The 64,045-nt window shown below is 43.8% G+C and overlaps 1 protein-coding gene across 1 annotated transcript; it reads right to left on the bottom strand.

Annotated features, from left to right (window-relative positions):
* Nucleotides 1-3,709: 3,709 nt before the first annotated feature.
* On the bottom strand, nt 3,710-48,566 carry LOC132835935 (intercellular adhesion molecule 5-like). The gene is made up of 8 exons (XM_060855053.1): nt 48,365-48,566; nt 32,628-32,900; nt 25,499-25,813; nt 15,822-16,115; nt 14,772-15,059; nt 6,613-6,858; nt 5,954-6,256; nt 3,710-5,066 (listed from the first exon to the last, which is right to left on the bottom strand). Exons 1-8 carry the CDS (start codon nt 48,429-48,431, stop codon nt 4,831-4,833), a joined length of 2,022 nt encoding a protein of 673 aa, XP_060711036.1. The 5' UTR covers nt 48,432-48,566; the 3' UTR covers nt 3,710-4,830.
* Nucleotides 48,567-64,045: the final 15,479 nt, after the last annotated feature.

The raw sequence follows: 64,045 nt of genomic DNA, 5'->3' as shown, positions 1-64,045 counted from the left end.
TCACAAAACCATGCTGACTATCCTTGATCACATTATTCCTATCCAGATGTTCATAAATCCTATCCCTTACAATTCTCTCTAAGACTTTGCCCACAACAGAAGTGAGACTCACCGGCCTATAGTTACTCGGGCTATCCCTACTCCCCTTCTTGAACAAGGGGACCACATTCGCTATCCTCCAGTCTTCTGACACTATTCCCGTAGACAATGACGACTTAAAAATCAAGGCCAATGGCTCTGCTATCTCCTCCCTAGCTTCCCAGAGAACCCTAGGATAAATGCCATCAGGCCCAGGGGACTTATCTGTTTTCATCCTTTCCAGTATTCCCCAGACCTCTTCCCTACATACCTCAAGGCCATTCATTCTAATCACTTGTGACTCAATATTCACATCAGCAATAGTGTCCTGTTCCTGAGTGAATACTGACGAAAAGTATTGATTTAGTGTCTCTCCAATCTCCTCCGCCTCCACGCACAACTTCCCACTACTATCCTTGACTGGACCGATACCTACCCTAGTCATCCTTTTATTCCTGACATACCTATAGAAAGCCTTTGGGTTTTCCCTAATCCTACCAACTAAGGACTTTTCATGTCCCCTTCTCGCTGCTCTTAGCTCTCTCTTTAGATCCTTCCTGGCTACCTTATAACTCTCAATCGCCCCAACTGAACCTTCACGCCTCATCTTTACATAGGCCGCCCTCTTCCCTTTCACAAGGGATTCCAATTCCTTATTAAACCAGGGCTCCCTCACAAGACCCTTTACTCCCTGCCTGACTGGTATATACTTATCAAGGACACCCAATAGCTGTTCCTTGATCAATGTCCACATACCATTTGTGTTCTTCCCTTGAAGCCTATTTTTCCAATCCACACATCCTAAGTCATGCCTCACCGCATCATAATTTCCCTGCCCCCAGCTATAACTCTTGCCCTGCAATGCACACTTATCCCTCTCCATCACTAAAGTAAAAGTCACCGAGTTGTGGTCACTGTCCCCGAAGTGCTCACCTACCTCCAAGTCTAACACCTGGCCTGGTTCATTACCTAGAACCAAATCCAGTATAGCCTCACCTCTTGTTGGCCTGTCTACATATTGTGTCAGGAAACCCTCCTGCACACATTGGACAAACACTGACCCATCTAACGAACTCGAGCTATAGCTTTCCCAGTCAATATCTGGGAAGTTAAAGTCCCCCATAACAACCACCCTGCTACTTTCACTCTTCTCCTGAATCATCCTCGCAATACTTTCCTCTACTTCTCTCGGACTATTGGGAGGCCTGTAGAAAATTCCTAACAGGGTGACCTCACCTTTCCTATTTCTAACCTCAGCCCAAACTACCTCACATGGCAAGTCTTCCTCCATCGTCCTTTCCACCGCTGTAATACTATCCTTGACAAGCAATGCCACACCATCCCCTCTTTTACCCCCATCTCTGACCCTGCTAAAATATTTAAACCCTGGAACCTGCAACAGCCATTCCTGCCCCTGTTCAACCCACGTCTCTGTAATGGCCACAACATCGAAGTCCCAGGTACCAACCCACGCTGCAAGTTCACCTACCTTATTTCTTATACTTCTGGCATTGAAGTATACACACTTCAAGCCACCTTTCTGTTTACAGGCACCCTCCTTCGAGACCGATGCCTTGGTCCTAACCTCCCTACACTCAAGGTCCTGTACCATAAAGCTACAGTCTAGGTTCCCATGCCCCTGCAGAGTTAGTTTAAATCCTCCCAAAGAGCACTAGCAAACCTCCCCCCAAGGATACTGGTGCCCCTCAGGTTCAGGTGTAGACCATCCTGTTTATAGAGGTCCCACCTTCCCCAGAAAGAACCCCAGTTGTCCAGAAACCGGAAACCCTCCCTCCTGCACCATCCCTGTAGCCACGCATTTAACTGTTCTCTCTCCCTATTCCTCGACTCTCTATCATGTGGCATGGGTAACAAACCAGAGACAACAACTCTGTTCGTTCTAGCTCTGAGCTTCCAACCTAGCTCCCTGAAAGCCTGCCTGACATCCTCACCCCTCTTCCTACCTATGTCATTGGTGCCAACGTGGACCACGATCTGGGGCTGCTCCCCCTCCCCCTTAAGGACCCGAAAAACACGATCAGAGACATCACGTACCCTTGCACCTGGGAGGCAACATACCAATCGTGAGTCTCTGTCGCCCCCACAAAACCGCCTATCTGTGCCCCTTACTATTGAGTCCCCAAGAACTATTGCTCTACCTTTCTCCACCCTTCCCTTCTGAGCAACGGGGCCAGGCTCCATGCCAGAGGCCTGAACCTCGTTGCTTACCCCTGATAAGTCATCCCCCCAAGTATCCAAAACGGTATACTTGTTCTTGAGGGGAATGACCGCAGGGGGTCCCTGCACTGGCTGCTTCCTCCCACTCCCCCTCACTGTCACCCATCTCTCTATAACTTTCGGAGTAATTACTTCCCTAAAGCTCTGATCTATGACCACCTCTGCCTCCCGAATGATCCGGAGTTCATCCAACTCCAGCTCCAGTTCCCTAACACGGTCTTGGAGGAGCTGGAGATGGGTGCACTTCTTGCAAGTGTAATCAGCAGGGACGCTAATGGCTTCCCTCACCTCATACATGTTGCAAGACGAGTTGGACCAAAAGCTCTGTTTCCATGCTGTACATCTCTATGACTCTGTGACTCTATCTGTTATTTTGTACAGTCACAGTGCAATGCAGTCATTGTGTTAATTCACATTACAGCCACAGGGTTTGAAAATTTTAATTCATAATTGCAGCAACTGGATCTGATGGTCTAAGGATATTACACAGTGTTCCCAGTAGTCAGATTATAGATAGATTCAAAGATTCAATTTCCTGTAATCTGTTGCTCACACAAAATAGTTGCATTTAGAGATGAGGTTTTAGATCCACGGTCATTTTTGACCATGCACACCTACACTCCCCCACACTGCATTTGAACAGATGGGTTGGAGAGTATCTTTCCACTTTTCATTTTTTAATCTTTGATCCAGACTCTCTGATTTCTTGCCAATGACATGTCAAATTCTGTGATTTCCCTTGAACGTTAAAGATCTCTGCTTTTACATTCTGTTAGGTTCATTCCAGTCAAAAAGTAAATCATGATACTGAACGACTCGAAGTTCAAATATTGTTTAAATTCTTCAGCAAATTCTTTTCAGTGCTCTCCAGATTTCAATGTTTAGAATAAAACTGGCTTTTATTTTAAAAAGCATTGTTAGTATCAAACAGGCTAAATAAAACACAAGATAAAAGGTGAAATAATTTTCCTTGAATACTCTGACAAAAAGCTAAAAACCACACACCAGATTATAGTCCAACAGGTTTATTTGGAAGTACTAGCTGTCAGAGCGCTGTTTCTTCATCAGGTAACTTCTTTCAGGCCATATTCCTGAGATAAATTAAGGTTTTATAAAGAAAAAGGTGACATCTCAGCTCAGACAATACATTAAAGGTGTGAAGTTAGAGTCTGTATGCATTCCAATCTTGAGTCAGACTGGTTCTATTTCCAAAATTTGCAGAATTGCATTTCCAGATACATTCTATATTATTCAAAAAGCACACACTGTGTAGGCAGTCAATGTTTTTTATAATCCATGTGACATTTTACAAATTCGTACTTTGGAAATAGAACCAGTCAGGCTCAAGATTGAAATATATACAGACTCTAACCTCACACCTTATGATGTCACTTTTTTTTATAAAACCTTGAATTATTTCGGGAGTGTAACTTGAAAGAAATTCTGGGATTTAGATATTAACGAATTGAAATCTGCAATCCATTCTACAAGATGAAAGGCTTAACAGTTATCTAGGTTTATTCAATATATTGCATCAGTGTATGACACTATGATGTTTTGCTATAAACCGTATCATATGATCCTCCTCCACCAGCTACCTGAGAAAGGAGCAGCGCTCCAAAAAATCTTGTACTTACAAACAAACCTGTCAGACGATAACCTGGTGTCATGTGATTTTTAACGAAAGGAAATCACTTCCACCATCTTACTGAGAATCTCCTGCTTTGGTCAAATTCTGAATACAGCAGTTAATCAGAGAGTCTGGCTGCATTGGTGCAAATCACAGCTTCCATGGATCTGTTGAGTTTATGTAGTTGTAAGCACAACCACTAACAACAAGGTGGAGAAATTCAGGATGAACAAGAACAGCACAGAGTTCAGGCTTGAGGGTACACCTGGCTTCAGCTGCATAATCCTTGAATCCAAATAATCTGAACCCTGTATTTACCCCTCTCAGGCAGAACATATTCCAAAGATTCATGATCCTTGAGAAGTATTCCATGTCCAACTGCATCTTAAATATGAAATCCCTTATTCTCACACAATGGTCCCTGATTATTGGTTGTATTAAGGTTTAAGATAGAGAAGATCAAAAGCATGGTGTCATTGAAGCACATGGATGGAATTTTTAAATTAGTGATGTTTCAAAGGTAGTTCCCATTTTATCATCTTGTACAATATACATCATAAAAAAAATACAACCAAATCAACATAGCGCAGTCTTCATGTCAGGTCGTGAGAAAATAGTTATGTTTACGGAGCTCTGAAGTTAACAGAGATGAGCCTTTCTAAATGCCATAGTTCAGGTGACTATCTACTGTTTGTGAAGATCAAATTAAAAGTTTCACCACAGTAATTCAAAAATTGCCGAAAATATAGAAAGGATTGTCAGTAACTAGTTGTCTTTACAGCTGGTACAGACTCTAACATGGCAATGAGTGGCACCCATCAGTAACTACATGTACAACAGGACCACTGGAATATTTTGCAAAGTCAGGGCATGTAACATCTTTATCATTGGTTCAATCCATTTGTAATTGTTTCACTATGATGTGGGTCAAGATTCTTTAAAGGAACATTCTGTTGGTGTTCATGCCCATTGGGGATCTGTAGATTGTTGTTGGGTTTTGCATTCTGTACATTATAATGTCCTCTTTTATGGGCACTGTATTTCCAGTACAAGGCCATCAGTGCAATTATCAACAATACTGCTGCTATCACTGCCACGACTGGTATTAACCATCTTAAACCTATGAAAACAAAGAAAGAAAAGATACACAAATCATCAACAATCCAGGGAAATATACTGATTGCAACATGCCCGAGGATTTCCAAAATCTGTGGATTATAAACAAAGGGTATTTTCTGATGTAATGTCCCGTGTGCTTTATTCAGCTCTTCCATGGCTGTTTTCCTGCTTGTATTCTTCACCTTCTTTCATTCTTCCCACATCACACCCCACTCCTTGGCAGTCTGCCCTCAACTCACTGTCAATTCCCTATTTACATTCCGCAGGAATTTCACATTGATAAGTAAACTTAATGTAATGTTCCACACATGTGATATCAAGATTTCTTTTAAAGTAGTTCAGAATTTCCAGAAATCTTAATTATTCTCTGTCTCTTACATTGCGAATAGCACGATGAAATCTCCTGTCTTTCTTTAAGTATTCAACCCTAATATTCATTTGTATTTTCCCTGAGACACTGATTTGAGCTGCTGTGTTTGCAGTACCTCCAGCTTGTACTTTTTCACTGCTTTTCCCTGTTGCTGCCATCACAATGAGAAGTGAAGCCCAGAGACATGCTCTGCACTCACTGATCTGCCAAAACTCTGCTCCATGGAGTCGCAATGTGTGGATTCACAGCCGTGAAGTGTCCCACTCCTCCTGCCTTGGAGTTATTCCCCAGGCAGGTGGGGCAAACACAGAGCAGGAGGATGGCGCTTCTACACACAAAGAGGAGCACATGCAAGAGATTCTCACACTGAACCACCCGTACCCAATGTACCAGAGGCCAGTTACAGAGCAGCATTATTAGAGGCAGGCAACAGTTTATCCATTAGTCCCATCATCAGGAAGGGTGCAGTAAAATAGGAGCTCAAACTAATAATGACAATAGAAATATTAGATTCTGACCTTTGACCCTGATGTCCACTTCCTTCTCATCAATTCCATATTGATTGGTAGCTCTACATTTATAAATTCCTTGATGTTCTGAGGTTACGTCCGGAATGTGCAGAAATCCAGAAATCTCAATGTTGCTGCCATTACTGGGGTTTACCCACTCTAATGTAGGTGAGGGTCTTCCATTGGACTTACAGCTTAATGTAATTTCATCACCTTCAGTAACTTCTACTGGAATGCTTGACATGGTTGTGTTATTTCCTGATATGGTTTTGTTATTTACCGATATGGTCATGATTGTGTCTCGTGGTTTATCTGGAAGAGAGAAGAAAAAGATGAAAATAGGCAGGCAGACCTACAGGATCACTGATACAGCTCCCCAACACGGCGTCAATGAACAGGATGTCTAAACCTCCCACATACCGTGCTGTCATCTATCTTCCAACAGTCATTCAGAACAGGTGAATCTCTGCAGTCGTGTTACAGCCTGGGACGTACTTACAGTCATCTGTTATTGTGATGTATGTTCACAGTGAAATGCAGTCATTGTGTAAATACTAATTCAGGTTTACAGCTACTGGGTCTGACGGTCTAAGAATATCGCACAATGTTCACAGTGCTCAGAATAAAAGTAGAATCAAAGATTCAATTTCCTGGATTCTGATACTCACACAAAATAGTTGCATTTAGAGATGAGGTTTTAGATCCGTGCTCATTTTTGACCATGCACACGTACAGTCCCCCATGCTGCATTTGAACAGATGGGATGTAGAGTATCTCTCTGCTTTCCATTTTCCCATCTTTGATCCAGACCCTCTGGGGATCTGGGTTCCCTTGCCCATGACATGTTAAATTCTGTGATTCCCCTTCAATCCAGTTTTCTTGAGCTTTAAAGATCTCTGCTTTTGCTGGTGCATCTGTAAAGTTCATTCCAATCAAAAATTAAATTATGATACTGAACAACTCAAAGTTCAAATATTCTTCAAATTATTCTACTCAGTCTTTCTGGTGCTCTCCAGATTTTAATGTTTAGTAAAATTGGTTTCTATTTTAAAACCCAGTATCAGTATCAAACAGCACCAGGCTAAATAAATAAATAAAAGTGGAATAACTTTTCATGAATGCACTTAAAGAAACAACATTCTGAGAGCTTCTTTTGAGAAATTTCATTATTATTTTGGGTTTCTGTTGGGGCCCTGAGTAATTGAGGGAAAAAAATGGCCAATACATTTTAGTGAGGAGCTCTCCTCATAGAATAATTATAATAGGCTTTTTAAATACTGGGGTATGATCTGAGATAAGGGTAATATAAAGAGCAGCAAAGGGAAAGCATCCTTAGACTATGTTCAGGAGAATTTTCTCCAGCCAAGTGTCCAGACCAATAAGAAAGGAGCTGTCTTCAGAGAAGAAATGGTCTGGGCACAGTCAAGGTAAATTCCCACAAATGGGATAAGGGAGACAAACAAATGCAGATCTCCCTTGATGTCAAAGGAGATGGAAATTCAGTAAAGGAAGTGTGTTTATGACATGTGTCAGGTAGTCATTACAGTTGTGAATCCAGTACAATACAGAAGGTTCAGAAGTGATGTTAAAAAACAAATAAGAAACAGATTATGTGGACTCATCCGCTTTATCCTCGATCATAACGTCTTCACCTTTGACAACCAGTTCTTCATCCAGACACATGGAACAACCATGGCGACCAAATTTGCACCCCAATATGCCAACATTTTTATGCACAGGTTCGAACAGGTTCTTCTCAATGCAGGATCTCCAACCAACATTGTACACCAGGTACATTGAGGACATGGTGGGCGGCACGGTGGCACAGTGGTTAGCACTGCTGCCTCACAGCGCCTGTAGACCCGGGTTCAATTCCCGACTCAGGCGACTGACTGTGTGGAGTTTGCACGTTCTCCCCGTGTCTGCGTGGGTTTCCTCCGGGTGCTCCGGTTTCCTCCCACAGTCACAAAGATGTGCGGGTCAGGTGAATTGGCCATGCTAAATTGCCCATAGTGTTAGGTAAGGGGTAAATGTAGGGGTATGGGTGGGTTGCGCTTCGGCGGGTCGGTGTGGACTTGTTGGGCCGAAGGGCCTGTTTCCACACTGTAAGTCTAATCTAAAAAAAAATTTTCTTCCTCTGGACCCATGGCGAGGAATCACTGATAAAACTACACAATGACATCAACAAGTTTCATCCCACCATCAAACTCACCATGGACTACTCTCGACTGTCTGTCTCATCTTGGACACATGCATCTCCATCAAGGATGGACACCTCAGCAACACACTCTACCGCAAACCCACAGACAACTTCACAATTCTACACTTCTCCAGCTTCTAACCAAAACATATTAAAACAGCCATCCCCTATGGACAAGCCCTACGTGTACACTGGATCTGCTCAGATGAGGAGGAACGTGATGGACACCTGGAAGTACTCAGGGATGCTCTCACAAGAACGGGGTACGATGCCCAACTCATCGACCACCAGTTCTGACGTGCCACAGCAAGGAACTGTCATGACCTCCTCAGGAGACAGACACGTGCTGCAACTGACAGGGTACCCTTCGTTGTTCAGTATTTCCCAGAAGCTGAAAAACTATGCCATGTTCTTCGTGACCTGCAACACATTATCAATGAGGATGAGCACCTCACCAAGACCTTCCCCACACCTCCACTACTTGCCTTTAAACAACCGCCACACCTCAAACAGATCATTGTTCATAGCAAGCTGCCTGGCTCTCAGGACAACTCCATCCAACCCTGTCATGGTGTCAGATTGTGGACATAGATACTACTATTAGGCATGGGGACACCTCCCAACTTGTACATGCCAGGTACTCATGTGACTCAGCCAACGTTGTCTATCTTATACATTGCAGGCAAGGATGCCCTGAGGCATGGTACATTGGGGAAACCGAGCAAAGGCTACGACAATGGATGAATGGGCACCGCACAACAATCAACAGACAGGAGGGGTCCCTCCCAGTTGGGGAACATTTCAGTGGTCCAGGACACTCGACCTTGGACCTTCGGGTGACCATCCTCCAAGGCAGACATCGGGACAGGCAGCAGCGAAAAGTGGCCGAGCAGAGGCTGATAGCTAAGTTCGGTACCCATAGGGAGGGCCTCAACCAGGACCTTGGGTTCATATCACATTACAGGTGACCACTATTGCGCTATACACACACAGATACTCCTACACACACACACACACACACACACATGCTCTCACACACACCGTTTTTAAAAAAACGGTTTTGTGATTTACATATGAAAGAAGTGAAACTATCACTGTATTCTAACAGATGAAAGGCTTAACAGACAATCAGTGTTTCAATGTATAATTTCAGTTACATCGCACTGCAATTTTTTGCTATAAATTCTGTGTGTTAGAATTGAGCTCTCCACTATCACCTGATGAAGGAGTGACGCTCCAAAAGCTAGTGTGCTTCCAATTAAACCTGTTGGACTGTAACCTGGTGTTGTGTGACTTCTAACTTTGTACAACCCAGTCCAACACCGGCATTTCCAAATCATGACTTCTTCAAAAAGATTGTAAAGATTGAACCAGCAATTACAGACTCATCAGTTAAACTTTGGCAATGCGAAACAATTGCTGCTAAAACAATTAATCATTACATGGAAATACTTTGTAGATGTGGAAGAATCTGCAAGGTTTTTTTTAAAGAGTTACTTTAAATCTGTTGGCTGGATGGTTGGTTTGTGAAGCAGTGTGATACCAACAGTCTGGGTTCAATTCCCATCACTAGCTTTGGTTACTATGAAAGATTCTCCTTTTCAGAATCTCCCCTCATCTGAGGCAAGATGATCCTCAAGGTATATCACCATGAGTCATCTCTCTCTAAGGGGAGAGTAGCCCTTTGGTCTGGTTAGACAATGTTGACACAATAACATCAACAACAAAATGAAGGGAAAGTGTGTCTAAGTAACTTGGAGTAGTTTAAAGCCTCTAATAGAAATGGTTGATGAGGACTAGGCTGTTGATGTGGTGTATAGGGTTCCAAAAGGTGATTGATACTGTACCACACAACAGATGTTTGAGGAAAGTGATAGGTCATGGAATAAAAGGGACTATATCAATGAGGATACAAACTTGGCTGAGTGACATGAAATGGAGCGTAACAGTTAATGAGTACTTTTCAGGCTGGAAGGCTTGTGGTAGAGTTCCCCAAAGTGTGGTATAAATACCTCTAATTTTATTGTTGTAAATGTTCTAGATCTCGTGTAAGGGACAATTCCAAAATGCGTTCATGTCACAAAAGCATTGTAAACTGTGAGGAGGACAATGTCAGGGTTATTTACAAGGCTGAAGTAGGCAGAGGGGTGACAGAGGCAGTGGCATAGTGGTATACAGTTAGCAACAAGTTGTCCTGGGAGGCTTCAACATTGACTCTGGACCCCAGAAAGTGACATAACATTTGGTCAAACATGGACAAGGAAACCTCCTGCTGATGACCATAATCACCTCCTGTTCTGAATTTGTACTCCTCCATCATGGACATCATTTAGAGGAAGCACTGAGGTTAGCTGGGTGCAGAATATACTGTGGGTGCAGAATATACTCTGGGTGGGACACTTCAATGTCCATTGCCTAGGGTGATTCAGCAGCATCACCACTGACTGAGCTGTTCAAGTCCTGAAGGACATTGTTGCGAGACTGGATCTGTGGTAGGTCAAGAGAAAAACCAATGAGAGGGACAAGCAAACTTGACCTCATCCCCACCAATTTACCAGCTGCAGATCAGTCTATCCAAGACAGTAGGCATGATCACCACACAGTCCTTGCAGAGACAAAATGCTGTTTTCACATTGAGGATACCCTTCATCGTGTTGTGGGCTCCATTACTGTGCTAAATGGAATACATGACTTGGAGGTGCCGATGTTGGACTGGGGTGGACAAGGTTAAAAATCAGCAGGTCAGGCAGCATCCAAGGGACAGGAGATTCGACGTTTCGGGCATAAGCCCTCCTTCAGGAATGAAGAAGGGCTTATGCCCGAAACGTCGAATCTCATGTTCCTTGGATGCTGCCTGACCTGCTGCGATTTTCCAGCAACACATTTTCAGCTCTGATCTCCAGCAACTGCAGACTTCACTTTCTCCTCGAAGGTTAAAAATCACACAACACCAGGTTATAGTCCAACAAGTTTACTTGGAAGCACTAGATATTGGAGCGTGGTTCTTTTATCAAGTGATTGTGGAGAATAAGATCATGATCACAGAATTTATAGCCAAAGGAGTTCAGTGTTACAGATATGTGATAATTAAACAGTTTTAGATTAAATCTTTGATCTTTTAGAATGGGATATGCTGGTTTCTGTTCTTTGATATATAAATCCCAGAACTTCTTTTAAATTACATACATTTCAATTAGATTACAGTTGTCTTGGACTTCCCTCACCTCAGCACAAAGAACTTGTGCTGCTAAGCCAAATTGATAACCAGAATGCAACAGTTTCCCCACATGAAAAGAGTTATTGCACAGGCACCTTCCACACTGTCAGGATGATGTTTAGAACCTGGAATGTCAGGACATTGATCGACCGGAACACCACACCACCACCATTGCTCAGGAGTTATGATCCTGACATCACCACCCTGAGTGAAACCTGGTCGGCAGGGGAAGGACAGCTCAGGGACAAAGGTAGTGACTAGACCTTCTGGAAAGGCAAGGCTGAAGAAAAGTTGCCATCCTGGAGTCGGCTTCACCATCAAAAATGAACTGGTGCATCAACTGAAAGGCTCCTCCTTCGGAATAAATTAATGTCTCATGACACTTTGACTCCCCCTTGATGGGAATTAGTATGTCAGGATAGGCAGTGCATATACACCAAATCTCAATGCAGCAGATGAGAACAAGGAGAAATTCTACTCCAACCTTGACCAATCTCTCTCACGGGTCCCTGCAGCAGACAAACTTATCAACCTTGGTGACTGCAGTGCCAGAGTCAGCAAAAGTGCAGAGCTCTGGGACAATGTGATCAGGAAAGGGGGAGCAGGGATGCAAAACTCCAATGGCACCCTTTTCCTGATCAAATGCTGAGAACACAACCTCCTCATCACCAACACACTGTTCCACCAAAGGGACAAGTACAAGACAACGTGATAACACCCCCTCTCCAAACACCCCTGCCTCCTTGACTATGTCGTTGTCAGATGAGGAATCAAAAAGATGTGAGAATCACACATGCCATGATCACAGCCAGCGACTGCTGGATGGACCACCACCTGATCCGAACCAGGATCAACATACTTCCAGACCTGTATCAGAGGAGACCTCAGAAGCAATGCCAAAGAACATTCAACATTGAGGCACCTAAAGACCAGGAGAAAATAGCCTCATACAATCAACTCGTCTCCACAAACCTAGCGAGTCTCAGCGATACCATGTCAGGGCATCCCAACAGTCTCTGGTCCACCCTTAAGACTGCCATTATCACTGCCTGCAAAATGCCAGCCAGCCAATCCACCAGGAAACACCAGGACTGGTTTGATGAGAATGATCTGGAGATTAAGGAACTACCAAGCTGGAAGCACAAGGCATTTCTGAGTGTAAAACAAAAACTGTATCCTCAAAAATGGAAAGGCAGGTTTACAGGCGCTGAAGGCTGAGGAACAAAACCAAACCCACAACATAAAAAACAGGTGGAGAAACACTGGAGATCCAACAAATGGCTGACAGCCATGGTGTGATGGGTTTCTTCTGTGTTGTCAAGATGACATACAACCAAACAGCCTAGGCCCCACTCCACTGCTGGCCAAGGACAGAGTGGCTCTTATCAAAGATAAAGAAACCATCAGAGACCTCACGCAGGGCTCTGGCATTGATCTGAGCATTCTTAAATGCTGTTGTAGTTCTGTTCGCCAAGCTGGGAATTTGTGTTACAAACGTTTCATCCCCTGTCCAGGTGACATCCTCAGTGCTTGGCAGCCTCCTGTGAAGTGCTTCTGTGATGTTTCCTCCGGCATTTATAGTGGTTTGTCTATGCCACTTCCGGTTATCAGTTCCGGAACTGACAACCGGAAGTGGTAGAGACAAACCACTACAAATGCCGGAGGAAACATCACAGAAGCGCTTCACAGGAGGCTCCCAAGCACTGAGGATGTCACCTGGACAGGGGATAAAACATTTGTAACACAAATTCCCAGCTCGGCGAACAGAACCACAACAACGAGCACCCGAGCTACAAATCTTCTCCCAAACTTTGAATTCTTAAATGCATCCTATAGCATTCTACACACCATTGGCTCAGCAATACCCCAGTCCTGCATGAAATAGAGAAGACTGTCCTCAATCTTAAGAACATCCAGACAGTTAGAGGAGACAGTACACCCACTAAGGTATTGAAGTGCAGAGGCAAAGATCTACTGTTGAATTTCCACACCTTTGTCTGCCTTATCTGGAATGAGGAGAGCATCCCAGGATAGCTCTGAGATGCCATAGTTCTGATCACTTTCAAAAAGGGAACAAATCCAAATGTGGTAACTACAGAGGAATCTCCCTGCTGTTAATGCCAAGGTCCTCCACAAGGATTTCCTCCCTATGGCTGAGGAACTCCTCCCGGAGTCACAGTGTGGTTTTCAGCCACGGAGGGGCACAATGGACATGGTTTACACCGTGCGACAGTTGCAGGAGAAATGCAGAGACAAGAACCTCCCCTGGACATGGCCGCCTTCGACCTTACAAAGGCCTTTGACACTGTCAACTGGGAAGCATTTGCAGGGTCCTTTTCTGCTTTGGTTGTACCATGAAGTTTGTCACTACCCTTCACCTGCTCCAGGACCAAATGGAAGTCAATGGTCAAAGACCATCAAAAGAGGAGGAAGAGCATCCAGAAAGGTATTGAGCATCTCCAGCCTTGTATTGGGAGAAAATGGAAGCCAGGCCACAACATCAAAAGCAGTGCGCTGCCACACTAATACCCCACCCATCCCTTCCCCAGGTCACCACCTCCCTGGGAGGTGAAGAGAATTGTCATCATCTGCTAGGAACCAGCAACGATGATGGGTCACATGTTGTGAGATGTAGTCAAGAGCACCCACCTCCATGGTTACACTTTAGGAAGGAAGTGATAGCCTAGTGGTTGATGCAGAAGAGAGTCATTAAAATGGGACAAGGGATGAGCGGCTTCCCTTATGTGGAAAGAATGGAAAAGTTCGGATTCTGCCAATCAGGCAGTGAGGGTCAAGAGAATGTTCTGATAGTCATGTTCAAGATAATGAACCAATTGTAGATAAATAAAGAGGAGTTTTTAGTGGCAAAAGGTTTGATAATCATGAGACACAGATTTAAGGTGATTAGAAAAGGAACAAATGTGATGTGACTGCTTTTTTAAAGAAAGCAGTTGATTGTTTTCTAGCATGAGTAGTGGACGCAGATGCACTAGTGTCTTTCACAGGAGAGTTGGAAAATTATTTGAAGGGGAAACACACACTCCCATGATTGCACTCTGTGGCACAATGCACCGGGGTAATAATGGACAGTGTCCTCACATGTCCTGACCCCAGGATCTGTATCCCTTTGGTCTCAGTGAGAAAGGAGCTGCTGCAGGGCAGTCCCTGTGTGAGGAGACCAGTTCAGATTGGTTCAGACTAAGAGGAAAGTTGGGATGAAGATTTCATTGTTTCCATTTGGAAAAAAAATCCCACTGACTTTAACACAAATTCCCAGCTCGGCGAACAGAACCACAACAACGAGCACCCGAGCTACAAATCTTCTCCCAAACTTTGAATTCTTAAATTCTTAAATGCATCCTATAGAATTCTACACACCATTGGCTCAGCAATACTCCAGCCCTACTTACACAGGACATGGAGGGTTCCAATGTGTTGTTTAATAACAGGGCTCGTCATTGAGTGATCTTGAAGTTTCAGTTCAGCTTCACAGATATACTGCTGACCATCCAACTTAGCTTCAGCCTCTACTGTATGAGAGATAGTGAGCCCAGTACTGCTTGATCCAGTCACTAATGTGTCATTTCCTTTCTTCAGTCTGAGTTCAAGATCCCCTGAGACATTCAACACACGGCACGTAATATTAACCAGATTTCCTTCCTGGGTGGTTGGTACTTGGATTTCAGGGGAAGAGAAAGCTAAAAATAATAGAAAGATACTGTTAGAAACATTGTTGTACCTTGCAGTCCCTCAGTGTGGGGTTAATAACAATGAAACAAAGGCAGGCTGCATTTCGTGCTTATTGCTCATCCCCTGCTTCATTGCTGTATCAGGGAGATGTACAAACCCCTACACCATCCTTCTATGTTCCTTCAGTGTTTGCAGTATCTTAGTCAACATTCATTCCTGACCGAAACTCATCAAAAATGTATTCTGCTCATTTCTGTTTCTAGAATCCTGAAATCTGCATATATTTAAATACAGATTTATTTATTACGGTCTGTTTCTTCCCACACGGTATATTCCAGATTGGTGTATGTTTTTGCACTCTTGTAGCTTTTAGGGTACATTGGTTGTTTAAACATTTAAACATTCTCTTGTGATCCTGGAATACTAAGTGTGAGTAACACTCACCTATGAGCAGCGCCTACAATGTCAATCACATTGTCTCAGGATCTTGGAGAACCTCGAGTCATTAAGACTTTGTCAGAATGCTTTTCATTGACAGAGGGTCATATAGAAGATGTGGCACAGAAACAGACCATTCCAACTAATTAGCCAATGTTTATGCTTTACTCAACCAAGTGTCAGTGTATATAAACATTTCCACAAGCTTCCCAATTTGTCACTCAATAAAAAGGATTTTATTGCTGAAAGTGGTGGAAATGCTGTATTGTTGACAGTGATGAACTATCAGAATATTGTCTGATTTTAAACTCTCCCACAACCAGAATTCTTACCATACACCTCAATGAAAGCACTATCATTCTTTGAGGGAATTGATAGATATTTCTCAAAATTGGCCATACAGACGATTTCCATCAGACCAGATTCCTGTGGTGTCCATGCTGCTGTTATTCGGACAGTGTTGGAATTTGGCCTTGTGGTATTTGAGTTCAGTTCCACACCATCCTGAAACCATCTTACTCTCATCTTCTCAGCAGGATAGACATTTGAGACCTCACATGTTAATGTGACTTCTCGCTTCACTTCTTTGGGTCTTTTGTCCAGGATTCTCGGCTGATCCATGAAAGCTGTAATACAGACAAGAAATTCACTTCATTTTAATTTGCTGCAGTGTGTTTCAGTTTTTAATGGACAGAGTAGGAAACTGACTAGTGTAGGTATTGGACAATACACCACTCCAGGAATTTATCACATTCACTCATAGTCAAAAAACTGGAGTCATCTGCAGGAGGCCATAGTGCACTTTGAGAGTGAACTGGTCATGCCAATCACGGTGTGTGATTGGTAAATTTGTCTCAGTATTTTTGACAATTCATTCATAGGATAAGGGCATTACAAGCTGGACAGCATTTATTACCCATCCCTAATTGCCCAGAGGGCAGTTCAAAATCAACCACGTTGCTCTCGGTTTGGAGTCACACCTGGGCCAGACAAGGTAAGGATGGCAGTTTCCTTCCCTGAAGGACATTAGTGAACCAGATGAGTTTTTACACCAATCAGCAATGGATTCATGGTCATCATTAGGCTGTTAATTCCAGATTCTTTTTTTGTTGAATTCAGATTCCACTTTGGCAGGATTCAAACCCAGGTCATGGGAATATTATCTAGATCTCTGGATTAACGGTCCAGGCATAATATGTTTAGGCCAGCACCTCAATTCAAAACCACAAAACTGCTCACCTATTTTATTTTTACATTAATTCTTGCTACTTTTCAAATATTAAGTCTGTTTTGTGTATGTCAGTCACTCTGAGCAGTACAGGCTGATGCACTCCTGATTTATCTTCACTCTGATCTTTACTTGCATCTGTCTAGAATATCCTTCTTTAAGGGGAGGTTGAGCAGCTAGAGGTCATGGTACACATCCATACCAGTGACATAGCTCGGAAAAGGGATGAGGACCTGAAAAGTGAACACAGGGAGTTCGATTGGAAGCTAAAAGGCAGGATGAGCAGAGTAGTAATCTCAGATTTGTTACTAGTGCCACAGGCTAGTGAGGCTAGGAACAGAGAGCGAGTGCAGATGAACATGTGCATGCAGGGCTGGTGTAGGAGGGAGGGCTTCAGATATTTGGAACATTGTGATACCTTCTGGGGAAGGCGGGATCTGTACAATGAGGATGAGTTGCACCTGAACTGAAGGGGCATCAGTATCCTTGGCAGGAGATTTGCTAGAGCTCTTGGGGAGGGCTTAACTAGATTGGCAGAAGGATGACAACTGGAGTTATGGATCAGAGGATGAGGTAGCTGGTGAACAGGCATATATAGCATGCAGAGAGTCTGTGAGAAAGGATAGATGGTTGATAGGGCAAAGTTTTAGTCAGTGTGATGGGTTGACGTGTCTAATTTAATACAAGACGTATCAGGAATTATGATGATAAACTTAGACCATGGATTCATACTTGGAGCTACAATGTTGTGGCCATTATGGAGACTTGGATATCACAGGGGCAGAAATGGTTGCTGGATGTTCTAGGGTTTAGATATTTCAAAAGGAATAGAGAGGCAGGTCAAAGAGGTGGGGAAGTGGCATTGCTAATCAGGGATAGTATCACAGCTGCAGAAAGGGAGGGCATTGAGGAGAGTTTGTCTCCAGAGTCAGTATGAGTGGAAGTCAGAAACAGGAAAAGAGCAGTCACTGACTGAATTGGGAGTTTCTACAAACCCCCCAATAGCAACAGGGACAGGGAGGAGTGGATCTGGAGGCAGATTTTGGAAAGGTGCAGAAGTAACAGGGTTGTTGTCATGGGTGACTTCAACTTCCCTAACATTGATTGGAATCTCCTTGGCTCAAATTGTTTAGATGGAGCAGACTTTATTCGGTGTGTCCTGACTCAAAATGTAGCTAGGCCAATTACAGGGGAGCCCATATTGGATTTGGTGCTTGGCAATAAAGCAGGTCAGGTGTCAGATCACTCAGTGGGAGAGCATTTCTGTGATAGTCATCACAACTCCCTGACCTTTACTGTACTCAGGGAGAGAGGTAGGAGCAGGCCGTTGGGAAAGTATTTAATTGGGGAGGGGGAATTGCAATGCTACTAGTGGGAACTGCGGGGCCTAAATTGGGAACAGATTCTCAGGGAAATGTGTGACAGAAATGTGGAAGTTGTTTAGGGAGCACTTGCTGATAGAACTGGATTGGTTTGTCCCACTGAGGCAAGGAAGAGATGGTAGGATGAAGGAACCTTGGATGACAAGAGATTTTGAACATCAAATCAAGAGGCAGAAGGGAGCTGACAAGGTTGAGGAAGAAAGGATCAGACAGGGCTCTGGAGGTTTACAAGGTAGCCAGGAAGGAACTGATGAATGGACTTAGGAGAGCTAGAAGGGGGCGTGAAAACATTTTAGCAGGTAGGATTAAGGATAACACCAAGGCATTCTACATTTATGTGAGGAACAAGAGGATGGCCAGAGTGAGAGTGGGGCTGATCAGGGATAGTGGAGGGAGTCTTGGCATTCATCCCCAAACTCCATCAACAGACACATTGACCTGGACACCATATACAAACCACTACAGCTGAAACTGACACCCGGAAATGGCAAGAACATCCATCAACAGACACATCGACCTGGACCCCACATACAAATCACTGCAGCTGAAACTGACACCCGGAAGCGGCAAGAACAAACCAATATAAATACAGGAAGAAACATCAAAGCAGCGCTTCACACGAGGCTCCAACAGCACTGATGATGTTCCCTAGCCAGGGAACGAAACGTTTGCAGCAAAAACTTCCAGCTCGGCGAGCAGAACCACAACAACGGATACCCGAGCTACAAATCTTCAATCAGATTTTAAAAAGGATGTGCTGAAAACTTTGAAAAATATAAAGATAGATAAATCCACTGGGCCAGACAGGACCTCCCTAAGATTACTACAGGAAGTGAGGGAAGAGATTGCAGCGCCTTTGGCGATGATCTTTGCATCCTCACTGTCCACAGGAGCAGTACCAGATGATTGAAGGGTGGTAAATGTTATTCCCTTGTTCAAGAAAGGAAATAGGTATAATCCTGGGAATTACAAACCATACAGTCTCATATCGGTCGTGGTCAAATTATTAGAGAGGTTTCTGAAAGGATTTATGATTATTTAGAAAAGCATAGTTTAATGAGAGATAGTCAGCGTGGCTTTGTGAGGGGCAAGTCATGCCTCACAAACCTTATTGAATTCTTTGAGGATGTGACAAAACACATTGATGAAAGTGGAGCAGTGGATATGGTGTCTATGGATTTTAACAGGGCATTTGATAAGGTTTCCCTATTGAAGGCTCATTCAGAAAGGAAGGAGGCACGGGACACAGGGAAACCTGTGTGTCTGGATACAGAATTGGCTGGCCCATAGAAGACAGAGGGTAGTAGTTGATGGAAAGTATTTAGCCTGGAGCTCAGTGACCAGTGGTATGCTGCAGGGATTGGTTCTGGAACCTCTGCTCTTTGTGATTTTTATAAATAACTTGGATGAAGAAGTGAAAGGGGGGGGGGAGCGGTCAGGAAGTTTGCTGGCGACTCGAAGGTTGGAAGAGTGTGCATAGTGCGGAGAGCTGTTGTAGGTTGCAATGGGACATTGACAGGATGCAGAGCTGGGCTGAGAAGTAGCATTTGGAGTTCAGCCTGGAAAAGTGTGAAGTGATTCGTTTTGGAAGGTCGAATTTGAAAGCAGAATACTGGGGTAAAGGCAGGATTCTAGCCAGTATGGAAGAACAGAGGGATCTTGGGGTCCATATATAGAACATATATAGAACATATAGAAGGATACAGCGCAGTACAGGCCCTTCGGCCCTCGATGTTGCGCCGACCGAATCCTACCTAACCTATACTAGCCCAATAACTTCCAAATGCCTATCCAATGCCTGCTTAAATGACCATAAAAAGGAGAGTTCACCACTGATACGGGCAGGGCATTCCATGAACTCACAACCCGCTGTGTGAAGAATCTACCCCTAACATCTGTCCTATACCTACCACCCCTTAATTTAAAGCTATGTCCCCTAGTAACACCTGACTCCATTAGCGGTAAAAGGTTCTTAGTATCTACCCTATCTAAACCCCTAGTCATCTTATACACTTCCATCAGATCTCCCCTAAACCTTCTCTTCTCCAATGAGAACAGCCCCAAGTGCCTCAGCCTTTCCTCATAAGATTTTCCTACCATTCCAGGCAACATCCTGGTAAACCTCCTCTGCACTCGTTCTAAAGCTTCCACATCCTTCCTATAGTATGGCGACCAAAACTGCACACAATACTCCAGATGAGGCCTCACCAGAGTCTTATACAACTGCAACATGACCTCAGGACTCCGGAACTCAATTCCTCTGCCAATAAAGCCCAGTACACCATATGCCTTCCTCACAGCACTATTTACCTGGGTGGCAACTTTCAGAGATCTGTGTACATGGACACCAAGATCCCTCTGCTCATCCACACTACCAAGTAGCCTACCATTAGCCCAGTAATCCATCATCTTGTTATTCCTACCAAAGTGAACGACTTCGCACTTAGCTACATTGAATTCCATTTGCCACATTTCCGCCCAGCTCTGCAACTTATCTATATCCCGCTGTAACCTACCACTTCCTTCCTCACTATCCACAACTCCACCGACTTTTGTGTCATCCGCAAACTTGCTTACCCAGCTTTCAAGTCCTTCCTCTAGATCATTTATAAAGATAACAAAAAGCAATGGTCCCAAAACAGATCCTTGTGGTACACCGCTAGTAACTGCGCTCCAAGATGAACATAATCCATCAACTACTACCCTCTGTCTCCTTCCAGCCAGCCAATTCCTAATCCAAACCTCTAATGTATCCTCAATGCCATACCTCCGTAGTTTTAGCATTAGCCTACCATGGGGAACCTTATCAAACGCCTTACTAAAATCCATATACACAACATCTACTGCTTTACCCTCGTCCACTTCCTTAGTCACCTTCTCAAAGAACTCAATAAGGTTTGTGAGGCACGACCTGCCCTTCACAAAACCATGCTGGCTATCCCTAATCACGTTATTCCTACCCAGATGTTCATAAATCTTATCCCTTACCATTCTCTCTAAGACTTTGCCCACCACTGAAGTCAGACTCACTGGCCTATAGTTACTAGGGCTATCCCTACTCCCTTTCTTGAACAATGGGACCACATTCGCTATCCTCCAGTCCTCTGGTACTATTCCCGTTGACAATGACGACATAAAAATCCAGGCCAATGGCTCTGCTATCTCCTCCCTAGCTTCCCATAGGATCCTGGGGTAAATGCCATCAGGCCCAGGAGACTTATCTATATTCATCCTTTCCAATATTCCCAAAACCTCTTCCCTGCATATTTCCAGGGCATCCATTCTAATTATTTGTGATTTCATATTCACATCAGCAACAGTGTCCTGTTCCTGAGTGAATACTGATGAAAAGTACTGATTTAATGTCTCTCCAATCTCCTCCGCCTCCACACACAACTTCCCACTACTATCCTTGACTGGACCGATACCTACCCTAGTCATCCTTTTATTCTTGACATACCTATAGAAAGCCTTTGGGTTTTCCCTAATCCTACCAGCTAAAGACGTTTCATGTCCCCTTCTCGCTTCTCTTAGCTCCCTCTTTAGCTCCTTCCTGGCTACCTTATAACTCTCAATCGCCCCTACTGAACCTTCACGCCTCATCTTTACATATGCCGCCTTCTTCCCTTTCACAAGGGACTCCAATTCCTTACTAAACCACGGCTGCCTCACAAGGCCCTTTACACCATGCCTGACTGGTACATACCTATCGAGGACACGCAGTAGCTGCTCCTTGAACAATCCCCACATCTCATTAGTGTTCTTCTCTTGAAGCCTGTTTTTCCAATCCACACATCCTAAGTCATGCCTCACTGCATCATAATTTCTCTGCCCCCAGCTATAACTCTTGCCCTGCGGCGCACGATTATCCCTCTCCATCACTAAAGTAAAAGTCACCGAGTTGTGGTCACTGTCCCCGAAGTGCTCACCTACCTCCAAGTCTAACACCTGGCCTGGTTCATTACCTAGAACCAAATCCAATATAGCCTCCCCTCTTGTTGGCCTGTCGACATATTGTGTCAGGAAACCCTCCTGCACACATTGTACAAACACCGACCCATCTAATGAACTCGAGCTATAGCTCTCCCAGTCAATATCTGGGAAGTTAAAGTCCCCCATAACAACCACCCTGCTACCTTCACTCTTTTCCTGAATCATCCTCGCAATATTATCCTCTACTTCTCTAGGACTATTAGGAGGCCTGTAGAAAACACCTAACAGGGTGACCTCACCTTTCCTATTTCTAACCTCAGCCCAAACTACCTCAGATGGCAAGTCCTCTTCCATTGTCCATTCCACTGCTGTGATACTATCTTTGACAAGTAATGCCACGCCTCCCCCTTTTTTACCCCCATGTCTGATCCTACTAAAACATTTGAACCCTGGAACGTGCAACAGCCATTCTTGTCCCTGTTCTACCCACGTCTCTGTAATGGCCACAACATCGAAGTCCCAGGTACCAACCCACGCTGCAAGTTCACCTACCTTATTCCTTATACTTCTGGCATTGAAGTATACACACTTCAATCCACCCTTCTGGTTACAGGCACCCTCCTTAGAGATCACTGCATTATTCCTAACCTCCCTACACTCAAGGTCCTGTACCCTAAAGCTACAGTCCTGGTTCCCATGCCCCCGCGGAGTTAGTTTAAACCCTCCCAAAGAGCACTAGCAAACCTCCCCCCAAGGATACTAGTGCCCCTCAGGTTCAGGTGTAGCCCATCCTTTTTATAGAGGTCCCACCTTCCCCAGAAAGGACCCCAGTTGTCCAGAAACCGGAATCCCTCCCTCCTGCACCATCCCTGTAGCCACGCATTTAACTGCTCTCTCTCCCTATTCCTCGACTCTCTATCACGTGGCACGGGTAACAAACCAGAGACTACAACTCTGTTTGTTCTAACTCTGAGCTTCCAACCTAGCTCCCTGAAAGCCTGTCTGACATCCTCACCCTTCTTCCTAACTATATCGTTGGTGCCAACGTGGACCACGATCTGGGGCTGCTCCCCCTATCCATGTCCATAGATCCCTCAAAACTGCTACCCAAGTTGATAGGCGTACGATGTATTGTTAAGAAGGCGTATGATGTATTGGTTTTCATTAAAAGGGTGATTGAGTTTAAGAGCCGTGAGGTATTGCTGCAGCTCTATAAAGCCCTGATTGACCACACTTGGATTATTGTGTTCAGTTCTGGTCAGCTCATTATAGGAAGGATGTGGAAGCTTTAGAGAGAGTGCAGAGGAGATTTACCAGGATGCTATCTGGACTGGAGGGCGTGTCTTATGATGAAAGGTAGAGGGAGCTAGGGCTTTTCTCATTGGAGTGAAGAAGGACGAGAGGTGACTTGATAGAGGTGTACAAGATGATGAGAGGCATCGACAGAGTGAATAGCAAAAGACTTTTTCCCAGGGTGGAAATGGCTATCATGTAGGGCATTGGAGGAAGATTTAGGGGAGATGTCAAAAGTCGGTTCTTTAAACAGAGAGTGGTGGGTGCATGGAATGCACTGCCGGCAGTGATAGTAGAGTCAGATACATTAGGGACATTGGATAGGCCCATGGATGACTGTAAAATGAAGGGTTATGTGGGTTAGTTTTATCTTACAGTAGGATAAAAGGTCAGCACAACATCAAGGGTCAAAGGGTCTGTTCTGTGCTATACCGTTCTATGTTCTATTCCCACTGCACTACAAGTGATCATCCTGCATCTGCTTTTATTTTCATCAGCCTGTTCAGAGATATTATGACTCACTTCTGGTGGAGGTGGGACTTGAACTGGATCCCTTGGTTCTGCCTTTATCTCCTTTTTCCTTTTTCTCTATCCAGAAATGCTCTTATGCACAACCAGAAGGATATCGCACCACCAAATCACTGTGACATTTATGTTTTGTTTTTAACTATTAACCACCACCAATAAAAACATCTATGTCGCCAATTAGAGATTCACAAGGAAAGTCCATTATGGCCAATATGAACCATCAAAAATGAGTGGGAGGGGATTTAGGGAGAGCAGGAAGAAACAAAGTCAAAATGAAATTGGAGGGGAAAATAAAGAACCCGTATCCCCCCCGATGGGTCTTGTTTTTATTTATTTATTTATTCTCCTTTTTTTTAACACCCAGAAGTGTTATCATGCACGTTTGAGCGATGTTATCACCACCCAAATCACTTTGACTTTTTTGTGTTTTACTAACAACCACCAGCATTCACTTGTGTAGCCAATTCATTGTTTATGATTAAAATCCCATTATGTACAATGGTAATACTTTCTTTTTTAAGCTTATTTTCTAATCAACCTGATCATCGATGTTATTGCACATCTTCTGGAACAGGTGGGATGTGAACCAAGACCTCCTGGCTCAGAGATAGAGACACTCACCACTGTACCACAAAACCCTCTGGCAATACTTTCTTTTAGTCCAAAGTGCTATTACCCACAACTGAGCGGCCTTCCCACCATTAGAATAACCATGCCTTTTTAAAACAGTTACCAGCCATCACCAGTATACACATCCAATTTAATATTTACACGCAAAGCCTGTTAGGGTAAATGCAAACCATCAAAAGAGAGATGTGGGTAGGGACTAACCTATTTTTCTAGTCAACCAGTTCAGGGATGTTATTACACATCTCTGGAGCAGGTGGGTCGAGACCCTAGGCTACCAGGTCCAGGGCAAGGACACTACCACTGCACCATAAGGTGTTGAGTTCCAGTTGGGCAGGCCATTGTCTGTTACAAGGGAACTTATACTCAACAAGCTCCATGAGGAGATTAATTAGTGATTCCCGTATACTTTGTTAGGGTTACCACAATGAGGAAGAACAGTTTTTAATAATGGGTAATTCACGTGTGTTGGCTGATTGCCCACTTCTCTGCACTAAAAGTCTGCTAAGCAGTAGCTCACCCATTGCTGCAGACTGCCTTTGAGGGTTGTGCTCAGCAGTCAGTTCCCATCATCACCAGGTGCTTAGTGACATTAACTGGGGGCAGAAGCTGCTATTGGTTCAGTTATGGAATCTGGAATTGATGTGCTTTGTGTCAGTGTGTGGCATGAGATTAGGACTTGGAAATGATCCAGTTATTGGAAATGACAGAGCACGTCAATTCTGGATTCCCTGATTGAGCCAGTAGCAGCTTCGGCCCCCACTTAATGTTCCCAGTTTGAAAATCAAGCCTCAGGAATCAGAATGGGCCTTGAATGTCTTTTGGAATTATATTATTAAGACTCAGCATGGTAAAAAAGAAAGTGATTGCAAAATGATTGTAGGCCTTCACTGTCAAACTATTGTTTGCACACGCTCTGGCTGACTTAAAGAAAATATTTACATCTACTGGATATTTGCATCATAATACAAGATAAGTTTTTTTTTTATCTGTAATACCTTGTGCAATTGGAACTTACCGTAAGTTTGCAGAGTGACAGAAGAGTTTGTGATTGACTTTGTGATGTTAGAGCCCGAGTCCACCTCAGCCAAGCAGGTGTACTCCTGTCCATCATCTGATTGACTCGCAATGAAATTGAAGACATTTCTCAACCTTTTATCTTCATCCGGAAGACCTGGTTCGCCTGTGGAATCTCTCTGGACAATCTCACTCCCTCTCAGCCATGTGAGAATGAGTTTGTTGTTTGGATAGACTCTTGGACCAATGCACTCCAGATGATATGTTCTGTTAATCTCCAGCACTTCAGGGAGTACTGTAATGTTTATCTCTCGATCTGTTAAAGAAGAATCACAGTTAACAGGTTTCACTGAAATAGTGTACCTGAGGATCATGTTCCATCTCCCCACACATTTCCTCAGATACATAAGAGATGTAAGTGTGTATACACATTCAACAAAAGGTTACTAAAATATTTCAACGGAGGCCGGTATCCTATCACCAAGTCACCCTTTATTTACACATGGAAACTGATCCATCTCTGTTAGGGCCAGCTCTCAGAGTGATCAGAACCTCTGACACTCCTGGTTATACCTGTCAGCCAGGGCTCCCTGATTGGACCAGATAGAGTGCCCCAATCAGGGAACTCATTCTATGATACCCAGAAACAAAAATCGAGTTTGCTGGAAAAGCTCAGCAATTCTGGCAGCATCTGCGGAGACAAATCAGACCTAATGTTTGGGGTTGAGTGACCCTTTCCCTGAGGAAGGGTGATTCGACAGGAAATATTAACCCTGATTTCTCTCCACAGATGCTGCAAGATTTGCTGAGCTTTTCCAGCAATTTTGATTTTTTTTTCTGATTTACACCATCTGCAGTTGTTTCAGTTTCTATGATGTCCACCTGGCTGACCTCGTTACAATTATTACATCCTTCCCTTTCTGGGTCTGAGGTTTTTTTGTAGCTCCCCCTGTGGCATTTTAGCATTGGATCAGGTTCCTCCAACTCTGCCTCTGATACAGTGGACTGTATCGTACAGTAGCTCGTCTCTTGTGCTCAGAGCATCACAGAAGAAATTTATTCTCCTCTTTAAGTGGCAAAGTCATTGAGGCGGTGACATCCACCTCAGATTCTGTGGTATCTTAAATGCTTAACGGAGACGGAGACCCCATGGGTTTTTGAGCAGTCAGAAAGGCAGTGAAGAGCAGGGCACATTTTGTCCCGCAACATTTGCAGCTTTCATATGATCCATGTACTTGTTCAGGACTGTTGCACCTACCCAAACCTTAACATCACTGGATCTGACCTTACGTTGACTGTGCCTCCAACCCTTGCAAGACCATTCCCATGATTCTTACATCAAACTTTGAGCCCTAAAGTAAGCTGTCTCTCTCATTTAGTGGAGCATTGTGTCCAGGATTGATGTTTCTGATGCCATTTCACCCTCCCCTCAAGGCTAGGAAGATCAGGTTTAACCTGTTTTGGAGTCTTCTACCCATTAGCAACTCTGCTGGAGCTATCCCTGTAGTTGCATGAGGGATGGGTCGATAGTCAAATAGGAACTGGGACAGTTTGGTATCGAGTGAAGCTGTAGGCTGCTTTCTTTAGCCTGCCTACAAAATTTGAAATGGTTTTTCTGCCAGACCATTGGATGATGGAATGGCTCGGAGCTGTCCTATGTGATGCATATCATTCGGCTTTAGGAAATACTCAAGTTCCCTGCTTGAAATGATAGTCTGTTATCTGTGACCAACATCTTGAACAGTCCACGTATTGTAAAATATTTGCAGTACTTCTGTCATCATCCATGTGTAAGACAAATTAACTCTACGCATATCTAGCCATTTTGAGTGGATATCCAAAAAGACTAAGGACATTGAGCTCATGAAAGGAGCTGCATAGTCAAAGTGTAACCGAGTCCAGTGTTTACCCAACCATTTCCACAAATGTGGGGAGTGCTTTTGGCCATTTTTGTCCTTGTGGGAATTGCCCCACCAATGCAGCTTTGTCTGCATCCAATCCTCCAATCCAATAACTTCTCATCAATGTCTTCATTTTGGAAACCCTTGTACACCCCTGGTGGAGTTCAGTCAGTATCTTGGTGCTGACCCTTGCTACGGACAACCACTCTTGCTCCCCATAATAAAATGCTGTGATCTGATCTCTCTAGGTCCAGAAACATTTCAATTCTGATTGTGATGGCCCTTTAGCTCCCCCCCCACCAGCCCCACCCCATCATCACCAGCTGGTTCAGTTTTGCCAGGACTGGATCTTTGTCCAGAGTCTGATATTGTCAGCTGTGACTGGAAATGTGTCCAGAAAGTTTAAAACCAGAGCGGACTCTTCCTGTAGTGGTCCCACCGGTGGTGTACCTTTCAGCAGAAGGCGGTTCAGTGCAACTACATTTGCTCCTTGGCCTCCCAGACAGTGTTCCAACCTGTAATTGTACAGACTTATAATTAGAACCCATCGCTGAATTCAATCTGAAGCTGTGAGCAGCACTGCCTTGTCCTCTTCAGTTAAAAATCACACAACACCAGTTTATAGTCCAACAGGTTCATTTGGAAGTACTAGCTTTAAGGTAATTAGTGGGGCAGGATCATAATTTGTAGCTATAAGGGGCAGCACTCTGAAAGCAAGTACATCCAAATAAATCTGTTGGACTATAAACTGGTGTTGTGCAATTTTGAACGTAGACCTCCCAGTCCAACACTGACACCTCCACATCTTGTCCTCTTTAAGTAGACCTAGAAGGGTTTGTGATCTGTTATTATTACAAATTTATGTCTGTCAAGGTATTGGTGGAACATCCTGACTCCAAACATCACTGCTAAACCTTCATTCTCCATCAGGACATACAGGGAAGCATCGATTGTCAGTACCAGATCCCGTTTAGAATCTTAATATGACTTCCAGGATGATAGCTGTTTTTGACTTCCCTGAAAGCTATGGCTTGGCTACATGACCATTTCCAAGGCTGACCCTTTTTAAAGAGTTGATTTCAAAGGTGCTAGGGTAGAGGCCACATTATGTATGAACTTTCCAGAATAGTTCGCCAGCCCAAGGAAAGACCTAAGCTCTGATACTGAGTTTGGAGCTGGGGTATCTTTGATCACCCTCACTTCAGCTTCCAACAAGCGTTACCCGGTCTTGCCCACTAGGTCACTTGGGATGCCTGAAACCCACATTCTTCCCTTCCAAGGCATACGCCCACCTAGAAGAAATGTCTGAGGACTATATCCAAGTTCTCAAAGTGCTTCTTATTAGTCTTCCCTTTTATTAGCAAAACGTCTTGGTATATGGGGATCTGGGTAAACCCTTTAAAATGTTCTCCATCGTCCACTGAGAAATGGCACCTGCTGATGATACCCCAAATGGCAGTGTCATTCATTGGTACAAACCATTATGGATAATAACTGTAACATGCTTCTGACAGTCGTTGTCTGACCTCAATTGCAAGTACGCATGGCTCATGTCCATGTTCATGAAGGACAGCCCCCCTGCTGGCTTTGCGTATAAATCCTGCTATCCTGCAGGGTATTTATCCTGCTACTAAAAACAGTTCACCGTTTGTTTAAAATGTTCACCCACCAACGCAAACCAATCTATCAAGCTTCACAATCAGTATTACTGGGCTGCCCAGTCCACAAATTGGATTGGTTTGATGATTACTTTGTTTTGCAACCTCCTCATTTCTGCCTCTACTTTTGCAAGTAAGGCAAATGACACTGGGCAAGCCTTGCAGAATCATGGAATTGCTTCCTGATCCACATGCAAGGAGGCCTTGGCTCCTTTGATACTACCTAAACCTTCCTGATCAACTTCCGGGTATTTAATTTGGACTTATTTCACTGAGACAGCCATTTCTAACTGAAAAATGTTGAGTCAGTCAAGTTGAGTCTTTCTTAACTAATTTTGCCCATCAAGCTTGGGCCTGACCCTTTCACTACAATCAGTGGTAACTGAACCAGCTGCTTCTTATAAGAGACCGGAAACAAAGTTGTAACTTTTATCTGTAAAGGTTCTCTGAGAAAGGCTCTCAATCAAACTGAGGTCTTGTGCAAACCTGGAATCGAGAGTGAATTTTCTTAAAGACCAGCTCTGCAAACACTAAAATAGCTGTGCTACTATCGACCTCCAAAAGAACCAGGTGACCATTTAACCAGACATTTATTTTGATTGGTTTTGTTTTGGATGTTGCTAAGCAATTTAATGGTTCCAAATCAGATTTGGGTGGACATCCCAAGGTGTGCACACTTCTGGATATCGGCCTATGAGCTCTCTTACTTAATTCAGGCCCAGTGGGATTCTTTTGCTCTCTCAGGTATGCTCAGCCTGGAGCCTCGAGAAAAGTTTAACTGTTTGGCAAAGGCTTGAGTTTGTTTTGGGGTTTTGCTGTGGTGTCAGCTATTAGGATATGACTTGAGTGATGCTATGTAACTGCCTTCATTCAGATGCTCAATTGGACTGGCAAAGATGCCAATTCCATCAGAATAAAAAGTGAGGTCTGCAAATGCTGGAGATCAGAGCTGAAAATGTGTTGCTGGTTAAAGCGCAGCAGGTCAGGTTACCTCTTCAAAAAACTCAATCAAATTTGTGAGACATGATTTCCCACGCACAAGGCCATGTTGACTATCCTGAATCAGTCCTTACCTTTCCAAATACATGTACATCCTGTCCCTCAGGACTCCCCCCAACAATGTGCCCACTACAGAGGTCAGGCTCACTGGTCTATAGTTCCCTGGCTTGTCTTTACCGCCCTTCTTAAACAATGGCACCATGTTTGCCAACTTCCAGTCTTCCGGCACCTCACCTGTGACTATCGATGATACAAATATCTCAGCAAGAGGCCCAGCAATCACTTTTCTAGCTTCCCACAGTGTTCTCAGGTACACTTGATCAGATCCTGGTGATTTATCCACCTTTAACCATTTCAAGGCATCCAATACTTCCTCCTCTGTAATCTGGACATTTTGCAAGATGTCACCATCCATTTCCCTACAGTCTATATCTTCCATATCCTTTTCCACAGTAAATACTGATGCAAAATATTCATTTAGTATCTCCCCCATTTTCTGTGGCTCCACACAAAGGCCACCTTGCTGATCTTTGAGGGGCCCTATTCTCTCCCTTGTTACCTTTTTGTCTTTAATATATTTGTAAAAACCCTTTGGATTCTCCTTAATTCTATTTGCCAAAGCTATTCCATGTCCCTGTTTTGCCCTCCTGATTTCCCTCTTAAGTATACTCCTACTTCCTTTATACTGTTCTAAGGATTCACTCGATCTATCCTGTCTATACCTGACATATGTTTCCTTCTTTTTCTTAACCAAACCCTCAATTTCTTTAGTCATCCAGCATTCCCTATACCTACCAGCCTTCTCTTTCACCCTGACAGGAATATACTTTCTCTGGATTCTTGTTATCTCATTTCTGAAGGCTTCCTATTTTCCAGCCGTCCCTTTACCTGCGAACATCTGCCTCCAATCAGCTTTCGAAAGTTCTTGCCTAATACTGTCAAAATTGGCCTTTCTCCAATTTAGAACTTCAACTTTTAGATCTGGTCTATCCTTTTCTATCACTATTTTAAAGTGAACAGAATTATGGTCGCTGGCCCCAAAGTGCTCCCCCACTGACACCTCAGTCACCTGCCCTGCCTTATTTCCCAAGAGTAGGTCAAGTTTTGCACCTTCTCTAGTAGGTACGTCCACACACTGAATCAGAAAATTGTCTTATACATGCTTAAGAAATTCCTCTCCATCTAAACCTTTAACACTATGGCAGTCCCAGTTGATGTTTGGAAAGTTAAAATCTGATGCTTCAAGAAAAGTTAGGTACCTAATAACCAAAAAAGCTGTAGATCCACGAGCTATCAAGAGAATTACTCATTGCTTTTCATCTGCCGCAATGTCATTTGCCCGGAAAGCAATAATGCATTCTTCCCACATACAGGGCCCAGTCTTTGATGGCAGGATCAAATGAGTCAAGCTTCCTAAATAATGGCACAATACCAGAAATGCTTATGCCAATTCAAAGATAACTATTGTGAGTGAATTTCTTCAGGATTTCTTCTCATTGCCACTGAAATTATTTCACAGAAGCCAGTATCCCATCGTGGAGTCACCCTTTATTTACATGTGGATAGTCTTTGATACTGATCTGGATCTCTCAGAGCCTGCTCTCAGAATGAATGGAATACTCCTGATTAACAGCCCCAGCCAGTGAACTCATATTGTATAGTGTCCATTTGGCTGACCTTGTTAAAATCACTACTGTTACATTGACTACAAATACTAGAGTTTCAATTTCCCCATGAATGGTTAACACCAAGTTACATGAGGAGGTATTGGGGCAGATGATTGAAAGAGGGGATGTTCTAGAGAGTGCCTTACAGGAGGAGAGAGGGAAAGGTTGAGGTTAAGGGAGTGATTCCAGAGCCTAACAACTTGGCAATTGAAGGCACAGTTTGCAATAGTGGTGATAAAATTCGAGATGAACCAAATGCCTGAATTGGAACAGTGCAGAGATCACAGAAGTTTGTTGGGCTGGAGGAGATTACAGAGATAGAGAGTGACACACTCATGAAGGAATTGTGTGTTTGTTTTAAAGCAGGCAGTAGTTGTTTTTTGAGATAATGAACTTCATTTTGAAGTTCTTACTCTGAGGAAAATAACTAATTGCAGAATGTCAGACGACACCAGGTTATTGTCCAACAGATTTATTTAAAACCACAAGCTTTTGGAGCATTGCTGCTTCATCAGATGAAGTGAAGGGACAACACCCCAAAAGCTTGTGATTTCAAATAAACCTGTTGGACTATAACCTGGTGTCAATCGACTTCTGACATTGTGCATCCCAGTCCAACACTGGCAACTCCATATTGTAACTGCAGAATGCAAAGGCTTAAAATGGACTCAAAGCAGGAAGAAGGTGAAACCAGATGGAAACAAACTAATTCTAAGGGAATTGGTGTGGATACTGGTTTCAGCAGATGACTAGGCTGTGTCAAGTTTCAATGTGTGTTAAAACATCCCATTTCCTTTAATTTATTTTGGCATTCCAGTATTTAAACCACAGAAAATAGATATTTACTGAGCCAGTAGAGAATCTCTATCACTCACAATTATTTCATTACAATAGTTTTCACTTACTGTAAACAGGGACCACTTTCTTGTCTGAAATGTGTTCATTCTTACAATTCACAAAACAAGGGACAGAAATATCCCATGCTGTGACATTTGGGAAGAAGTCTGATATCCATGTACTTTCACGTTTTCTCTGAGGACTTAACCCTGATTTATATTCCAGGACAATTAATGGGTTTGAATCCACACATGATGTACTGCAGTTTGCCTTCAATGAGTCTCCATATTCCAGAACTTGAGGGGTTACGTCGATCCAAATGTCAATTCCTGCCACATTTACTGCCAAGTAAACAAATCACAGTCAATACATTGGCACTGAATCTATTTCGTATTCAGAGTAACTTCCAGAGGTAAAAACAAGAAACAAAATAAAACATACTGACACATTTCGTAGAAATGAGGTAATCAGAGCTTACCTTCATTGAAGAGTAGTCAGACAGCAACTTCCAAAGTCCACACATGTGCAGTTCAATGCATGGACCATGCAGTACCATTTAAGAAGAGCTACCCTCCCCTGGAAGTTGCAGGAAGCCTGAGGGCAGGAAGTGGTCTTTAAATGAGCCATTCAAATAGCTGCCCTCTCCTTCTACTGACAATATGTCATGGTAACAGGAGGATTTTGGCCTCCCATCCTGATACCTTGCCCACTATATTGCCAGCTTTGTTGCCTTTCAACCTGTTGTCATAGCACAGAGGGCTGAGGGACTTACCCCAGTGTCTTTTGTGTGGATTCTTCAGCATGACTACTTCAAAGAATCTTTTCTTCGACAATTCACATTTACTTGCCTTAATCAACTGTATCTGTGATCTCTGTACTGAGCACAGTATTGTTTTTGATTTTAAAAACTACAATTCCCAGAGCAAATATTGAAAGAATGCCTCTGAACAGGTCAGCATGGAAGGGTTGGACCGAAGGATCTGGTTCCATGCTGTACATCTCTATGATTCTATGAATACACTTAATGAATTCAGTTCCCTCCATTCCTTTCACATTAAAACTATTTCAGTTAATATTGGGGTATTAAAAAAAACAAACTATTACTACTTTGTTGTTTTTGCACTTCTGAGAGTTTGCCAACATCTTTGTTCTTCTGTCTCCCTCTAGAAATCTGTTGTACATTCCCAAGAGTTTAGCTGCCCTTTTTATGTTACTTAGTGCAATCCATGTGGCTTCATATGATGATGTTTCCAATTTGTCATCCCTCCTTAAAAATATGATTGTTTCTTCAACCTCAATTGCTACCCAGTTTTCTGATCAATCCCTCTCTATCATGTCGGAAAGCTGTGGAACCAGAAATCCTTCCTGACCCTCTTTAAGACATGTATGGTATCATACTGCCCTCAGCTGGTCTGTCCTATTTATTATACTCCTCACATTAAAATGATCTAAACTGTGGTCATTTTTGCCATCCAAGCTTATTTGCTTTTCTGAATTCACCACAGGTTTCTAGCCCACAACCAATTTTTTTTTTTCCCAGAAGAACCATAGAGTTGTACAGCAGGGAAGGGACCACTGGACCCCTTGTGTCCATGTCGATCATCAGGCATCTGTTTATTCTTATCCATTATCTAGCAGTTAGCCCATAGCCTTGGAATCTAACATGTTTCAAGTGTTTATATTTTAAAAATCTTCTTAATTATCTTGGGGACTCTTGGAGTCATAGATTCATAAGCATGGAAAAAGTCCCTCCAGTCCACTTATCCGCACCATCCCAATCTGACCTAATCCCATTTGCCATCATTTTGTCCATATCCCCTCTGAACCCTTCCTATTTATATATCCATCCAGAAGTCTTTTAAATGTTGGAATTGTATCCACCTCCATTGTTTCCTCTGGCAGCTTGTTCCATGCACGCACCACCATCTGCTTGAAAAAGTGATCCCTCAGGTCCTTTTTAAATCTTTCCTCTTTCACCTTAAACCTATGCCCTCTAGTTTTGGACACCCCTACCCAGGGAAAACGACCTTGGCTATTCACCCTATCTATGTCCCTTATGATTTTATAAACCTTTACAAGGTCACCTTCAGCCTCCAATGGTATTGTGTCCCTGCCTATAGCTCAAACCCTCCAATCCCGGCAACATCCTTGTAAATTTTTCTGCACCTTCTCAAGTTTAACAACATCCTTCCTATAGATGGACAACCAGAATTGTAAACAGTATTCTAAAAGTGGTCTCACCAATGTCCAGTACAGCCACAACATGGCATCCAACTCCTATACTCAGTGTTCTGACCAATGAAGACAAGCATACTAAACTCCTTCTTCACCACCCTGTCTACCTGTGTATTACACTTCGAGTGACTATGCATATCCACCTCTAGATCTCTTTGTTTGGCAGTACTCCCTAACATTAATTGTATAACTCATGCCCTTGCTTAGCTTGCCAAAATGCAATACCTCACATTTATCCAAATTAAACTCTATCTGCTACTTCTCAACCGATTGGCCTATCTGACCAAGGTCCCATCGTACTCTGAGATAATCTTACTCACTGTCCACTATACAACCAATTCTGGTGTCATCTACAAACTCACCAACCATACTTGCTATATTCAGATCTGAAATTTCTATATAAATGACAAAACCCTGTGAATCCAGCATTGATCCTTGTGGCATACCGCTGATCATAGGCCTCCAGTCTGAAAAACAACTCTCCCCCACCATCTTCTGTCTCCTACCTTCAAGCCAATTGTGAAACCTTGTTGAACGCTTTGCTGAAGTCCATTTAGACAATGTCTACTGCTCTGCTTTTATCAGTCTTAAGAATCACCCAACACCAGGTTATAGTCCAACAGGTTCTCGATTAGAGTGGTGCTGCAAAAGCACAGCAGTTCAGGCAGCATCTGAGGAGCAGGAAAATCGACGTTTCGGGCAAAAGCCCTTCATCAGGCGTAGAGGCAGAGTGCCTGCAGGGTGGAGAGATAAATGAGAGGAGGGTAGGGGGTGGGGAGAAAGTAGCATAGAGTACAATAGGTGAATGGGGGTGGGGATGGAGGTGATAGGTCAGGGAGGTAACCCACCCCTCAATTTCCTCGTCCAAGTCATTTATAAAAACTAGTAAAAGCAGAGGCTCAAGAACAGAGCCCTGCGGAACCCCACTCAACACTGGCCTCCAGGCAGAATACTTTCCATCTACAACCACTCTCTGCCTTCTGTCAGCCTGCCAATTCTGAATCCAGATCGCCAAATCTCCCTGTATCCCATACTTCCTGACTTTATGAATGAGCCTACCATGGAGGACCTTATCAAATGCTTTGCTGAAGTCTATACACCACATTCACTGTTTGACTTTTGTCGACCTGTCTTGTCACCTCCTCGAAGAACCTAATAGGATTTGTGAGGCATGACCTGCCCCTCACAAAGCCATACTGACTGCCTTTAATCACGCTATCCTTTGCCAAATATTCTCAGATCCTATCCCTCAGAATTCTTTCCAAAACTTTGCTGACCAAAGACGTAAGACTGACTGGTCTGTAATTGCTAGGGTTTTCCCTATTACTTTTCTTGAAAAGAGGAACAACATTCGCCTCCTTCCAATACTCCAGTACGACTTCCGTGGAGAGTGAGGAGGCAAAGATCTTCGCCATCAGCTTAGCAACCTCCTTTCTTGCTTCCCGAAGCAACGTAGGATAAATCTGGTCTGGCCCTGGGAACTTATCAATGGTAATGTTTTCCAAAATTTCCAGCACATCAACTTCATCAACCTTGATCTGGTCAAGCCTGTATCCTAGCTCCTCAAAGTTCTCATTCACAACAAGGTCCCTTTCCTTGGAGAAAACTGAAGCAAAATACTCATTTAGGGCTTCCCCTATCTGCTCAGACTCCATGCACAAGTTCTTTAGGCTATCCCTGATCGGCCCTACCTTCTCTCTGATCATTCTCTTATTCCTCACGAATGAGTAAAATGCCTTTGGGTTCTCCCTAATCCTATTTGCCAAGCCTTTTTCATGCCCCCTCCTGGCTCTCCTCAGTCCTTCTTACAAGCCTGTACTCCTCTAGAGCTATGTTGGATCCTTGTTTCCTCCGCCTTGTGTAAGCTGCCTTCTTCCTTTTGACGAGAAGCTCCTCTGTTCTCATCATCCAAGGTTCCTTAATTTTATCCCCTTCTTATCTGTCTCAGAGGAATAAATGTGTGCATCACTCACAACAACTGCTCCTTAAACAGCCTCCACATGTCTGCTGTGTCCTTTCTGTGGAACAATTGCTCCCAGTCCGTACTTCCCAACACCTATCTAATAGCGTCATAATTTCCTTTTCACCAATTAAGTATCTTCCCTCAGTAACTGCCCCTTTCCCTCTCTAAGGCTATATTAAATTTTCAGCAGTTGTGATCACTGTCACCAAAGTCTTCTCCCACCGTTAGATCTGACACCTGTCCTGGCTCAGTACCGAGCACCAAATCCAAAATGGCCTCTCCCCTCATCGATCTGTCTACATACTGAGTAAGGAAACCCTCCTGAACACACCTGACAAAAACGGCTCTATCCAAACACTGGAACTGAAGAGGTTCCAGTCAATATTGGGAAAGTAGAAATCACCCATAACTACAACCCTGCTACCTCTGCCTTTTTCCAGAATCTGCCCGCCTATATGTTCTTCAATCTCCCTACTGCTATTAGGTGGTCTGTAGAAAACCCCCAATGAGGTGGCTGCTCCTTTACTGTTCCTGACTTCCACCCATTCTGACTCAGCAGACAGACCTTCCTCAACAACCTTCGTTTCTGTAGCTGTGATGCATTCTCTGATTAGCAATGCTACACCCCCTCCTCGTTTTCCACCCTCCCTGTTCTTTTTAAACATTCTAAACCCTGGAACATCAAGCAACCATTCCTGCCCCTGTGAAACACACGTTTTTGCAGTTGCAGAATTGTATTTGCAGATATATTCTATATTGTTCAAAAAAAACACAATCTATAGGCAATCAGTCCATGTGAGATTTTATAAATTCCTACTTTGGAAATAGAACCAGTCTGATTCAAGATTGGAATACAGACAAGACTCTAACCTCACACCTTTAATGCATTGTCTGAGCTGAGATGTCACCTTTTTTATAACACCTTAAGTTATCTCATGATAGTGACTTGAAAGAAGTTCTGGGATTTACATATTAATGTATTGAAACCTGCAACCCATTTTAAGTGATTAAAGACTTAACAGCCATTTGTTTGTTCAAAACATTGCATCAGTTGTATGACACTTTGATCTTTCACTATAAGTTCTGTGTCCTATGATCCTGCCCCACTGGCTACCTGATGAAGAAGCAGTGCTCAGAAAGCTTGTACTTTAAAATAAACCTGTTGGACTATAACCTGGTGTTGTGTGATTTTTAACTTTGTCTACCCCAATGCAACACTGGCACCTCCATATCATGGCTTTCATCAATTTTCTTTGTCACTTTTTCAAAAAACTCAATCAAGTCAGTTCAAATAGTTTGGATGGAGCAATTTTTGTCAGGTGTGTTCAGAAAGATTTCCTGACTCAACATGTAAGTAGGCCAGCTAGAGGGGAGGCCATATTGGATTTGGTACTTGGCTACGAACCAGGTCAGGTGTCAGATCTCTTGGTGGGAGAGCATTTTGGTGATAGTGAGAAACTTTTCCTATTGTCATGGAGAGGGATAGGGGTAGATGGCTTGGGAAAGTATTTAACTAGGAGAGGGGGAATTACAGTACTATTACCCTGGAACTGCTGTGTCTAAATTGGGAACAGGAAAATGCACAACAGAAATGTGGAGGTTGTTTAGGGAGCACTTGCTGATAATGCTGGACAGGTTTGTCCCACTGAGGTAAGGAAGGGATGGTAGGGTGAAGGAACCTTGGATGACAAGAAATGTGGAAGATCTAATCGAAAGATAGAATGAAGCTTACTTAAGGTTGAGGAGGCAAGGATCAGACAGGGCTCCGGAGACTTACGAGATAGCCAGGAAAGAACTGAAGAATGGACTTATGAGAGTTAGATGGGGGCATGAAAACACTTTAGCGGGTTTGATTAAGGAAAATCCTAAGGAATTCTACACTTATGTGAGGAACAAGAGGATGGCCAGAGTCAAAGTAGATCAGGGATAGTGGAGGGACATTGTGCCTGGAGTCGGAGGAGGTAGGGGAGGTCCTTCATGATTACTTTGCTTCAGTAATCATTACTGAGAGGGACTTTTACCTTTGTGAGGAGAGCATAAAACAGGCTGACATGCTTCAACAGGTTGATGTTAAGAAAGAGGATGTGCTGAAAAGATGGGCCAGATGGGATATACCTAAGATTACTACAGGGAGCAAGGGAAGAGATTGCTGTGCCTTTGGGGATGATCTGTGTCCTCACTGTCCACTGGAGTAGTAGCAGATGATTGGAGGGTGGCAAATGTTATTCCCTTGTTTAGAAAGCGAATAGGGATAATTCTGGGAATTACAGACCAGTCAGTCTTATGTCTGTAGTGGGCAAATTATTGGAGAGGATTCTGAAAGACAGGACTGATGATTACTTGGAAAACCATAGTTTCATTAAAGATAGCATGGCTTTGTGAGTGGCAGGTCATGCCTCGCAAGACTTATTGAAGGATATGACAAAACACATTGATGAAGGTAGAGCAATGGATATGATGTAAATGGATTTTAGCAAAGCATTGATAAGGTACCTCATGATAGGGGCATTCAGAAAGTAAGGAGGAATAGAATACAGGGATATTTCCTGTCTGGACACAGAATTGGCTGGCCAGTAGAGGACAGAGTGTGGTAGTAGATGGAAAGTATTCAGCCTAGAGCTCAGTGACCAGTGATGTTCCACAGGGATCTGTTCTGGGACTTCTGCTCTTTGTGATTTTTAGAAATGACTTGGTGAGGAAGTAGAAGGGTGGGTTAATAAGTTTGCCAATGACATGACCGTTGGTGGAGTGGTTGATAGTTTGGAGGGCTGTTGTAGGTTGCAATAGGACATTGACAGGATGCAGAGAAGGGCTGAGAAGTGGCAGATGGAGTTCAACCTGAAAAAATGTGAAATGATTCATTTTGGAAGTTTGAATTTGAATACAAAATACAGGATTAAAGGCAGGATTCTTGGCAATGTGGAGAAACAGAGGAATCTTGGGGTCTATGTCCATAGATCCCTCAAATTTGTCACCTAAATTGATAGGGTTGTTAAGAAGTTACACGGTGTGTTGCCTTTCATTAGCAGGGGGATTGAGTTTAAGAGCTGTAAAGTTGTGCTGCAGCTCTGTAGAGCCCTGGTTAGACCACACTTGGAATATTGTGTTCAGTTCTGATCGCCTCGTTAGTGGAAGGATGTGGAAGCTTTATAGAGAGTGCAGAGGAGATTTACCAGGATGCTGCCTGGACTGGAGGGCATGTCTTATGAAGAAAGTTGAGGGAGCAAAGGTTTTTCTCATTGGAGTGTAGAAGGATGAGAGGTGACTTGATAGAGGTGTACAAGATGATTAGAGGTATAGATAGAGTGAATAGTCCAAGAATTTTTACTAGGGCGGAAATGGCTATCATGAGAGGCATAATTTTAAGGTGATTGGAGGAAGGTTTAGGGGAGATGTCAGAGGTAGGTACTTTACACAGAGACTGGTGCGTGTGTAGAATGCACTGCCAGCAATGGTAGTAGTGTCAGATACATCAGGGACATCTAAGCGACTCTTGGATAGGTACATAGGTAGTGGAATGAAGGGAATGTAAGTTAGTTTGATCTTCCAGTTCGGCACAACATCGAGGGCTGAAGGGCCTGTACTGGGCTGTACTGATCTATGTTCTACCTAATTAGCGAGACACAATTTCCCATGCACCAAGCCATGTTGATGATCCCTAATCAGTCTTTGCTTTTCCAAATGCATATTGATCCTGTTCCTCAGAATCTCCTCCAACAACTTGCCCCCCGTGCCCCCCCCCCCACCACCACTGACGTAAGGCTCATCAGTCTATAATTCCCCACTTTTTCCTTACATCCTCTTCTTAAATAATGTCACCACATTAGCCAAACTCCAGTCTTCCAGTGCCCACCCTATTGATGATACAAATATCCAGATTGTAGGGATTCCATCCCAGCAAGGGACCCTGTAATCTGTGTTGTGGCTTCCCACAAAGTTCTGAGATACACTTGATCAAGTCTCAGGGATTTATCTGCCTATTTTAATTTTAAGACCTCCAGCACATCCTCTTCTGTAATGTTAACTTTCTCCAAGACATTTGCCAAAGCTATCACTTGTCCTCTTTTTGCCCTCCTGATTTCCCTCCTACTGCCCTCATACTAGTCTAGGGATTCACTCAATCCCAGCTATCTATACACACCATATGCCTCCTTTTCCTAACCAGAGCCTCAATTTCTCTAGTCATCCAGCATTCCCTACACCTACCAGCCTTGCCCTTTGCACGAACAGGAACATAATACCATCAACATTGGCCTTGCCCTAACTTAGAGCTTTAACTTTTTGACCAGTTCTATACTTTTTATAATTATTTTAAGACAAATAAAATTATGATCACTTGCTTCAAAGTGCTCCTCCACTGACACCTCAGTCACTTGCCCTGCTTTGTTTCCGAACATTGCTCTTTCTAATAGATACATGCACATGTTGAATAAGGATGTTTTCCTGTACACACTTAACAAAGTCCTCCCCATTCTTAACACGATGAGAATCCTCATCATTTTGCCATTCCTGATGAAAGGCTTTTGCCTGAAACATCGATTCTCCTGCTCCTCAGATGCTGCCTGACGTGCTGTGCTTTTCCAGCACCACACTCTCTAATCTCCAGCATCTGCAGCCCTCACTTTTGACTATGAGAAAACCTAGTCAGCGTTTGGAAAGTTAAACCTGTTTCTATCATCTTTTCAGGTAGCGACTTCCAGTAACCCACCACCCACCCTCTGGTGAAGAAAATATGCCTTAAATCACCTCTCTTGAGAGGAAAGGTTTCTTCCCGTCTCCTTTAGATTAGATTCACTATAGTGTGCAAAACAGGCCCTTTAGCCCAGCAAGTCCACACCAAACCTCCAAAAAGTAACCCACCCAGACCCATTCCCCTACCCTGTATTTACCCTGACTAAAGCACCTAACACTATGGGCAATTTAGCATGGCCAAGTCACCTAAACTGCACATCTTTGGATTATGGGGGAAACCGGAGCACCCAGAGGAAACCCACGCAGACACAGTGAGAACGTGCAATCTCTACTTTGACAGTCACCCAAGCTGGGAATCAAACACAGGTCCCTGGCACTGTGAGGCAGCAATACTAACCACTGAACCACCATGCCACCCCAAATTTATTTATGCCCCCCAATTGTGTACACCTCAACCAGGTCCCCCTTCAGTCTTCTGTGCTCTCAGGAAAACAACCCCAGCCCATCTTGTCTCTTTTCATCACTGAGTTGCATAGCCAGGCAACATCCTGCTGAATCTCCTCTGCACCCCCTCCAATGCAATCACATCTTTCCAATAGTGTGGTGACCAAAACTGAACACAGTACTAACTGTGGCCTAACTAGTGTTAAAAATCACACAACACCAGGTTATAGTTCAACAGGTTTGTTTGGAAGCACGAGCTTTTGGAGATTGCTCCTTCATCTGGTAGCTAGTGGGGTAGGATCATAGGACACAGAATTGAGAGTAAAAGATCAAAGTGTCACACAACTGATGCAATGTATTGAACAAACTTTGATTGTTGTTCAGTCTTTAATCACTTAGAATGGGATGCACGGTTTCATTCATTAAAATGTAAATCCCAGAACTTCTTTCAGCATAGGAAGGGAAAAAGTTGAGACTCTGAAGGGAGATTACAGATAGTTTGGCAAAAATTTAAAAAGGAGGTCCTCAAGGGTAGTAATATCTGGATTACTCCCAGTGCTACGAGCTAGTGAAGGCAGGAATAGGATACAGCAGATGAATGCATGGCTGAGGAGCTGGTGTATAGGAGAAGGATTCACATTTTTGGATCATTGGAATCTCTTTTGGGGTAGAAGTGACCTGTACAAGAAGGACGGATTGCACCTAAATTGGAAGGTGACTGATATACTAGCAGGGAAATTTGCTAGAACTGCTTGGGAGGATGTAAACTAGTAAGGGGAGGGGGTGGGACCCAGGGACATAGTGAGGAAAGAGATCGATCTGAGATGGGTACAGCTGAGAACAAAAGCGAGTCAAACAGTCAGGGCAGGCAGGGACAAGATAGGACTAATAAATTAAACTACATTTATTTCAATGCAAGGGGCCTAACGGGGAAGGCAGATGAACTCAGGGTATGGTTAGGAACATGGGACTGGGATATCATAGCAAATACGGAAACATGGCTCAGGGATGGGCATTTCTGGCAGCTTAATGTTCCAGGATACAAATGCTACAGGAAGGATAGAAAGGGAGGCAAGAGAGGAGGAGGAGTGGCATTTTTGATAAGGGATAGCATTACAGCTGTGCTGAGGGAGGATATTCCCGGAAATAGATCCGGGGAAGTTATTTCGGTGGAACTGAGAAATAAGAAAGGGATGATAAGCATTTTGGGATTGTATTATAGATCCCCCAATAATCAGAGGGAAATTGAGAAACAAACTTGTAAGGAGATCTCATCTGTAAGATTCTTATCTGTAAGAATAATTGGGTAGTTACGGTAGGGGATTTTAACTTTCCAAACATTGACTGGGACTGCCATAGTGTTAAAGGTTTAGATGGAGAGGAATTTCTTAAGTGCATACAAGACAATTTTCTGATTCAGTATGTGGATGTACCTACTAGAGAAGGTGCAAAACTTGACCTACTCTTGGGAAATAAGGCAGGGCAGGTGACTGAGGTGTCAGTGGGGGAGCACTTTGGGGCCAGCGACCATAATTCTATTTGTTTTAAAAGAGTGATGGAAAAAGATAGACCAGATCTAAAAGTTGAAGTTCTAAACTGGAGAAAGGCCAATTTTGACAGTATTAGGCAAGAACTTTCGAAAGCTGATTGGAGGCAGATGTTCACAGGTAAAGGGACGGCTGGAAAATGGGAAGCCTTCAGAAATGAGATAACAAGAATCCAGAGAAAGTATATTCCTGTCAGGGTGAAAGGGAAGGCTGGTAGGTATAGGGAATGCTGGATGCCTAAAGAAATTGAGGGTTTGGTTCAGAAAAAGAAGGAAGCATATGTCAGGTACAGACAGGATAGGTCGGGGGAATCCTTAGAAGAGTATAAAGGAAGTAGGAGTATACTTAAGAGGGAAATCAGGAGAGCAAAACAGGGACATGAGATAGCTTTGGCAAATAGAATTAAGGAGAATCCAAAGGGTTTTTACAAATATATTAAGGACAAAAGAGTAACTAGGGAGAGAAATAGGGCCCCTTAAAGATCAGCAAGGCAGCCTTTGTGTGTAGCCACAGAAAATGGGGGAGATACTAAATGAATATTTTGCATCAGTATTTACTGTGGAAGAGGATATGGAAGATATAGACTATAGGGAAATAGATGGTGACACCTTGCACAATGTCCAGATTACAGAGGGGGAAGTATTGGATGCCTTGAAACGGTTAAAGTTGGATAAATCCCCAGGATCTGATCAGGTGTACCCGAGAGCTCTGTGGGAAGCTAGAAAAGTGATTGCTGGACCTCTTGCTCAGATATTTGTATCATCGATAGTCACAGGTGAGGTGCCATAGACTGGAGGTTGGCAAACGTGGTGCCACTGTTTAAGAAGGGCGGTAAAGACAAGCCAGGGAACTATAGACCGGTGAGCCTGACCTCAGTGGTGGGCACATTGTTGGAGGGAATCCTGAGGGACAGGAAGTACATGTATTTGGAAAGTCAAGGACTGATTAGGGATAGTCAACATGGCTTTGTGCATGGCAAATCATGTCTCACAAACTTGATTGAATTTTTTGAAGAGGTAACAAAGAAGATTGATGAGGGCAGAGCAGTAGATGTGATCTATATGGACTTCAGTAAGGTATTCGACAAGGTTCCCCATGGGAGACCGATTAGCAAGGTTAGATCTCATGGAATACAGGGAGAACTAGCCATTTGGATATAGAACTGGCTCAAAGGTAGAAGACAGAGGGTGGTGGTGGGGGGTTGTTTTTCAGACTGGAGGCCTGTGACCAGTGGAGTGCCACAAAGATCGGTGCTGGATCCTCTACTTTTTGTCATTTACATAAATGATTTGGATGCGAGCATAAGAGGTACAGTTAGAAAGTTTGCACATGACACTGAAATTGGAGGTGTAGTGGACAGCGAAGAGGGTATACCTCAGATTACAACAGGATCTGGACCAGATGGGCCAATGGTCTGAGAAGTGGCAGATGAAGTTTAATTCAGATAAATGTGAGGTGCTGCATTTAGGGAAAGCAAATCTTAGCAGAACTTATACACTTAATGGTAAGGTCCTAGAGAGTGTTGTTGAACAAAAAGACCTTGGAGTGCAGGTTCATAGCTCCTTGAAAATGGAGTCGCAGGTAGGTAGGATAGTGAAGAAGGCATTTGGTATGCTTTCCTTTATTGGTCAGAGTATTGAGTACAGGAGTTGGGAGGTCATGTTGCAGCTGTACAGGAAATTGGTTCGGCCACTGTTGGAATATTGTGTGCAATTCTGGTCTCCTTCCTATCGAAAAGATGTTGTGAAACTTGAAAGGGTTCAGAAAAGATTTACAGGGATGTTGCCAGGGTTGGAAGATTTGAGCTATAGGGAGAGGCTGAACAGGCTGGGGTTGTTTTCCCAGGAGCGTCGGAGGCTGAGGGGTGACCTTAAAGAGGTTGACAAAATTATGAGGGGCATGGATAGGATAAATAGACAAAGTCTTTTCTCTGGGGTTGGTGAGTCCAGAACTAGAGGGCATAGGTTTAGGGTGAGAGGGGGAAGATATAAAAGAGACCAATGGGGCAACGTTTTCACGCAGAGGGTGGTACAGGTATGGAATGAGCTGCCAGATAATGTGGTGGAGGCTGGTACAATTGCAATATTTAAGAGGCATTTGGATGGGTATATGAATAGGAAGGGTTTGGTGGGATATGGGCTGGGTGCTGGCAGGTGGGAGTAGATTGGGTTGGGATATCTGGTCGGCATGGATGGGCTGCACCGAACGGTTTGTTTCTATGTTGTACATCTCTATGACTCTATGATGCTAAGTCACATTCCCAAGACACCATAAGGTTTTATTTTAAAAAAGTGATGTCTCATCTCAGACAATACATTAAAGGTGTGAGGTTACAGTCTGTCTGTATCCCAAACTTGAGTCAGACTGGTTCTATTTCCAAAGTAGGAATTTATCAAATCCGATGTGGACTGACTGCCTACAGACTGTGTGCTTTTTCAGCAAAATAGCATATATCTGCAAATATAATTCTGCAAAAGCAAATGCACCCCATGGACTTATATGTGTGCGTGCATGCATGTGAGGGAGGGAGAGTAGGTGTGTGAGAAACAGGGAGAGAGTGTGTGAGTGAATGTGCATATGTGAGTGTGTGTGTCTGTATTTGTGCATGCTCAATACTGTGTGTGTGTGTGTGTGTGTTGGAGTATATATCTGTAAGAGGGTGTGTGCACATCTGAGAGAATGTGTGTGGATGAGAGAGTGTCTGCATAAGTGTGTGTGATCGTGTAAGAGTGTGTGTATATTTGTTCAATAAATTGCATCAGTCGTATGACACTGATCATTTACTAAAATTCTGTGTCCTATGATCCTGTCTCACTAACTGACAAAGGAGCAGCGCTGTTGGCTATTACCTGGTGTTGTGTGATTTTTAACTTGTCCACCCCAGTCCAACACCGGCACCTCCAAAGCATGGCTAACTAGTGTTGGAAACAGCTCCATCATAACCTCACTGCTCTTGTATTCAATGCCTTGAATAATCGAGGCAAGTATCCCATGTGCCTTCCTAACCACCTTATCTACCTGCCATGTTGCTTTCAAGGACTTAAGAACATCTGCACCAAGTTCCCTCGGATCCTCTGTATGTCGGGTCTGACCATTCACCTGCCTTGTTAGTCTACCCAAAATGCAATACCTCACCGTTTTCAGGATTACATTTCATTTGCAATTATTTGGCCAGTTTTGGGTCTTCTTTATTAGATTAGATTACCTACAGTGTGGAAACAAGCCCTTTGACCCAACAAGTCCACACCGACCCGCCGAAGCGCAACCCACCCATACCCCTACACTTAACCCTTAACACTATGGGCAATTTAACATGGCCAATTCACCTAACCTGCACATCTTTGGACTGTGGGAGGAAACCGGAGCACCCGGAGGAAACCACACATACACGGGGAGAATGTGCAAACTCCACACAGTCAGTCGCCTGAGGTGGGAATTGAACCCGGGTCTCTGGCGCTGTGAAGCAGCAGTGCTAACCACTGTGCCACTATGCCGCCCATACCACTGTGACACCGTGCCGCCCATATTATACCTTAATCTAAGACTTTCCTGTTTATTATTTACCACACCACCAAACAAACATTCTGATTATAACCGGCGATCATAACTTCTGCATTCATGTTTAGATCATCACCTTACACAACAAACAGCAAAGGATCCAGTACCAGTTCCTGTAGAACCCCACTGGACACAGGTTTCCAGTCACTAAAATTCTTCAACCACCAGCCTCTCTTCTTATCACTGGCCGATTTTGGAGCCATTTACCAAATTGCCCTGGATTCCATGGGCTCTGATATTCTTGGGCAGGGTGTGAGCATTCTGAACCTCCAACCCTCTACACAAACTTGATAGTTACTACTGAACACTCACTCTACCCGATCAACGCAACCACTGGGATGGCAAATGTCTCCAGTTGTGATTTTAAAACCATATTTTCCTGTTGTTTGAAAGTCTGATATTTCATTCTGTCTTGATCTCATGTGTACTTCCCAATCATTTATTTTCATTTGTCTAAAATGTCAATGAAAATGAAAAATCCCCTCTTGTTGAACTCTCGGGTGTAATTTCTGGTGAAGAGTTGTCTGTGGCAGTATTTGACTGAGATTAACTACATACCGTACTGGATGCCGTCACTGTTGCTGGAAAGTCCCCGGACTGTTCCGCGGACGGAGCGAGGTCACTCCAAGGACAGAACATTCTGGGGGAAAGTTTCAGTCCAGCTCAGAGGGGAATGCCCGTCACTTTGCCGTTACCTGAGCCACTCATAACCGTGTCCATCTTTATTACCGAGGATTTCTACCGCAGTATTCAATACTGAAGGGAACAGAGGGATTCTTTACATAGTGGACAATGACTGGTTCATGTCTAGGATTTGCTCCGTTGGTGTGTGTGTGTGTTGGGGCAGTTTGAACAGACAGTTGGAATTGCTGCTCCCGGGATGGTACACCCGGCAGCAACTCAGCACCGTCAGGTCTAACAGCACCGGAACAGCAGAAAACACACTGTTCCAACTCACTGAACTCAACGGAGCCCAGAGTTCTGCCATCTCTGCTCGAGGGACGGTGAAGAGAGTCGAGAGCCTGTGCTGGGTGTGGGGTGAGAGAACCCCACTTCCAGCTAACCCATCAAACATCTCAGCGAACGTACGGAGCCTCACTTCTCACAAAACAGGCTGAGACAGAGCAACACACAATCCTGAATAACCATCTCTCTCTCTCTCTTTTTGCTTCTAACAACACAGACCAGAAACGTGCCTAATAATGTTGTTCTTAATATTAACGAATAACAAGAAATCCATCATTCATTACAGAACAAGTACACACGAGAAATGTCCGCATTTAAACATAACTGTACGCATCGTGAACTGCAGCACAAATACAGTCAGTAAACACTATCCACTGATTTTAAATATGTTTTTACCCACTTGTCACATAAGAAGTCACAGTGAAGAACTGCAGAAGCCGATGAGGTGAAATGATCTGGAAACCCATGTCGCCAGAATGTGGATGGGCTCTGCAATCTGTACTCGGCCTGACTAACTCAGCTCGATGTTAATGAAAATGACCTCCGTCCTTTCCCGGAAATTATTTAAAAAACAATGGCAAGAATTCCAGAGGAAAAATTCCAACATCTTGTTTCAACATTTGATATATTGCCATCTCCCAAATGTGGGAGGCATTCAATTCACAGCAGGCTGAGAGCACTGAACAGATCAGAAACATTCCGCAGAATTAATAAAATCAAGCCTACTCAGAGATCAAGATACATATAGCTCAGTGTCTCTCTGCTTTCTGTCAAATGGAGAAGGAAGTAAAGCAAGTTCTTCACAACTGGGTTCCTGTATATATCCAGACACTTCAGCTTCATCAGAAACAGAGAAAAGGACTGGAGTAGGCCATTCAGTCCTTCTAGCCTGCTTGTCTATCATTATGCTCATGGCTGATAGAGTCATAAAGATGTACAGCATGGAAACAGACCTTTCGGTCCATGCTGACCAGATATTCCAACCCAATCTAGTCCCGCCTGCCAGCACCCGGCCCAAATGCCTCCAAACCCTTTCTATTCGTATACCCATCCAAATGCCTCTTAAATGTTGTCATTGTACCAGCCTCCACCACTCCCTCTGGCAGCTCATTCCATACACCTACCACCCTCTGTGTGAAAACATTACCCCCATAGGTCTCTTTTATATCTTTCCCCTCTCACCCTTAATCTATGCCCTCTAGTTCTGGACTCTCCCACCCCAGGGAAAAGACTTTGCATATTTACCCTATCCATGCCCCTCATAATTTTGTAAACCTCTTTAAGGGCACCTCTCAGCCTCCGACGCTCCAGGGAAAACAGCCCCAGCCTGTTCAACCTCTCCCTATAGCTTAAATCCTCCTACCCTGGCAACATCCTTGTAAATCTTTTCTGAACCCTTTCAAGTTTCACAACATCTTTCCGATAGGAAGGAAACCAGAACTGCATGCAATATTCCAACAATGGCCTAACCAATGTCCTGTACAGCCGCAACATGACCTCCCAACTCCTGTACTCAATACTCTGACCAATAAAGGAAAGCATACCAAACGCCTTCTTCACCATCCTATACCTGTGACTCCACTTTCAAGAAGTTATGAACCTGCACACCAAGGTCTCTTTGTTCAGCAACAAGCCCTAGGACCTTACCATTAAGTGTATAAGTTCTGCTAAGATTTGCTTTCCCAAAATGCAGCACCTTGTATTTATCTGAATTAAACTCCATCTGCCACTTCTCAGACCATTGGCCCATCTGGTCTAGATCCTGTTGTAATCTGAGGTATACCCTCTTCGCTGTCCGCTACACCTCCAATTTTGGTGTCATGTGCAAACTTTCTCACTGTACCTCTTATGCTCGCATCCAAACCATTTATGTAAATGACAAAAAGTAGAGGTCCCAGCACCGATCCTTGTGGCACTCCACTGGTCACAGGCCTCCAGTCTGAAAAACAACCCTCCACCACCACCCTCTGTCTTCTACCTGTGAGCCAGTTCTGTATCCAAATGGCTAGTTCTCCCTGTATTCCAAGAGATCTAACCTTGCTACTCAGTCTCCCATGGGGAACCTTGTCGAAGGCCTTACTGAAGTCCATATAGACCATATCTACCGCTCTGCCCCTTTTGTTCCTTCCTCAAAAACCTCAATCAAGTTTGTGAGACATGATTTCCCACACACAAAGCCATGTTGACTATCCCTTATCAGTCCTTGACTTTCCAAATACATGTACATCCTGTCCCTCAGGATTCCCTTCGACTACTTGCCCATCACCGACATCAGGCTGATCATCCAACTCAGTTCCCTATTACTGATTTCACTCCTTTTAGTCCTAAGAAATACATCCACATCTTTCTCAAAAGTCATCAATGTTTTGGCCTCAACAGTTTTCTGTAGCAGAGAATTCCACAGGCTGACCACAATCTGGGAAAAAAAATCTCCTTCTAATGTCAATCCTAAATAGCCTACCCTGTATTCTTGGACTCTGACCCCTGATTCTGGATTCCCTGGTCATTGGGACCATCCTTCCTGTATTTACCCTCTAATCCTATTAGAATTTTATAGGTTTCTAAGAGATCCTTCCTTATTCTTATAAATTCTAGTGAATATGGTCCGAACCAATTCAGTCTGCTTCCATACATCAAACTGGCCATTCCAGGAGTTAGTCTAGTAACAAAAACAGAAAGTATTGGAAAAACTCAGTAGCACTGACAGCACCTGTAGAGAGAAAGCAGAGTTAATGTTTCGGGTCCAGTGACCCTCCTTCAGAACTCAGACAGTTGTTTTGGGGAAAGCACAAGGCAGGCGGTAGGGATATTGGATATTGATTCAAATTGAACAGATGTGATTAATGGTGTTCCCCAGAGACTCATACTTGGACCTTATTCTTTCACTATGATTAATTTGATGAAGGGACAGCAAATCATGAATTGAAGGTCACTGATGAAACTCAGTTAGGCTGCATGGTAATGACTACAGACAGGGGCAGAAAGGTACAAAGAGACAATGAATAGATTAAGTGAATGGGCACAACAGGGTTAGATGGAATTCAATGAGAATAAGCACAAGGTTATCAACTTTGGATGAAGAAAATACGATTGGAGTATTTTCCAAGTGGTGAAAAGACCATAAAACCACCAGACATAGGAGCAGAAATTAGGCCATTCAGCCCATCGAGTCTGCTCCACCATTCAACCATGGCTGATAAGTTTATTAACCACATTCTACTGCTTTCTCTCTATGACCCTTGACCACCATGATACTCAAACATCTACCTATCTCAGTCTTAAATATACTCAATAACCTGGCCTCCACCACCTTCTATGGCAATGAGTTCCATAGATTCACTACTCTTTCGCTGAAGAAGTTTTCCCTTATCTCTGTTCTAAAAGGTCTTCCCTTCACTCTAAGGCTATGCCCTTGGGTCCTTGTCTCTCTTAGCCATGGAAATGTCTTCCCATGTCTACTCTTTCCAGGCCATTCAGTATTCTATATGTTTCAGTTAGATCACCCCTCACCCTTCTAAACTCCATTGTGTATGAACCCAGAGTCCTCAAATGTTCCTCATATGTTAAGCTTTTCATTCCTGGGGTCATTCTCATGAACCTCCTCTGGAAACACTCCAGAATGAGTACATCCTTCCTGAGATTTTTTTAGATTAGATTAGATTAGATTAGATTAGATTAGATTAGATTACTTACAGTGTGGAAACAGGCCCTTCGGCCCAACAAGTCCACACCGACCCGCCGAAGCGCAACCCACCCCTACCCCTACATTTACCCCTTACCTAACACTATGGGCAATTTAGCATGGCCAATTCACCTAACCTACACCATCTTTGGACTGTGGGAGGAAACCAGAGCACCCGGAGGAAACCCACGCAGACACGGGGAGAACGGGCAAACTCCACACAGTCAGTCACCTGAGTCGGGAATTGAACCCGGGTCTCAGGCGCTGTGAGGCAGCAGTGCTAACCACTGTACCACCGTGCCACCCACAAATCTGCGCACAATACTCCAAATGTGGTCTGACCAGATGCTTGTAGAGCCTCAGATGTGCATCTTTACTTCTTTATTCAAGTCCTCTCAAAATAAGTGCCATCATTGCATTTACCTTCCAAACTATTGACTCCACCTGCAAGTTTTCCTTGAGTGAAATCTGGACTAGAACTCTCAAGTCTTCAAGTCTCTGCACTTCAGACTTCAGAATTTTGTCTCCCTTTAGAAAATAGTCCATGCCTCTATTCTTCCGACCAAATGCATGACCTCACACTTTCCTACACTGTACTTCTTTGCCCACTCTCCTAACCTGTCCAAATCTTTCTGCAGCTTCCCACTTCCTCAACACTACCTGTCCCTCTATCTATCTTTGTATAGTTTGCAGACTTAGCCAGAATGCCCTCAGTCCCCACATCTAGATCATTAATGTATAAAGTGAAAAGTTATGGACCCAACACTGAGCCTTGCAGAACACCACTTCTCACAGACTGCCACCCTAAGAAGGACCCTTTTATCCCCATTTTCTGCACTCTGCTAGACAGCCAAGCTTCTATCCATGCTAGCACCTTGCCTCTGACACCATGGCCCTTATCTTACTCAGTAGCCTTCTGTACAGCAACTTGTCAAAGGCCTTCTTGAAATCATCCTTGAAGGCTCTCCTTGGTCTAACCTGCTCATTACTTCCTCAAAGAATTCTAGTAGATTTGTCAGGCATGACCTCCCTTGATGAAACCATGCTGACTTTGCCCTATTTTACCATACACTTTCAAGTATTCAGAAATCTTATCATTCACAATGGAGTGCAATCTTACCCACGTCTGAGGTCAGGCTAATCAGACTGTAATTTTCCATCTTTTGCCTTACCTCCTTTTTAAACGGGTGTGTTACGTTAGCGATTTTCCAGTCCTCTGGGGCCCTCCATGGTCCTAGTGATTCCTGAAAGATCACACTAACACCTCCATTATCTCTTCAGCTATCTCACTTAGAACACTGGGATGGAGTCCGTCTGGTCCAGGTGGTTTATCCACCTTCAGGCCAATCAGGTTTTCTAGCACTTCCTTCTTGGTGATGGTCACCATACTCATTTCTGGGCCCCCCCAGTGTTTGGGATATTACTCATGTCTTCGACAGTGAATACTGACGTGAAGTAATTATTCAGTTCCTCAGCCATTCCTTTATTCCCCAATATGATCTCTCCAGCACCATTTTCCAATGTCCACTTTTGCCTCTTACTCTTACAGTCTTCCTTGATATTGCTACCTAGCTTAGCCTCATATTTAATCTTTCCCGACTTATTTCTTTCTTTGTTGCCCTCTCTGTTGGTCTTTGAAAAGTGTGGTGGTGGAAAAGCGCAGCAGGCCAGGAGCATTCAAGGAGCAGGAGAATTGACATTTCGGGTAGAAGCCCTTCTTCAGGAATGAGGCTGGTGTGCCAAGCGGGCTGAGATAAAAGGCCTTCTTGAAATCATCAAATTCCACATGTGTGGAATTTGGGGAAGGGGTGCTGGGAATACGATAGATGTAAGGAGGTGAGGGTGAGGGTGATAGGCCAGAGTGGGGGTGGGGGCAGAGAGGTTGGGAAGAAGATTGCAGGTCAAGAGGGCGGTGCTGAACCCGGGAGTTGGGACTGAGATAAGATGGGGGGAGGGAAAATGAGGAAGCTGGAGAAATCTACATTCATCCTGTGTAGTTAGAGGTTTCCTGGGCGGGAGATGAGACTCTCTTCCTCCAGGCGTCGTGTGGCCAGGGTCTGGCGATGGAGGTTTCAGTACGTGGATGAAGAGCTTCAGGGCAGAGGAGATGACCTGGGGGGCCTCCCTCTACAAGGATCTCAGTGAGTCCCTCTCTCACTGCACCCCCAAGGTCATCTGCTCCCAGGAGGACCACTTCCACCACAGAACACACCAGATGGCCTCCTTCTTTAGAGACCGCAATTTCCCTTCCCACGTGGTTGAAGATGCCCTCCAAAGCATCTCGTCCACATCCTGCACCTCGGCCTCAGACCCCCCCCCCAACCGTAACAAGGACAGAACCCCCCGATGCTCACCTTCCACCCTACCAAGCATAAACCACATCATCCGCTGACATGTCCACCACCTCCAAACGGACCCCACCATCAGGGACATATTTCCCTCCCCATCCCTTTCCGCCTTCCGCAAAGACCATTCCCTCCGTGACTACCTAGTCAGGTCCACTCCCCCCAATAACCTACCCTCCCATCCTGGCACCTTCCCCTGCCACCGCAGGAATTGCAAAACCTGCGCCCACACCTCCTCCCTCACCTTCATCCAAGCCCCCAAAGGAGCCTTCCACATCCATCAAAGTTTCACCTGCACATTCACCAATGTCATTTATTGTATCCGTTGCTCCCGATGCGGTCTCCTCTACATTGGGGAGACTGGACGCCTCCTAGCAGAGCGCTTTAGGGAATATCTCTGGGACACCTGCACCAATCAACCCCACCGCCCTGTGGCCCAACATTTCAACTCCCCCTCCCACTCAGCCAAGGATATGGACATCCTGGGCATCCTTCACCACCGCTCCCTCACCACCTGACGCCTGGAGGAAGAATGCCTCATCTTCCTCCTCGGAACACTTCAAACCCAGGGCATCAATGTGTTTTTCACCAGTTTCCTCATTTCCCCTTCCCCCACCTCATCCCAGTTCCAAATTTCCAGCTCAGCATTGTCCCCATGACCTGTCCTACTCCCTATCTTCCTTTCCACCTATCCACTCCACCCTCCTTTTTGACCTATCACCTTCATCCCCACTTCCATTCACCCATTGTACTCTTTGCTATCTTCCCCCACCCTTCTCTCTGACCTATCACCTCCACTCCCACCCCCATTCAACTATTGTACTCTATGCTACTTTCTCCCCACCCACACCCTCCTCTCATTTATCTCTCCACCCTGCAGGCACTCTGCCTGTATTCCTGATGAAGGGCTTTTGCCCGAAACATCGATTTTCCTGCTCCTCAGATGCTGCCTGAACTGCTGTGCTTTACCAGCGCCACTTTAATCTAGAATCTGGTTTCCAGCACCTGCAGCCCTTGTTTTTATGTGGTTACCTCATCTTCCCTGTACCATGCTTTCTTTTCCTTGGGATAAATCTCTGCGTGTCTCCTGAATTACTCCCAGAAATTCCTGCCACTGCTGTTCCACTGTCTTTCCTGCTAGGCTCCTCTCCCAGTCAATTCTACCCAGCTGTCCCCTCATGCCTCTGTTGTTGCCTTTATTCAGCAGTAATACCATTATCTCTGATTCTAACTTATCCCTCTCAAATTGGAGAGTAAATTCAATCATATTATGATCTCTGCCTCCTAAGGGTTCCTTCACCCGAAACTCCCTTATCAAGTCTGCCTCATTGCACAACACTAAATCCAGTATCTGGATCAGTGATGCTGGAAGAGCACAGCAGTTCAGGCAGCATCCAATGAGCAGCAAAATCAACGTTTCAGGCAAAAGCCCTTCATCAGGAATAAAGGCAGAGAGCCTGAAGCATGGAGAGATAAGCTAGAGGAGGGTGGGGGTGGGGAGAAAGTAACATAGAGTACAATGGGTGAGTGGGGAAGGGGATAAAGGTGATAGGTCAGGGAGGAGAGGGTGGAGTGGATAGGTGGAAAAGGAGCTAGGCAGGTCGGAAAAGTCCGGGCAAGTCATGGGGATAGTGCTGAGCTGGAAGTTTGGAACTAGGATGAGGTGGGGGAAGGGGAAATGAGGAAACTGTTGAAGTCCACATTGATGCCCTGGGGTTGTAGGTGTTCCGAGGCGGAAGATGAGGCGTTCTTCCTCCAGGTGTCTGGTGGTGAGGGAGCGGCGGTGAAGGAGCCCCAGGACCTCCATGTCTTCGGCAGAGTGGGAAGGAGAGTTGAAATGTTGGGCCACGGGGTGGTGTGGAACTTCCTCACACCAAAAATGGCTGCCAAACCTTCCTTCTCTATCTGGGCGTAATGCGTTCATTATCAGCCAAAGTGTGGGAAGCATGTGCTATCAGGATTCCTCTCCTTTGGGCCTCCGGTGAACCAACACTGCTCCAGTACCATGTGGGGGAGGCATCACATGTCAGCACTACCTCTCGCTTCGGATTGTAGTTGGCAAAGACCTTAGATTAGATTAGATTAGATTAGATTCCCTACAGTATGGAAACAGGCCCTTCGGCCTAGCAAGTCGACACCGACCCTCCGAACAGTAACCCACCCAGACCCATTTCCCTATATTTTCCCCTGACTACTGCACCTAACACTATGTCAGCACGACCTCTCGCTTCAGATCGTAGTCAGCCAAGACCTTAGATGACAAAAGCTGCTTTTCCCCTAAAGGCTACCTCTTGGCTATGTGACCATTTCCAAGGCTGACTCTTTATCAACAGCAGGTGTAAGGGTGCCAAGATAGAGGCCAGGTTATGTATGAAGTTTCTGTAATAATTTACTAATCCATGGAAAGACCTATGTTCCGATATGGACATGGGAGCTAGGGCTCCTTTGATCACCCTCACTTTATCTTCCAATGGGTGTAACCCAGTTTTGGAAAAGAGCACAGGCTGACGATACGCCAAATAGCAGTCTTGTGTATTGGTATAAACCCTTATGGATATTAATTATAGCATACTTCTGGGACTCATCCAATCACAATTGTAGGTAGGCATGGCTCATGTTCAGCTTCGTAAAGGAGAGCCCTCTCAACACCTTTGCATCCAAGTCCTCTGTGCGAGGGATTGGGTATTTATCCAACTGCAAGAGGTGGTTTACTGTTTGTTTAAAATCCCCACAAAGGTGAACTGAGCTATCAGGCTTTACAATCAGTATGAGCAGTGCCACACATTCTGCAACTGCACTGGTATGATGATTCCTTTGCTCTTCAGCCTCCTGATTTCTGCCTGTACTTTTAGGGCAAATGGTACTAGGCAGGTGTCGCAAAATCTCAGAATTGCTGCCTGGCCAACAGCTTTGGCCATTTGATAGTCTCGAGCCCTTTGTGAAATACTTCTGGGTTCTTCATTAGGACTTCACTGAAGTAGCCATTTTCTAATTGAAAAATGTTGAGCCAATCTAGGTGAATCTTTCTCAACCAATTCTGCGCCAATGGGCTTGGGCCCCAAGCCTTTTACTCCCATCAGTGGGAACTACACCAACTGCTTCCCATAGGTAATCGGAACCCGAAATTTTACCCTCAATCTGCAACAGTTCCCCAGTGTATGTTAATAGTGTGGCTGAGATTTGCACCAACATAATGGTTGGAGTCCCAAGCGAATCTTGTTAAAGACCAAATCTGCAACCACAGATACAGCTGCGCTGGTATTGACCTCCATGGGAACTGGGTGACCATTTCACTGAACATTAATTTTAATCGGCTCAGAATTGGAAATCGCTAAGCACTTTAATTGTTCCAATCCACATGTACAGGGACTTTCCAGGGTGTGCACTCTTCTGGGTGACAGCCTATAGGTTTTCTTACTCAGGTCGGGCTCTATAGGAGTCCTTTGTTGTCTCAAATCCATATTATGGCAGTAACGACAATGGCTACAAATAAGGAAGGAGAAGATTGAATATGAGGGTAAACTAGTTAGTAATATTTGGAAAAATGGCAAGAAGTTTTTTCATATATAAAGGGCAAAAGGAGGCAAAAGTAGACATTGGGCTGCTGAAAAATGATGCTGGAGAATTAGTGATGAGGGACAAAGAAATGGCTGATGAACTGAATAGGTATTTTTCACCAGTCTTCTGAGGCTTTATAAAACTCTGGTCAGACCACATTGAGAGTATTATGAGCAGTTTTATGCCACATACCTCAGGAAAGATGTATTGTCCCTGGAGCAGGTCCCAACAAGGTTCATGAGAATGATCCCAGAAATGAAAGGCTTAACATACAAGGAATGTTTGAGGATTCTGGATCTATACTCGATGGTGTTTGGAAGAATTGGGGAGATCTGATTGAAACTTTCAGAATACTGAATGGCTTGGACAGAATGGATGTTGGGAAGATGTTTCCATTGGTAGGACAAACGAGGACCCAATGTCACAGCCTCAGAGTAAAGGGGAATCCAGCATCAATCCCTGTGAAACACAGCTATGGACCAGACCAGACCTTCTCAAAATATTTTAAGAAGGTAGCCCCAGACCCTAACCTTTTCTTATTTTAAAGGTAAATGTCAGATGCTGTTTTCCAGGTGCAGTGCAGTTGGTCAAATTACTTGATGTTAAGCAAAACATAATTTATTCAAACACTGCAGTTAAAGTGCTATAAAAGAAACAAGAATTTGTGAATAACAACTCCATTGGCAAACTTAACAGAATAATAAATACAGTAATTATTACTAATTAACCATTTCAATGTATTGAATCCATAAGCATATTCTTGGGAAAAGGCATATTCAGAAAACAGATTGTCACATGAACAGCATAAAGCAGACAGAGGACCCCCAGCTTTTGGCTGTAACCAAGAGAGGTACAAAAAATAGCTTCCATCTCTTCAAGACCCGAACAGCAATTATTGAAAACTACACCTAAAATCCCTGGTTCTGTGAATGGAACCTTGACCACGCCCATTCAGGCTGTTTCTATTGTTCCAGCTTTAAAGAAAAAACACCCAAGGCTAGTTATCTTCTCAGTGGCTGCTTGTCACCTGTCCCTGAATCTCTCTCTCCAAGAAAAACCCAGGACAGAATAACCTCCTAAAGTGACTGCATTGTCACAGCTGGTCTCAGGCTTCCAGTCCAAAAAAACGCCCTCCACCATTGCTCTCTGTTTCATACCATTGAGGCAATTTTACATCCATTTGGCAAGCTTACCCTGAATCCCATGTGATATAACTCTACTAAACAATCTACCCTGTGAAACTTTTCAAAGACTTTACTGAAGTCCAAGTAAACAATGTCTACCACTCTGCCCTCATCTAAAAGTGGCCTAATCAATGTCCTGTACAGCCACCACATGACTTCCCAACTCATGTACTCAATACTCTGACCAATAAAGGCAAGTACACCAAATGCCTTCTTCACTATCCTATCTACCTGCGGCTTCACTTTCAAGGAGCTATGAACATGCACTCCATGGTCTCTTTGTTCAGCAACACTCCCCAGGACCTAATGATTAAGTGTATAAGTCCTGCCCTGATTTCCCTTTCCAAAATGCAGGATCTCACATTTATCTAAATTGATCTCTATCTGCCACTTCTCAACCAATTAGTCCTTCTGATCAAGATCCCTTTGTACTCTGAGGTAACCTTCTTCACTGTCCAATACATCTCCAATTTTGGTGCCATCTGCAAACTTACTAACCATACCTCTTACGTTCACATCCAAATCATTTATATAAATGAGGAAAAGCCGTCAACCTAGCACCGATCCTTGTGGCACTCCACTGGTCACTGGCCTCCAGTCTGAATGCAACCCTCCACCACCACTCTCTGTCTTCTACCTTCGAGCCAGATCTGTGTCCAAGTGGCTAGTTCTCCCTCTATTCCATGTGATCTAACCTTGCTCACCAGTCTACCATGAGGAACCTTGTCGAACACCTTACTGAAGTCCATACAGATCATGTTCACCGCTCTGCCCTCATCAATCCTCTTTGTTACTTCTTCAGTAAACTCAATCAAGTTCATGAGACATGATTTCCCACGTATAGAGTCATGTTGACTATCCCTAATCAGTCCTTGCCTTTCCAAATACATCCTGTCTTTCGGGATTCCTTCCAACAACTTGCCCACCCACTGATGTCAGGCTCACCGGTCTATAGTTCCCCGGCTTGTCCTCACCATCTTTCTTAAATAGTGACACCACATTAGCCAACCTCCAGTCTTCAGGTACCTCACCTGTGGCTATTGATGATGCAAATATCTCAGCAAGGGACCCAGCAATCACTTCCCTCACTTCCCACAGAGTTCTAGAGGATACCTGATCAGGTCGTGGAGATTTATCCACCTTTATGAATTTTGGAAAACAAATTGATTCAAAATACATGGGATATGGACAGTCAAGCATTTTAGGTTTTTCACTGTGAGACTTTTTAACTGTTCTTTATACAGTAAAGCTGAATAAAACACATTCTCATCCTGAAAGCAAATAATTATTTTTGATTTGGCCATTCCTAAGGTAACCATACAATCTTCAATGAATGCCTCCCTGATAGTGTCCAAGGAAACAGAATAAGTAATATAAGGATGTTACGTTAGTATTTTAAGAAATGGTAACATGCCTTTCAAAAGTAAAGTTTTGCAACATTACTTCATCCAGCACGTTCAATTGATATTTATTATTAAAATACAGTATTTAATATAATCAGAGAACTTGAAACAAAAACTCAAGGGATTGTAACAATGGCATGTTTCACTATTTATAATCCCGTCATAATTCGAGATCAATTCTGTCATATCGAGTGGCACTTACCTACTCATTAATGTGGTGATCCCTGTTTGGAGGGATTGTCCTATGAGTAAAGAATAAACAGATTGGGACTCCATTCATTTAAGTTTAGCAGAATGAGCGGTATCTCATTGAAACATATACGATTCTTAAAGGGCTTGACAGCTAAAATGCCAAGAGGATGTTACCCCTCATGGGACAGTCTTTCACCAGGGGGCGTGGTATTGGAATAAAGGGGCGCTAATTTAAGATTGAGATGGGGAGGAATTTCCTCTGTCAGAGGTTATGAGTCTTTGCAGAATCTTTGTATATGTTGAAGGCTGAGATAGATAGATTCTTGGTCAGTAGGGAAATCATGAATTATAGGGAAAGCAGAGGAAAATGGATGTGAGGAACGCTGGATCAGCTGTGATCCCATTGAATGGCAGAGCATGCTCGAGGGAATGAATGGCTTAGAACATAAAACATTACAGCACAGCACAGACCCTTCAGCCCTCAATGTTGTGCCAGCCTTTTATCCTACTGTAAGATCAAACTAACCTACATTCCTTTCATTCCACTATTATCCATGTGCCTATCCAAGAGTTGCTTAGATGTCCCTTATGTATCTGACTCTACTATCACTGCTGGCAGTGCATTCCACACACTCACCACTCTCTGTGTAAAGAACCCACCTCTGACATCTCCCCTAAACCTTCCTCCAATAACCATAAAATGATGCCCCTCGTGATAGTCATTTTCCGGCCTCAGAAAAGTTCTTGGACTATTCACTCTATCTATACCTCTCATCCTTTTGTACACCTCTATCAATTCATCTCTCATCCTTCTTCGCTCCAATGAGAAAAGTCCTAGCTCCCTCAACCTTTCTTCATAAGACATGCCCTCCAGTCCAGGCAGCATCCTGGTAAATCTCCTCTGCACCCTTTATAAAGCTTCCACATCTTTCTTATACTGAGGCAACCAGAACTGAAACAATATTTCTTGTAGTCTTACAAATTGCACCATAAATGAATGCCAATAAATCAATATTTACCTCAGGAATTTACATTTTTTCTCTCAAGTATCAGAAATACAAAAATGAGCTCATAAGGCATGACTTTCAAAATAAAGGTTTCATAATGTGTTCTCCAGTATTTAGAATATCTTCCAAAGTAAATGTGAACATTTTATAATTACATTAATGAGCATTGCAAGTAGCACATTACACAAAACACAGTCAATATCCTTTTAAGGAAAAGACGGTTTTAGTGATTTTGACTTGAACAACCACCAGATCAATTTATATCTCAATTTATTGATCCTCATTTTTTTTCATTCAATTATCACTGGTATTTCCCAGAACGATATCAGGTTGATTTTCCTTTGCAAAGCTGCCCATGGGCAGTGCAGAAATGAGAGCTGAGTATTATTAGCGCCACCAACATGATGAATATGGAAAGTATGATGATTAAATTCCATTTCCATGTTTCATCTGTGAAGACATTAATGAAAAACCAAATCATTAGTTTGTTGCAAAGCAACATGTTGATAATGAAACTCCTGATAATTTCCTAAATCCATTGCTTATTCACATTATTATCATATTTGTCAGATAGGCTGCATTGGTTCAAGGCTGCATTTCCATGGGTAATCCTCAAAGGATGGGCAGTAAATGCAAGGCCCAGCCACAAATGGTATCATCCTGTGAAAGAATAAATAAATAGTGTTCATGGACTCTCCATTAACTGTACTTCAAACAGTATTCTTTCCCTTCATTCTCCCAACATCGCAGACCTTCATTGATTACCCCTCATACAGCATTAGATCATTGATTCCTTTCTCCTCTTGTTCTCCACTGCCTCCGATTTGTCACATTAATTGTCTGATATTCGGTATGGGATGAGCAGAAATGTCCTGCAACTAGTTATGTGAAAATGTTGTTGTAAGCCCCTGCCATGATCTTCATTCTGTCCATCTTTCTTCCCACCTCCATCGGCCCCCTGACCCATCACTATTACCCTCCATCTGCACCCACCTATCATCAACCCAGCTACTTTCCCCCCAGCCGTGCCCCCACTCCCTTATTTAATTCTCAGCCTGCTACACCCTCCACTTTCCTGATGAAGGGCTTACACCTGAAACATCGACTCTCCTGCTCCTCAGTTGCTGCCTGACCTGCTGTGCTTTTCCAGCACCACATTTTTTGATGCTGAGTCTCCATCATCTGCAGTCCTCGCTCACTCCCTCCACCAACTCCATTCCCCTTGCAGTCCACACTATGAACTGAACAAACCTGTCTTTGACATTGACCTCCTCTATGAGCCTCTGTTGAAATTCTGACCCCAATTATGTTTCCAACGCTCAGTCCAGCCACTTGCACCACCGTAACATTGCATGTCGCAGCCCTGCTTCAACTCATCTGCTGGTGCAACCCACATCCCTGCATTTGTAACCTTGAAACTCATCTTTCTCCTGAAAATCCACCCATTCCAACCAGTTCATTGCCAGTTTCATAAACTGCACCCTCTGTGAAGTTAATTTCATCCAACGTTTGGTCTCCATATCTGAACACACACCAATTCATCCAAATTCTGTTCCCTGTACTCTAACACACAACGATTCATCCAAACTCTGTTCTCCATACTCTAACACACACCAATTCATCCTGACTCTATTCCCTGTACCCTAACACACACCAATTCAACCTGTGATCCCTGGCCAATATCTCTCTCTCGGGATTACTGCAGTGCTCCAGCGAGGACCAGCACCTTATTTTCTGCACAGGCTCCCTGCAGCCTCCGGGACTCAATATTAAGTTCAATAATTTTAGAACCTGGACATGTCGTTCCATTTCCTTTACTCACCCCCACACCTCAGATCCTGTCATGACAGCAAATTTTCACCTACTTATGGACCCATTATCAGTTTTTTTCCTTCCCAAGTTTACTAACATCCATCAGTTTGTCTGCTGAACTATCTTTCTCTCTGTCTGAACTCTTTCCACCTATCTGGTCAGTGCTTTTCCTTTATCCCCTGTCTTCAGCATATATACGACAGCTATGAAGGAGTGTCACTGGACTCACAAATACTGCCAGGTCTGATGAGTTTCTCCAGTTAATTCTGCTTTTATTTAGTGATGCTAGTTTGGATGGGCAAAAGTTTTGTCAGAGAAGTCAATTAAAAAAAAATCTTAAACGTGGACAGGATGTTGGAGCGGTTCAGGAAGAGAAATCCAGAATTTAGGCAACTGATCACATGGGCATAAATGGTGCAACAATTAATGTTGGAGATGTTCATGAGGCCAGAATTAGAGGAGTATAAATATCTCAGAGGGTTATAAGACTGCAGGAGATTACAGAGATCTGAACGAGTGAGCTCATGAACAGGTTGGAGAACCTGAATGATAATTTTAAAAGTGAAGACACTGCCTAACCAGGAACAAATGTCGGTTAGTGAACACAGGGATGATCAGCGAGCAGGACTTGCCAAGAGTAATGCAGAGACTGGCATCAGGTTGTTAACGGATGAGTATGGGAGGCCAGCCATAAGTGCAGTGGAGTAGTAAAGTGTCAAAGTAAAGAAGCATTGATGAAGGTTTCAGCAACATGTGAGCTTAGGCAGGTTCAGAGTCTGACAGTATTATAAAGGAGAAAATAACCAGCTTTGTGATGTTGTCAGTACATGGATGGAAGTGCTGCTTGGGTTATACAGTGTATGGCACTAGGACCCATATACTTCGGCACCAAAGCAGT

The sequence above is a fragment of the Hemiscyllium ocellatum genome, chromosome 45 (assembly GCF_020745735.1).
Source record: "Hemiscyllium ocellatum isolate sHemOce1 chromosome 45, sHemOce1.pat.X.cur, whole genome shotgun sequence".
Taxonomy (NCBI): Eukaryota; Metazoa; Chordata; class Chondrichthyes; order Orectolobiformes; family Hemiscylliidae; genus Hemiscyllium; species Hemiscyllium ocellatum.
The sequence above is the reverse complement of the archived record's forward strand: the minus strand, read 5'-3'. Positions and strand labels throughout refer to the sequence as shown.

What these genes read in the sequence shown, in the direction of transcription:
- LOC132835935 (XM_060855053.1), bottom strand. Translation starts at nt 48,431, where the DNA reads ATGGGTTTCCAGATCATTTCACCTCATCGGCTTCTGCAGTTCTTCACT. An exon ending in TGGAACCCTCCATGTCCTGT is followed by an intron (nt 6,859 to 14,771) that starts GTAAGTAGGGCT and finishes TGAACTTTACAG; the next exon opens with ATGCACCAGCAAAAGCAGAG. An exon ending in AGTGGACATCAGGGTCAAAG is followed by an intron (nt 5,067 to 5,953) that starts GTCAGAATCTAA and finishes TTGTTTTCATAG; the next exon opens with GTTTAAGATGGTTAATACCA.